At 32.7% G+C, this 72,089-nt stretch overlaps 1 protein-coding gene, 2 non-coding genes and 1 pseudogene across 3 annotated transcripts; all 4 read right to left on the reverse strand.

Annotated features, from left to right (window-relative positions):
• Positions 1 to 19,482: 19,482 nt before the first annotated feature.
• Positions 19,483 to 20,965, reverse strand: LOC130940026 (uncharacterized; annotated as a pseudogene).
• Positions 20,966 to 27,806: 6,841 nt separating this feature from the next.
• Positions 27,807 to 30,285, reverse strand: LOC130941007 (9-cis-epoxycarotenoid dioxygenase NCED1, chloroplastic-like). The gene has a single exon (XM_057869347.1). The coding sequence runs from the start codon at positions 30,089 to 30,091 to the stop codon at positions 28,286 to 28,288; it is 1,806 nt and encodes a 601-aa protein (XP_057725330.1). The 5' UTR covers positions 30,092 to 30,285; the 3' UTR covers positions 27,807 to 28,285.
• Positions 30,286 to 51,983: 21,698 nt separating this feature from the next.
• On the reverse strand, positions 51,984 to 52,087 carry LOC130942398 (small nucleolar RNA R71). The gene has a single exon (XR_009070969.1). It is a non-coding gene; the product is annotated as a small nucleolar RNA R71 (small nucleolar RNA).
• A 15,509-nt stretch (positions 52,088 to 67,596) lies between these two features.
• LOC130942633 (small nucleolar RNA R71) lies at positions 67,597 to 67,704 on the reverse strand. The gene has a single exon (XR_009071198.1). It is a non-coding gene; the product is annotated as a small nucleolar RNA R71 (small nucleolar RNA).
• Between the last annotated feature and the right edge of the window lie 4,385 nt (positions 67,705 to 72,089).

Raw genomic sequence — 72,089 nt, forward strand, 5'->3', positions numbered from 1 at the left:
GTGTTAATGTGGCCCTTAATTTGAACGCAACTTCAATTTTCTTTTATATCATCATCATTTGTGGTTCTACGCTACTACACAACACAAGTTTGCATACGTTAGGGTTCAGTCCGTGTTTCCAGTCATCAAATTTTGCATATTCTTTCAGCCTCTTCTTGAATGTTGACTGGGAACATTGTCTAATTCTTCATGATTTTTAGGGAACTTGTTGGGCCAACAATTTATTGGCTTCTGAATCCATGAGAGGCCGCGCACACAACAAATATAAGGAAATTATCAATTAATATATAGTATATGGTTCTGTTAACTTTATTTAAGATAAATTCACTTATTTATGTGTTGTGTCACAACATTTTTTGTGAATGCGACTAAAGTGAAATATAAACGAGATTACGTTTATTTCACTTTATTTTTTTAAAAGAATTCTCTACAATTAATTAATTTATTTATATGAAAAGGAAAAACAGCTTCTCGATCCTTATTGGGGCTGGCATGTGAACAAAAACGTGACACACATAAACAGTACACATGAAAGAGTAATGTCCTAAACCGCTATAACCCCTATCTTAGCATCCGCCAATGGATTTAAGTGCAGATTCTGAAAGGTTCATGAATTTCTCCAATTCAGAGGAATTGAAGAAGGCATGACGTCACTATTTGCAACAATTCTATGTATAGTGACTTCAACGGTTATTAATTAGGTACTCACTCTTACATAACATGTTTTAATAAGCATATATACAATTGGAAGGTTTTTACATGTACCACGGTATTTTTTTGGTACACTGTTATTCCATTTTTTTTTAACATTAAGATATATAATAAAATAATTAGAAGGATAGGATTGAATAGAAATACATTGAGTGATTTTGTTTTTTTGGAGAACACCAAAAAATAGAGACAAGTTATTTCCTTAGCCCATGGAAAGAATGAAGAAATTACTATCTTGCACTTGTGTTCATGTGTTGTGTTAGTTTTCTTTTAATACACCTTTTACTTTTCTTTTTTTTTTTAACCAATTTTTATTGATCATTTTATCTCTCTATTAATTTTTCTTCCTCTTTTTCGTTTTTCTAAAATAGATGACTTCCTTTGGCACGATATACTTTATTTGTCTATTTATTTTACAAAAATATTATTATTATTATATAAAATAATACTATTTTATAATTTAGTTTTGTTTTTCTTGTACATATATAGTACTTACTTAATTTAATTTTTTTATTATATTAAATACATGTTATTTTACTAAATGCATATTATTTTCTAAAATTTTAAATATTAATTTTTTAAATATTAATCTATTTTTATTAGGTTATTTAAAAAAGAGATAAAATTAAAAAATAATGAAAAAAAGGGTAAAAAGACCATTTTAATATTAGTATAAGTTAAATTTAATTGCTCAAGTAAGTATTACTATAATAATATTAATAAAAATTTGTGCAAGAATAATATTACTTATATTTTAATTTTATCAACTAAACTCATTTAATTTTAAAGTATAAGTATTAAATTTATTGTGCTAAATTTTTTAGGATAATATAGAATTTCACAATAAATTAATTTTATTTGATATTCGTCAATTAAAGAAATAAATTTATTAAAATATTTTTTAATTAATTAATTAATGATAAGTCTTAGGAAAAAAAACTAATCTCATCATTCTTGTTAATTAAATTATGATATAAGATAGTGGTATGGATAGTCTTATAGGTAGGACTTGTCAAGAAATAACTTAAAAATTTACAATAAATAAGTAATAAGAAATTGATAGAAAAAATAAATAATAAATTTTGTGCATCATTAATACTATTGGTGAAAAATATTTATTAAAAAATTAAAATATTAAGTCATAAATGAACATCTTTAGGTGAAAGATATCTATAGTCAAATTAAAAAAAAAGTTAGAATTATAGGCTCGTGAATTTTGTCAAGCTATAATAAATTAATTTTTTTTTGTATATAAGAAACTATTTAATAAAAAAAATTTAAAATTAATATTAAATCTATTTTTATTAAATTATATTAACTAATTGCTTACACTTGTAAGTTAAGGATATCTACTTATAATCAAGTATAACCAAGTTAGTTTAACATAACAAAAATCAGTTATAGCTAATATATTCTAAGTCTTATAATTTAATTTGGTTAGACTTGGTTCAGAAAAAGATTTGAATATGTAGTATTACTCAAAAAAGTATTTATTTGGATTAGATTTTTTTGGGGTGAAAAAACACTTTTTAAAATAATAAAATATATTAAATTTTAAACATATTTAGATGCATTTAAAAGAAAAAAATTCACTAAAAAATTAAATTATTTGATTTTTTAAAATATCAATAATACTTTGATTTTAAAAAAGTAGAAGTAAAATAAGTTTTAATTAATTTTTTTACTAGGCATATCATTGATCATAATTAATAATTACAATTTATACCTTTAAAAATAAAAAATAAATTACTCAAATGGAATAATTTTATTTTAGCAATGAAAAAGTAAATTGTAGCAACATAATATTATTATATTTATAAATATTAAATTTAATAATTTGTCATGTATTATGTACAAGATAAGATTAAAATTTATGATTTTTTTTTCAATTAAAATTAATGTGCCAATTCTATAAATCATAACTTCTTAAATTAAGAAATAATATATAAAATAAATACATAATTATTTAATCAATATAAAATAACATGATATATATAATTTTTGAAATATAAAAAAGTGTTATTTCTTTTAATAAATTAATTATTTTTATAAGTTTACCTCACATTATTGCAAATAATTTTATTTTTAAACATTTTTTAAACAAAATTCTTTTTTTTTATGAGACTTCACAGACAATATAATTTATAATAAATAAAGAAATAAAATTTCTGTACATTGTTTTAGTGTGTAGCAGTGCACCTATATTTTTTCAAGCTAAATGTGTTATCTTTTGTTTTTTTATGATTGAAGGGTTATTTTTGTCTTTTTATAAATAACTACAAGACAAAAAATTAACTTACATCCTAATCATACATGAAACATTAAAGTTCCAATAAAGTAAATAGAACACTTGAAAACTTTCCTATACAATTTCTTATAACAGCGGCTGCAGTTTAAGGTTTTAATGCTATGATGATGTAACATCCTTTATATCACCGCGTATTTATTATTTAATATAATACTATAGGAAGGTTATCAGGTGTACCGGGAATATCGGTATTCTAGTTGTTTTAACCGTCGATCTAAATTATAAAAAATATATATAATATATATTAATTAAAATCAACGGTTAAAACAATTGGAACACCGATGTTCTTAGATACACCTGATAACTTTCCAATACTATATGTTATTGTGTTTTGGATTAATTTTATATATATATATATATATATATATATATATATATATATATATATATTGAATAACCCGGAAAAGGAAAATTGTAAATGTAATGCTAGGTAGATAAAAAAAAACAGCCAGAACTTGTCTTATTTAGCATTCATTAATTGTCGTAATAATTAATAAATGTTAAATAAGGTAAGTTATGACTATTTTTGATTGGTTTTTTTTTATTATCAAATATTTTGGTACTTTTATCAGTGGTGGTGTTTAATAAAAAGGATCATGTGTATACAATTGTATAATAACATCTTTTTGTGCTTATTATTGTAAATTATCTTTGTGGGTTAAATTTAAGGTATGGACTATGGAGGGAACACCAATTGAAGATGTTGAAAGTGGGAAGAAAAAGTATATAAGCTGAAACTTTTAGTACAAGGACGGTTGATGACATTTAAGATAGTAATTTATAAAAAATAATAATAAAAAAATTTGATAACAGGAGAATATAAAAAAAATTATATAATTATTTAATTATTAATTTTTTTTATTGTAAGTATTGAAATAATAAGTGAAAAAATAGTTATATTTACTCATTTAATGTAACAATTTTATAATTAAAATGCAAATTTAATTTTAATGTACTGTTAGTATAAAAATAATTATATATATATTTAATTATATAATTTTTACATTGATTGTGTGAATAATCATAAAAAAAACAAACAGAAATAATTAAATAATTATCTAAAATATTGTATACTATAAATATATCAAAATTAAACTCTTAAAATGAATTTATATCACATATATATTGCCATTAAATCTAAAGCTATTAACACTTGTAACTAATAACGAAATCCTCAAGCTTAGCTTTAGTGGTGCTTTTTGTGACAATCACAAACCTACTAACTGCCAGAAGCCAAGTGTTACGTGATCACATGGAACTTTCTGTGAGTTTATTATAAATCAAATCAAAGTATACGAATAGATATCCCTAGGCTCTAATTTTTTAATATGGCACTTCGAAGTATGGCGAAAAATGGCACAAATTAATTCTATATATTCTTTGAATTCTTCATATACTAAGTAAGGAAAGTGGGGGCTCTATGCTGGTAGGGTCTTAACCCTTAAGGGAACTTCTTCGGTTGGTACTTTTTATACGTTTTTATGCACTTACCTAATTGTACATTATGTAATCTAAAAATACATCATGCCATTCGTCACCCTCCAATCCTCCATTGCTATTTAAAATTAACTCAGTTTTTTTTTTTCAATAAATGGCCAATTCTAAATCTCTTCTTTTGTTCCACCTCCTATCTGTTAATATCCTATGGCCACTCCTTCAGAAGCTGACAATTTTCCCGAACCAATAATAACAATGCTGCCACACACTCATCCATATTTTTGAAGCTAGATTACACAATTTTTTTATAATTTAATTTTGATATATTGATCATGATAATATAAAATATTTTACATAAATATCTAATCAAATAATTTAGGTAATTATTAGATGATTTTGAAAATAAAATGCTTAAAAATTAATTATTTTTATTAATAAAAAATGTTAAAGAACCAGTAAAATTTATTATTTTTAACCCCAGTAATTAATCATCAATATTTAAATGTGTGAACTAAAAATATATTATTAGATTATTAGACTAAAAAAATTAGATTAATGACTAAAAATAATAAATTCTGTTAAAATTTTAATATTTCTCCTCATTAATGTGACATATAATTAATTATCGATATAAAAATTTTTTATATTTTATAGTGTATGAAAATTAATTTTTAGTTAGTAATATTGTCTCATAATTCACAAAATAAAATTTTGGGCAAAAATTTTTAGTTGAAAAATTTAAACAATTTTATATGAACGCGCGTGTGTACGGCCACCATATATTGGATTTGATAAGGTTTGAATGTTATAAAAATGCAAAACAATATATAATATAATATAATTAGTACTTGTTCTTCTTTATTAGCATGTGCTGAAAATTATATTCTACAATCTTTAGAACAAAAATACCAAGAAATACTAACTACCTTTTCGTTAGGGCGTCAAGTCAATTCATTTATTGGCTCGATAAGTTAAATTTATGAGCTGATAAGTCAAGTTTAAATTTAGAATTGAACTCATAAAAATTAAATGAGTTAAGTTTGAGTTTAGATAAACTCAACTCATTAGCTCATGAACTAATTCAATTATATATATATATATATATATATATATATATATATATATATATTAATGATTTTAATTATTTAAAATTAATTCTAATGTAGGATATAAATAAAAATTTATAATTTATTGATAGATAGAGAATATATAAAATTGATCTTTTTAAATATTTTTTTAAAATATATAAATTATTATTTATTAATATAAAATTACAGATTATGTTCTTATTATTTAAGTCATCTCGTGAGTTCGAGCTAGCTCATGAGTTTTTGGTGAGCCGAGGTTAAGCTTAAGAAATAGGCTTAATTGTTAATGAGTTGAGCCGTGAATCAAACTCAATTTTCTTTGAATCGAGGTTGAGTTTAGTCTAATTTAACTCAGCTCAGCTTACTTCCAATGTAATTTTTGTAAAGAACTTTTTCTTCATTTTAAAATTTTCACTAATTTTAGTTTCTCATAAAAAATTAATCAGATAATTACAAATGCTGCAGGAGTCCATCCCATTATTTGAGTGAAGCCTCACAGTTGAATGAAGACCAATTGGTACATGTGGTGCCACTCAGAGCCGTTTTTGTTGTGACAAAGATGTTCTATAACAATTTCGGTTTCTCCTGCTACATTCTTCTTTTAATTTTAATTTTTTCGTTTTATTTAATGAGATTTGCGATAATAAATTTATTTTTTTGTTAAAAAAGGTTTTCTCGTCCAAGCAACAACAAACAAAAATATAAAAATAAGACATTAAAAAATTTTAAGTCGAATATTTTTATTTCTACAAAAAATTATTATATTAAATTTTTTAAATTTTATAAAAATAAGATATAAATTTTTATTTTAATTAAATTTATTATTTCTATTTAGATAAATAAATATTCAAAAATATAATAAAAAAAATTATATATTTTATTTTTATAAAATTTAAAAATTTAAAATAAATATTTTTTAAAAAATAAAAATATCTTATACAAAATTCTTTAAAAACGTATTTGGATATATACTTTCCTAGGAAAGGAAAGAGTGAAATACCAACAGAATATTCTAACAAAAGAGAACCCATTCCTATCGGAGGAGTGCGCTCATATCAATTATTGACCACCAAGGAAGAATTAAGGATAAGTTTGTCCTGCGTTCTCAAATTTTAATTCAAAAAATAATAAATATTTATGCGGAAATAGACGGTTTTGTATTTTCTTAGAGAGCTAAATTTTTATTATTATAGAGTTTAATGTTTAAAATTAGAATCTAGAGTTGCAATTGTTACTGCAACATTAATATATATGATTATGAGAATTAAATCCAACCAACCAATTTAATCGATAATCAACAATTAATTATTAGATCAATTCGATTAAAAAAAAAAGATATTTTTCGTATTCAAGTAATTCAAACATCTAAGTTTATCCAAACAATTTTAGGTCATACATTTTTTTTTCATGCTTCTTCTCTTCTTTTTCTTCTTTTTCTCATGCTTGTTTATGAACGAAGTGTCTTCTTATTCACCTTCTTCTTCGCGTTCCTCTTCCACCTCATTCTCCTCCTTCTTTTTCGCGTTCCTTCTTTTTCACGTGTTTTTTTCTTATCGTCATTCTTTTGTTGTTATTGCTGCTGTATTTTTTTTTCCCTCCTTCTCTCTCTGGTGAAGAAACAGTAAAAAGTAAGGAAGAAGAGTTTTGAATTGTGCAGAACAGAAATGAATTGAACATGTTATTATGATGAAACAATTGTATAGTACTAAATGAATGGAACATTATCCATTATATAAATTCAAATTCGAACAACTTTTTGCATAATGAACCGAACATATACTCATGGTAAAACAATTGTATAGTACTAAAAGAACGAAACATATTCCATTATATAAATTCAAATTCAAATAACTTTCTGCATAATGAACCGAACACGTCATTATGGTGAAATAATTGTATAATACTGAGTAAACGAAACATAATACATTATATAAAATCAAATTCAAACAGCTTTCTACGGAATGAATCGAACACGTACTCATGGTGAAACAATTGTATAGTACTAAATGAACGAAACATAATCCCTTATATAAAATCAAATTCAAACAGCTTTTTGCAGAATGAACCGAACACGTACTCATGGTGAAACAATTGTATAGTATTGAGTGAACGAGAAACATAATCCATTATATAAAATCAAATTCAAACAGCTTTCTGAAGAATGAACTGAACACGTACTCATGGTGAAATAATTGTATAGTACTGAGTGAACGAAACATAATACATTATATATAATCAAATTCAAACAGCTTTCTGCAGAATGAACCGAACACGTATTCTTGGTGAAATAATTGTACAGTACTGAGTGAATGAACATAACACATTATATGAAATTAAATTCGAAACACTTCTGTCTATAATTTACAGATTATCAATTCAATTCAATTCAATTCGGATTCAGAACACCTGCATTCATTTAATTCAATTTAGCAATTGCATTCCATTAAATTTGATTGAAAAGATAATCTATTAGCAAAATATTGATGTTTTTGGTGATGACGATAACGAAAGAAGAGAAGGAGGAGGAGAATGAGGAGAAGCAGAAGAAAAATCTGCGTGCGTGATTGAGGATGGAGGAGGAGGAGGTACACGTGAATTTGAAAGAAGAAGAAGATGAAGTATGCGAATATTTGAAAGAAGAAGCACGGGAGAGGAGAAGAGGATAAAGCGCGTGTAATGACGCTCTTTTAATGAGAGTGGTTTTTGTTGGTGTTGGATCTACTTGAATAAAACTTGGATGAAAAAATACTTAGATGTGTAGCATAGCCAAAAAATCGATTGTCAATGAATCAGTCAAAAATCAGTAAATTGACCAAATTGATTTAGTTTTTTTTTACCGTTAATCAATTTAAAATAATAAAATATCAAAAAATAAAAAATATATATTATTTTATTATATTCGATTTAATTTTAGTTAAATTTTTAAATCTTTTCAACCTTTAATTCTATCAATTCGATGATCAATTCAATTTTCAGAATCTTAAACAATTATTTTAATAAATTTTAATGTGACGATATACATTTTTGTAAAAGTAAAACAAAAGAACTAATAAATTTAATTTATATTGACTATCACTTTTAGGTAGTAATCTAACATTTTTAGCCTAATAAATTAATATTATATTTTAGTCAATACTTTAAATATTATTAGCTAACTGCTAGTTAAAGATAATAAATTTTGATCTTGTAGCATTGCTCATTCTTGTAACTTGATCATGATATAATCGTATCAAAGTTTAATGAAGTATCTCTAGTGACAATAATAAACTCAAATCAAAATTATAAAAACAAATTAAAAAATATTCACAATCCCACACCAATATTGTATTATTATTACCCAATGTCCATCGCAAAAATGATAAAATCAACAATTGTCATAGCCGCAATTGTATCAATTAGAACCGCAATTCAAAATTGTAAATGGCAATTGCGCAACTAGCTAGCAACAAAAATGAAGTATTGCATTGGGTGTGTGGAATAATCCAAAAAGGTCAATTCAAAAATGGGGTTATGTGCATGTGCAAAGAGGTTTGTGTTGTGTGTAGAAAGCTGAATATTGGTCAATTCTGTCAATGCCGTCTTAGGACCCCCCTTTCACTCACTTTGGATCCTTTCTTATTACCCCCAAACCCAGAAAGGTATATTTTGATGCCTTAATACACATTCTTCCAATTCCCCTCAACTTGTGGCCCTAAACACTTTCATACATATATCTTTCACAACAACCACACCATTAATAATATCGCATTTTTTGGCGGCTTCATTTAATTTAGTAGCCCTCACATATATATACCATAATGTAACACTTCAATTTCACAATCTTATATTATTTAATTTACTTATTTAGTGTTTGATAATTAAGCGGTGGTGTAGTGAGTTATTACGTAGAGATTAATTAGGCCCCAGTCAATTGAAATGTATCTTTCAATGCAACGTAACATTTTTCTTTGATTGGGGGTGTGGTGTGAACTTGTCATAATAGACAGCATGATTATGTGAAGATGTGACCTTATTGAGAGAAAGCATACATTAGTATGAAGGTGATTATTTACGTTTATATATATATATATATATATATATATATATATATATATATATATATATATATATATATATAGTTAAAAACGTTTAAATAATTTCATACATTTAATTAAACTATTTAATATATATAATATATATTAATATCTTAATTTTAATCTTTGTATAAAGACATCTTTACATAGACAACTATATATATAATAAGAAATTCAAAAACTAAGAGTAATCTTAATTAATCTTATCTCTATTCTAAGATAGACAAGCATAACAAATAACTCAGAATTTTTTTTCAATAATTTTTTTATTTTCCCTGTAAAAACTTTTTAACAAGCAAAATTAGTTGGAAAAAAAAAGGAGTATAAATAGAACGATATAATATAAAATGTGAAATTCATATTCGAATGTTGAATATCCCTAAATTCATTCATTTGGTATAAGTCCAGCAGAAATATCAGAGGTATTCTTGTAAGTTGTAACTATTAGCTATAAATTAAAAGAGCGATTGATTGATCAATCAATCAATAATTCTTATCTTAATGGTGAAACAGAAAGCTCTATAAATTAAAAGTGATATGAAACATAAGATGCCTGACGGGTGAATCCAGTGACATGTGGCACCTCTCAATATCCTGAATGCTACACCTTTTTATTTGTGCAGTGCTGATTCTTAATTTCATTTTCAATTCTGGGAGTCTTGACCTTGGAGTGCTTGAATGGCCACCAACGTAACCAGTAACTGTAATGTTATAGTATAATTTGCAAAGAGTTAATTCAGTTTTCATAGTTCTAATCGCCTGTAAGAGTGATCTAAATACTTATAAACACTATTAATATCATTCTATTTGATTCACTTGATTTTTGATAATATCGTCAGAGTATTAATTCGAAAGGCAAATATAATTCCTATAAAAAAAAAGTGAGCTCGACCTAAAATTATTTAGTATTTGTATCAAAATGTATATAAAATGTTCAATAATATTATACTGTGATAAATAATATAAAAAATTGTAATAAAAATAAATGAAAGCCTTAAATAACCAGAAAAATAAAATTGAAATAAAAAAAGCAAAATGCTTAAAGAAAGAAAAAAAATTAAGATAAAATAAATTAATAAAAAAATAACAAAGAAAATGACAAAAAAAAAATAAATGAAATAAATTTAAAATGGATTTCAGACACTTACATTGAGAAAGACATTTTTTCAGTTTCAGCAAAGTTTGACGTGACCTAGAAAAGATCAAAATTTACTTTTATCTCAAATTTTTCTACAAATTTCAGTCAATTATCTTTGATTGCCATATGGATTAAGTCCCTAAAACGTACACAATTATTATTATAATGATCAAGAATTTGATGAAATTTATAAAATTTCTTATTTCTGATTTTTGATAACCTCGACAGAGTGTCGAATCAAAGTTGTATTAAGATATCAGTTTAGGAAGTAGATAAGATTTTTTTAAAAAAGAGTGGACTTGACCCGAAAATTATTTTGTATTTGTATCGAAATGTGTATAAAATGCCCAATGATATTAAACTATGACAAATAATGTAAAGAATTGCAGTAAAAATAAATGAAAGCTTTGAATAACCAAGAAAGTAAAATCAAAATCTAAAGAAAGTAAAATGCTTGAAGAAAGAAAAAGAAAAAAATTCAAAGAAAATTAAGATAAAATAAATTAACAAGAAAAGAAAGAACAAAAGAAATAACAGAAAAGAAAACAAATGAAATAAATTTAGAATGGACTCCAAAAAGTTATATGTAGTTGCACTCTATAATTCTTTTTGGTGTTAGTGTGACTTAGATTTTTGTAGAATTTAATGTGATAGTAAAATGTTTAGATTGAAGTCCATTATTCCTTCTAAACTTCTTTTATTTATAGATTATGAGGATAGACTTACAAAATATATTTTTTTTCTCAGGATCTAGCTTCCTTCTTTTTTACAGGCAACGACTTTGTCTGACCATGAAAAATCTTGACATCTAAATTTGTCATTTCACGTCTTCTCCTTTTAACTTGCTCTCTAAAATTCGTGTCCATATTCTCAACTTAGGTTGAGGGTCAAACAAAAGTTTTAATATTCAAGAAAAAATCATAATTATTTTTTGACCTATTTTTTATGTGTTGAAAATATTCAATTTTGACGTTTTTGTACTGTTTGTTATTAGCTTCAACTAATTCTTTTTTTTTCAGATTGATACAATCTGTAGTCAAAACTCATCTTAGTCGTAGAATTTATTTTTGGTCCCAACAAATTCTCGCATTCTATATCATATTGTCAATTTAAAATTGCTCTAGCTTCAACTCCAATTATTCTCGACTCGATTAATAATTGTTGTTCTGTTTCATCGTAGTCGAATTTCACCGCCAATCAAATTTTTTGTATTATTAACACTATTATTATCTACTAATATAATATTTTTAACAATTTTTTATTATTATTTGTTAGAGTCCGACTTCCATATTGGACTTAAAGTTGTAATTAGTGCAAGAGGACTCTCTCTAAGAGTATGCTGCCATAAAGGATATAATTTAGACTATATCTACGTCATATTTTGTATATATTTTGTATGATTTTATTTAAATTCTATTCAGATTTACTTTTTAAACGTAAATAAATAATTTAACACATAATTAAAATATTTTTTATCCCTAATTATTGTATCTCTTATATATTATTATTGACTTGAACTTTAGAATATTTTAAAAGCAGAGACGAATTTAAGAGGGAATAAGTAGTGACCTTTCTCTTCTTAAAATTTTAAAGAAGTATATATATGACATATGTACTTGATAGAATATAAAATATTTAATGACTTTATATGTAATTATTTTTAATAATATTATGGGTTTAAGTTCTAATCATTTTTGTTGCATCACTGTTTAATTGATTTAATATTATACACTCAAGTTTTTATATTTTTTTAAATTAATCTTTATATACTTATCTCTATGAAAATAATAACTTATACATTGATATGTTTTGATAATATATATTGTTTATTTTAGATCTTTTTTTTCTTATAAAAAATATTAATTTTTTTTTTAAATTTTTATTGTTGAAAGGAAAAACTTTTAACTTATTTTTTTATGATAATTTATTTCGATTATCGTTTTATTTTTAGTTGTATCTTGTATTTTATAAATGTATCAGTATCTTTAAAATAATTACTAATTTATTATTTGTTTTGAAATTTTTAAATCTTTTAAAAAAATTATTTTTAACTAAAAAGATATATAACAACTTTTTAATTAAACACACCATAAAAATTCTAATATCTTGTAATTCTATAGAATATTATTGATATTGTTATGTTTTTTTATGTAACTCATGTCAAAAATAAAATTACTGAAAAAAATTTTATGATTTTTTTATATATTAATAAACCTTTTCTAAAAAATAATTCAATATAGTTACATATTATGCATAAAAGTATTTATGGAATGAAAAAAATAACACAAAAAGATAATAAAAAATATAAAATTCGCATGTCAAAATTTTTGGATTTGTACCTGCTTATTAGTATTCTTTTATTCTCGTAGAGACGCCAACTGGAACAAAAAGATCTGCTATAATCAAATAAATATATTATGAGAGACAGATTATCTCACTTCGATAATATTATTGGACATTTGGAACGTAGAATTTGTATAAGAACGATATTATATGATTAGAAAATATTATTATTTTTTGTTAATATTTAGTCAAAATTTATACATATTTATAAAAAAAGTTGTATATAAAAAGTATGTAATTTATATTTATATTTATTAGAATTTACACATATAAATTAATATCATTTATATTCATATTTTTCAAAATTTACATACATAAATTAATAAAATTTATTTGTTAAACATAATTTAGTATTTATAGTAGTGATCAAATAATAATAAAAAAATATTAAAAATTACTGGTAAAATTTAATATTTATGAGTGGCCTAACAACCAAACATAGAATGAGTCATATAACGTTCTACCGCCTTACACCTATCCCTTAACTATGTAACTGGAAATTCAACTCTCATTGATAGAAATAAAACATACTGTATGCATCACTGCGTATTATTTAGCTATGTAAAATTTTTACCGTAAGAGAATTAATTAATACTGTTTATGGTTTTTCAGCTTTTCTTTTTTAAATAATTTTTCAATACCTTAAATAAAGTGTATGACGAAAACTAGAGTGAAGTAAATGAAATAAATCAGTTGTATATATGCGGCGGTATATAACTAATAATAACTAGCCGCAATGAGTTACATACACAACTTGATTGGTAGCATTATTTGAGAATGGCAATTTGAGTTGGTGGAAACTCAGGTGAAGTCGACTTCACGTAAAGTTGATACTTGATAGCCGTTAGATGATTTGACTAATTTGACTAAATTTTCATCTAACGGCTCTCACATATTAACTTCATGTGAAGTCGACTTCATCTGAGTTTTCACCATTTGAGTTGGTGGAAACTCAAGTGAAGTCGACTTCACGTAAAGTTGATACTTGATATTAACACATTTAGTCTTTACTCACGTCTTGCTATTAAATGCATCAACAAGCTAAGCACCCTTCCAGTTGTTTCTAAAGGAATTTCAACAAACAATTTCGTGACTTCAAAATGTTGAGGTAATATAATTTATGTTCATATGCATATGCATATGAACAATAATAATAATAATAATGTTTCATTCCCTATGGTATTCTTTGTTCGGCTAAACTAGTAATAATTAAATGGACCAATGTTGGCCACAAAGGTTGCTTGCAAAATGGTTCATTATAATAGGATGGAAGCTAGCAGCGTATACCTTATCCATAATAGCATACATAAGCCTTGTTAGAATTTTCTGTGGCCGAAATTTTGTAGTCTAATTAAGGTGTCACCAGTAGTTGTCATGTGCAATCACATACATATGACGACACAATAATTATTGTTATTATTATACTATACTAAATAATAATTAAAGTAATATTTTTCTATCTAGCTAACTCTGGCTAAATGGAACTCATGAAGTATGAATAGAAATTGGAAAGCAATTGAAGCGAGTATATAGCCAGAAGTTGTTTAGATGGGGTATATATCAGGAGTGGTGTCTTTTGTGAGTTCTAAAATGCGTTGGAAATTGTGATTGACCTGGAATTAGCAACAAAAATAGGTTCTTTGTATCTCTTTATTTTTAGAAAAGAGCAATTTCCCATATAAATAATGTCTCTGTGCTCACGTATATATATAGAACACAAGTGAAGGAAAAAATATTTTATATGAAAAATGACATGAGCAAATTTGATGGGAATTCAAAATATAAAAGTTGTGGTTTTTTAAATAAATATTTATTGTTTATATTTAATTATACATTTTAGTTTCAGATATATTTACATCTTGTTATCACATACAATTATGTCTTTTTTTATTAATTTAAATTTTTAGAAGAAGTAATATAAGAGTTTATATGATTTAAAGATCTAGAATTTGTTATCATCATCATCAAACCACTTCTTCCAAAAATTTAACCTAATAAAAGAAAGCATATGAATAATATCACACAATACACCTCCTCAAATAAGAACCTCTTTTGAATTTGTTTGAATTTTTTTTTGCGTAAATTTTTTTTTTGACTCATATTATTATTTTAGATAATAACAAAAATCAAATTCTAGACCTTTCAGTCGTAAAAATTCTAATACTATGTTATAAAATTATTATTTTTAAAGTTTAAATTAATAAAAAAATATAAAAATAATTATATCTATAAAATTATATATTTGATGGGGTATAGAACCAAAGGTTGATTTATACTGGCATACATTCTACATAGATGAGGTGACACAAACACAATACAATTTGCACACAGATTTTTTTTTTTTTTTGGTGTGTTGGATATTTCTCATTCACACAGATATAATAAGTGAACATGTGAATAATGATACATTACGAATTCAGTCTTTTCATAACAACAATAACAATAATAATGAGTTCTGAAAATGCTCTTTTGTTATTGTGTGGCTAAATAGTATTCTAATAAGTCATCATCCAAATGAAATATGGTTCTGTCAAATTGAATTGAAGCACAGCCAGAACTTGTTTTTCATGGTCGCCTCTGATGAGTGTCTTTATGGAAACGTTGATAATTGTGTTGCAGTCTTCTAGTAGTATATAGATTACCAACTTTGTTATTTAATTAATAAATATGAAACAATATAATATAGGAGTATAGTTTACTAACTTCGATATATTTAATTCAGATCGACCATTTGTGGCACCGTGTCTAAGAAGGATGCTGCAATAGAAGTAGAAAACTTTCTCTAGTAATGAAAAATTTCAATTTAAGGAACAAAAGACAAGGGAATTGCACATGTTGGTTACTGCCTTACTGGTTAGATGACACTAATATCGTAACGATTTGTTTTCTTGACCGGAATTCGAGAAGTTTTCATACAGTAAAGTTGTTGTCAGTGTGAATGTGAGAACTGATCCCAAATAGAATAATGTTACTTGACTTGTGCAGTATATCCCAATATATATATATATTTCTCTGTGGCAATAATAATTGGATTCTAAAGTTTTTTTATTCATAAATTTTGATACTATTATATCACAAACTATCTTTTTTAAAAGCTTACATATTTAAGAAATAATGAACATGAATGATTTTTATATTTAGTATAAAATATCCTATTAATTTTTTTTTTGAGTTTTTTATTTATAAAATGTCATACTAATAATGTTTGGTAAAATTTTTTAGATATATTTTTAACTTTTTAAAAAGTTATTTAAGAACTTTTGAAGAAGTTAAAAAATTTGACTTTTCTCTTTATTAAAAGTTATTTCATCACTCATATTTATTACAAAACTTTAAAATAAGTACTTCTACGATAACTTTCTAAACACAAAAAAACTTATTATTTATAAGTTGTTTTTAATATAAATTAAATCTTTATATTTTAATTTTTTTAAATTTAATTAAGTTGTTTACCCAAATTGATTCTTAGTCTATAAATGTGTACCTATCTGATTTTGAAACTTCCTAACCATTTGAGTTCAACAAGTGTTATTAGTCGAATTTTTTTTTATAAAATAAATTAAATCAATTTTATTTTCGAAGATGTTTTTTTTTTTTGGAGTTTATTTGAAGTTTGTCCAACCCCTCAGTGAACTTCAACAACTTTTTGACGGTTCGTCCAATCTCCATGAATTTCTGGAAATTATACAAAGTTTGCTTAGGCCTTTAACGAATTTCATTTGAATCACAAGGTTCATCCAAGCATTCGACGAATTTATTCTTCGTAGCGGTAAAAAGTGAAATCTATAAATATCATCGAGAGAAAAGCTTTACTCACTAAAATAAATACTACAAAAAAAATACTGAATATCGTCAAATTTAACATCGTACATTAACGTCTACTAACGGATGTGGCAATAAATTCGTCAGTTCAAATTATTATCGTTAAATTTGCATTTTCGATGGTAAATTTACTAGTAATAATGGGAGAAAAAAGAGAAAAAAATAGGCACAAAATTTAGCGTTAGACCCAATTAATGGAATGTAGCGTTTTGGCGACCCACAATGTGTTATCGTCGGTGATTAATTCGGTAAATTTGTCCTAAATTTAAAATATGCACCTTGCCCCCACATTTTCGAAACAGACACTTTCTCTAACCTCATCCTCCCCCCCCCCCTCCCTCCACCCAAAACCACCTCCACCAGTGTCAGGCACCACCAATATCCTCCAAAGACGGTGTGAATTGGGCTGGAACTTCTTGCATCGCGTGATTCACTGTGTCACTGCCGCTTTAGTAGCTTGAAATTATTTTTTTATTTATAATAAAAAAATCTATTATTAGTCTATTAAGCTGTGTTTGTTTCTGAAAAAAGGATAAAATAAGACACTGAGAATAAGACATAAAGGATAAAAATATCAAATTTAATGTTCTTGTTTTCTGTTTGGTGATAAAGCAGAACAAATTATGAAAATATAATTTATTCTTATTTTTTTATTCAAAAAATTTTGAAAAAAAAAAATAATAACAAGTATAATTATAAAAAATTAACAAGAATAATAAAAAATAAAAAATAAGTTATGTTTTTATTAGTGTCTTTATATTTTTTTGTTATATAAAATATATTAATTTAATATTTTTAGATACTATTTCTATTTATATGTCATTTATCAAACACAATTCTATATTTCTGTATTTTTATTTTAATTTTTCGTAAACATACGCAGCCTAACCTTAGGTATTATGGTTTGTTTAAGCCTCAGTTACGTGAGTATTTAAAGTTTAAATGACATGACGATTTAGTTTGTGTTCAGGTATAATAGTAGCATTAAAACACATATAGGACTTTTTGTGTTTGACTTTACTGCTTCCAGTGGTCAAAGCTTTCACGCACGCACTAAAGAAAAACAATAGCGTGCATTCGTCTTAACCCTTACATTATTTGCTAAAAGATATTATGTTAAAAGTTAGAACTTCAACTGTAAAATGTAAATTATATAGTAATTAAGTTTGGACCGAATCAAAAATATATTTTTGCAGTGTCTCATAGATTCATTTTTGTTAATATTTTGGGTAAAATATTTAAAGCATTTTAGTTCTTATTTAATTTGTCAATTTGAATTTATGTAATTCTGAATTCCCACTAACATCATTTTTACAATTTGTATGTGGTTACTTGCCCAACCGGAAGTTTGAAACTTCCATATACTTGTCAACCTGTTATTGCATTGGACCGAAATAAATAAATAAGCTAAGTAAACATGTAACTCTTCAGTTTAGAATTGTTTTGGTGGGTTTAAAAGCATAAGAAACGCGGTTACTTGTCAATTTGAAATTGTAATTAAATTTTTAATATAAGAGTCACTCATATAAAGACACTTAAAATATTTTTTAAAAAAATATTTTTTAGTAATTAAAATTTAACATATATAATCGATTAAATCGTATTAGTTTTGTGAAAATTAAATTTAAAAAATCGATAAACTAAATTTTGAACTAGTCTAAATTAATATTTTTTTATATATATAAAATGACTACAATATTTCTATAAGCTATTATAAGAAAGGACTAAAATACTTCTATTATATATATATATATATATATATATATATATATATATATATATAATAATTTTGAGAACTCTAAATTTTAATCCTTCTCTTTTCTCTATGTCGTCATATGATTAGGATTTAAGATTTTTAAAATATTATATAATAGGAATATTTTAATCATTTTTATAATAAAAATATTGTAGTAATTTTCTATAAAAAAATATTAATTTAGATCAGTTCAAAATTTAATTCATCAATTTTTTAATTAAATTATTTTTTTCTCGTCTAATTTTAACAAAAATAACACAATTTAATCGATTATATATGTTAAATTTTAATTAATAAAAAATATCTTAAAAAAATATTTTAAACATCTTTATTTAAGTAACTCCTTTCTAATATTTAGTCACTATTTTGATCCATATTATTCATTTTAAGAATTTGTAATAATTTTAGCATGCCCTCATCATCCTATCCATATGAAATCTGTTTATCATTAATTTATACGAATATAATTTTTAAACACACTAACAATATACTAATAATAATTTTTAAGAGAAAAAAAATAAGACTATTATCGGAACATCTCATGCATCTTCATATTCGAGTATCAGAGAATCAAGATTACTCTGTTTGAACTAACATGCATCAACACATATGCTAGTACTAATAATTATACTGTTAATATAAATAGTGGCGGAACTTGACATAAAATTTTGGGGCCAAAATTTAAACATAAAAATTTAATAATAATATTTATATTAAAATAAAATTTATCAATATAATTATTCTTTAAGTTTGTTACTAATAAGATAATAAATAAATAATTCTACAGATAAAAAATATAAAATAGTTTATAATGGTACTCTTCGAGTCTTTAGTGACTTGAAATCTTCAATAATTGAATCAAAACTAAATTTTTCAGCAATTTCTTTCTCAATGTAAATAACCAAACTATCCGCGAGAAAGTCGTCCTCCATCTTGTTTCTTAACCTTGTCTTTATTATTTTTATTGCTGAAATGATCGCTCTGTAGTAGCTGTAGAAATTGGAAGAGTTAATATCAGACGAATCAATCTATCAATCAAATAATACATTTTTGACTTTTTTGTTTCTGCTAAACATCTACACAGTTCATAAATAATTGACAAATTCTTTATTTCTGAATGCTGACGAGCATCAAGAATAAAATGCTAAAGCTGAAAAGGCAAATTAATTTTCTCTTGTTCAGTAAAGTCTTCGAGATTATAGCTGTCAACAAGAGTAGAAATCTTAGTAATATCAAAATTTTTGTAAGCATCCTTAGGCATGAGAGTAGAGCTCAGACTTAGTAGATCCATTGCTTGATCATTAAATCTGCTATTTAACTCTTGTAATTTCTTATCAATTGTGACTAAAAATATCTCCACCCTAAAATAATGCTCAACTGTAATATGATCTTTTTGGTGACACGAGCGTCCTTGCCTTGCAACATAAGAAGCAGTTAAATCAGGAATTAGAATATCATGTTGCTCACATAATGATTTCACATTTTTTAATAATTCCTCCCATCTGTCATCTCTCATGTTTTGGATAAGTGTTTTTGTAGAATGAACTAGTTGCACAGCATTAACTATGTCTTGGGACTGCTTTTGTAAAGCTTGACAAAGAATATCAGTTATGCCCATAATATCTTTTATCAAATGCAAGATCAATACAAACTCAAATGAGGTTAAGGTATTGTAAGCACTATCTGCATCACCACGCTGAGAATAAGTTGATCCATCAACAATAACTTTTTGTAAAACAGTCAACGTTGCACCATACATATTTATCAAACTGCAAACAGAAGAGAAATGAGAACTCCATCGAGTATCACCTGCTCGTCTCAAAGTACCAATTTGATTTGCTTCTTTACCAGTTTCAAGCTCATCAATCTCTAATAAATGGACAATTTCATCTTTCTTGGCAGCATGTAACTCATCATCTTGCTTACTAGAAGAACAAATGATGTTGACGATGAAAGTCAATTTTGAAAAAAAAAACTGATGCACAGGAATAACTTCTCTTGATGCAGCAACTAATGCAAGTTACAATGATGAGCAAAACAGTGGATATAGTAAGCATAAGGGCAATCTTTTAAGAATAATGCTTGTAACCCATTCCATTCCCTTCTCATGTTGCTGGCGCCATCATATCCTTGACCACGAATATTAGAGACATCAAGACCATGTCGAGAAAGAATGTCGCACAATTCTTGTTTCAGAGTTAATGATGTAGTATCTTTGACATGTACAAGATCAAGAAAACACTCATGAATAAAATCATGTATATCAACAAATCTCAAAATAAGTGCCATTTGTTCTCTTTTAGATAACTTTTTATTTGATTTGATTTTATCTTTTAATTTTGATTATGTTTTGAATGTTCACAACTAAAAATTAATGTGTAATAAAAACAAGAGATGAAGATTGAATTTGAGTACTTTAAGTCATAGTAAAGTATTTGAGCCAACTAAACTATTTTCTACTTTATGAAAAAGTACTACTAAATTTTTTTTAAAAAGTTTGGGGGGGGGGCGTCTCAACTAAGCTCCACCCCTGAATATAAAAAAAAAACATAAAGTGATGTTAGGATTTTTAAGTGTCTTAGGACAAATATATATAAACAAGAAATAAAGAGAAGATAAAAAATTGAATATATATTATGTAAAATTAAATATATATTATGTAAAATTAAACAAAAATATTTCACTTATTTTTATATTTTTATTATCAAACAAATTTATATCTCTACATCTTACTCTCTGATAGTAAAACAAGGCCTGAAATAATACAAAAAAGCGCAGAAAATATCGTAGGCCAATTATAAAAGATTCTTTTAAATAAATTTATAAACATTACTTGTTTAATAATAATAATAATAATAATAATAATAATTATAATAATAATAATAATAATAGTTGTACCAGTAGTAGTAGTAATATAGTAGTAATATAGTAATAATAATTATTATTTTAATTATATTCACTAATTAATTCAATAAGTATTAAAACTTATTTTTCTTAAGATTTTGAATTTAATTAATTTTGCTAATAAAAGAATTACACTAAAAAATTATATTATATAGATTAATAATAGAAAATTGTATCAAATTATTTAGGCGTAGCTGCATTTAATAGTAATACTAGAAAAATAAAAATCTAAAATTAATTTATTTTATTAAACATCTTTAATTTTATATATGTAAAATATCTATAATTATATATTCATTACATTTAATATTACTTATTTATTATAACAATAATTAATAAATATAAAATAAAATAAATTTAGACTAACTTTTATTATCTCGTAAACAATTTTTTTTCCATTCTGAAAATGTAGACACGTGGTGTGTGTTGGGGGGGGGGGGGGGGGGATGGTCTAAGTAATTAATGCCATGACATGACCATGATTGAGGATTGAAGAGCTTGCCGCATTTTACATCCATGCACAAGTACTCTAATTGAGAAATATTTATTGAACATAACTCATTTATAACAATAACATTAGTAAATACATCTTACAAGTAGGAGTGGAAATAAGTGAGCTTAGACTAGACTTTGTTCTTAGTAGATTTGGTTTATTATATAGTTAATTGACTTGAATCTGGTATGTAGTCTGTTATAGGCTTTTTATAAAAAATTATGTCTAATTTGTTATTCAATTTGACATAACCTAAAGCCTATTAAAAGGTTTGATAATTTTTATTTTTACAAAAATAAAAATATTATTTAAAAAAATAATTTTTCAATAAAAATATTTATATATAATATATCATATTTAATATTTATAAAAAATTTTAATCTTTTAAAATATTTAAAATATACAAAAATATTTATAATAAAATATAATAAATTTAAAATATTTCATAATTTTGTTAATAATAAAAAAATTATTTATATATTTAATTATGTTTTAACAAGCTAACCAGACTTAACAGGCCAATAAAATTAATTAATAATCTAGAATTTGGTCTATTAATATATTAAGATTTTTAAAAAATTTTAAACTTGTGTCTATTTTATAATAGATCAGGCTAAATCAGACCAAGATCAGACTATAGACTCCTAATATTTCCACCCCTACTTACAACGGATAATGAACAGTTAAAAAGAAATGAAGCAAATAGGCTGGATAATTAAGTGCATCCTATTAGGACTTGGTAAATGCCAATGACATACACATGATATTGAAAAAGGTATAACTTTAGTTTAACGGCAGCTATATACGTCGGTCATATTATGTCATTATATTAACATGGTAATTAATAAGCTAACTATTTTGTGTGGCACAAACATTTACTAACATTTGGTAGTTGAAATGAGAGTTATTACTCTTTCTTCTCATTTTAATTAATAATCTTAGGTCTGAATTCTAGATATGAAATATTCAATACAAAAAGTATACCTCCAACAAATAGTTATCTCAAATAGAAACATACATACATGTGGTTCTAAAAAGCAGAACATCAGAAACTACAATTTTTTGGCAACTAATAACAAAAGCCCTCACATGCAAAGCGGATATTTTTGCAAAATGAATCATGCATATGTGCGAAAAGAAACGCGGAATGGAAACAATTGTGTTGCTCCTTCCTAAAATACACACCGTTTGTGCTTTGATTTTTCTCTCTCCACACTTCGGATATGTTTCAAAACTGATTCTCTTTTAGAGTTGGCTAGGTTGCCTTTATTTAGCATAATTAGTTAGAATGCTATATAAGCATGTTAAGTTTCAGAGGCAATTGAGAATTCATTCTTATCGTTCAGTAATATTAACTACGATCATTTCTTTCAATTCTCTACTTTGCTTCCATATCAAGCTATTGTTTTAGTTCATCCTTACCAAGATTCTTTCACTTTCACTTTCTTAAACAACAAAATTTTAGGTTGATTTCAAGGTTTAACCCTTCCTAATCCAAAAAAAGAAAAATTCATGAGCATGTTTTTAGAACAAAAACTGTTACAAACATGCTAAAAATCAACGATAAAATCATTCATATTGTATTTGTGTATAAATATATGTATTATTAAATTCAATTCTAATGGTATTTTATATTTTAACATATAGTTATAATTATTTAAAAATAGACGTGTCCAAATTTACCAACCAAAATGAGTATGAACAAAAATATAACTTAATTAATAGTGATGCATGAATACAATAATAGCAATGAGGTAAGCTACTCTTGTTTGCATCACTATGAATATAGAAAAAAAATTGTGACAAATATTAATATATAAATTAAATAGAGCAAATTGTTGTGTTGAAGAACCGACATAGATAGAAAACTATACCTTCCACATAAGCAAATTGGTGGTTGCCATGTGCTAATCCAAATATAGAATGGGAGCAACTTTTCAGCACTAAGCAGTGATACTTGGTTCATTTGCCTTCCACGGAGAACAAGTATCCAAACATTTGGACCCAAAAAACAAGAGTTTCGCCAACTTGCAAGAAGTCATATAGACATGAATAATGTTTAGAATTAGAGTTGTCTAATCTATTTGACTAAAAAAAAAATGTCTTTTTTGTAGTAATATTTTTTCGGTACAATTTATTTATTTATTTTGTCTTTCTTAGTTGAATATGAGTTTGCAAAATTTTTTAAAGTGTTTATATTGTTCAAGAATACAAATAATTTGTTTTATGTTTATTGGATAAGAAAAATTATGTGTTTGTATTTTTAACTTTTAAAAGTTAGACGTATTTTTAAAAATATTTAAAAAAAATTTTAAAATTAACTTATACTTATTAAAATTAAAAAATTTAATATCACTTTGTATGTTAATAAATATTTAAATTTACTCTTATATTTATGTTTATTATAATATTTTTAAAATTTTAAAAATTATTTTACCAAATATAATTATTATTACTTAAACTTATTGAAAGTCAATTATTTTAGTTTGATTTATCAAACATAAATATATATTACAATTTTTAAAATTTTATCTTTTGAAAGTTAACTTTAATAATTTACTTTCGAAAAGTAAAAATGTTACTACATCAAGTCTAAGATCTATATAATTTCCCTAGAATTGTTTAAATGAAAAAAATCAATCATCAATGTTTTGTATATAGCAATAATATGTTTTACTGAAAAATTATACTTAATATATAGGTGTTCTAAAAATATTATTATAACCATTCACTTTTTTTAATATAATTTTTAACTGCTATATATTGAAAGTTTAAGGTAGTAGTAATTTTTAAAAGATATATTTAAAATAAATGTTTCATGTATACAAAAATATTTAAGGTGAAGTCCACTTACTAGAGAGTGGAATGATGGTGAAACCATGACTGAGTCTGACTCAAAGTTCAAGTTGGGTTTGACATCACTGCACAAAGCACAATTGCACATTTCTTCTTCTCCAGATAGAAACAAAAAATAATAGAAGACCATGACAGCCTGCACTATACACATCTGAAAGATAGTATTACCAAAGAACATGCCTTACATACCGAATCACATTGCTAACTATCAGAATTGCCCATAATTTTAGTAGTGATCAAAATAATATAATTACAGAAACTTTCATGTTACAACTTGCTTAATGGGGTAATTTTCATTGGTTGGACCTCCAAGCACCTTGGCACTTTGACATTGACACAACCATAGAAGCGTACCTTATTTGTATTCATCTCTTTTTTTTTCTTTTTTCTTTTTTTCCTTTTATCGATCCATCATACATCCATGATCCTTCCAAAATAGAATAGGAATATATATGAGATTTATTTTATCAAAATTTTATATTTTATCTAAATATTGTAAACTTGTGTGTCAAACATCGACTTAATATATAAAATCCGACGCATGTTATGATGATTATCATTGTAGTAGTTATAGTTGCTATGTAATTTTGTTAACACGTAATTCTTTTTTTTTTAAATTAAAAGTCATATTTTTTATTATTAAAAATATTTTTGAATTAAAAATAAAAAATAAAAAAATTTGTCAACTAATTAAAAAATATAATTCTAGTTTTAGTAATATTTTTAAATATTTTCAAAATTACATAATTATCATAATTACTATAATATAGTTATGAGAGACTCCATCATAAAACATAAAAAAAATATGTATACAGGAACAGATATATGGGAGGTGAGTAGAGGCCTTTTCTCTAGCTTTTTTTTTTTAAAATTAATAGTAATAAATTATTAAGTATAATTTAATTTAAAAAAAAATATATTTAGTATTTAATTTAGTATAAACAAAAGTCTAGCCAAAATATTAATAATTTTTAATATTATGAACTTCAATGTCAACAAAATATGTGAATTAGTAGAATAATTTTATTCCGTAGATGACTTTAGTGATCAAGAAAAATTTTACATTAAAATGCAAGCACAACATTATAAATTTGAAGTTTCTAGTCATTTTGAATTAACTAACTTGTGCACAATTTTTGAGTTATGTCAAGGGTTAAAGAATTTTTTAACGTATTTTTTGATTGATTGTTTGATTTGTTTGGTATTAACTATCTTTTTCAATTGCAATAACTGAGAGAATTTTTTCAGTTATGAATATTGTAAAGAATCGACTCAGAAATAAAATGGAAAATGAATTTATTTTTAATTATCTATTGATTTATATTAAAGAAAAAACATTATAAAAAAATTTGACACAAATTCTATTAATTATAAATTTTATTATATGAAAAATTGACGTGTATTATTTCATTAATAAAAAATATATATATTTTTTGTATTTTAAAATATATTATCTATCGATATATTTTTATAATATATTTTATATTATATAATTTGCATATATATATATATAAAATTAATTCTCATCATAATATTTTTAAATTTGTCCTCTGTATGTATATACATTATTTTTCTTCACGTGAGGGGAAATGTTTTTATAATCAAAAATATTATTTATATATTAAAATTAATTACTAAAATTAATTATTATATATTTATATATAAATATATATTATTTTAATTTATTTTTAATATATATTTTATATTAATAATTATTTAATGATTAGTTTTGATATATATCTAATATAATTATTTCATAATTATTGAGTTTAAAGAGCTTTAAGCATTTTGCGCGTAGTTGAGAGCTATGTATAGTATGTGTGTCTAAACTTATCAACTTGTTCGGAATCTGCCAATAGAATCCCCAACCCCAAGATTTTTCCTTGACTTTTTATTTGTAAGCTCTTTTAATCATTTCTCCAATAAATAACCATGCAACAACAACAAATATCAAAGCTTCATTTTCTAGTTAAGAATCTTGTCATGGAACTTCCAATTTGCATCATCACTTGCAAAAGTTGACTTAAATATCAGTTACATGCTGATATTCTCTTGTGTGATTTTGACACTTATTATTATTGCCATGTGTATTTTGCTCACTAAGTTTTCACCTAATTTTAGGGGATGGGGAGGGGGTGGGAGTGGTATTGGTTGCTATTAACCAGGTGCTTGGATGTGATTGGTTTGTTATTATTTTATCGTAAAAAAATCCCTGAAAAACTAAATGGAACGGATGAATAAGACATTGCAAAATTAATTTTCATTTAATTTTTAGTTTAACTGTTTTATACCAATAAATTTAAAGAATTTTAAATTATTATCTAATTAAATGCTTAATTATCATTATTGATTAATAATTAGATAAATTAAAAAAATTTATTGATATAATCCTACATGATTATATATATATAATTTGTTTTTCAATAATGTTAAAGAAACAATAAAAAATAAATCAAAATTTGTCTTATTTAGTATTATTAATTATCGCTAAAATTAATGAATATTAAAAAAAATAAATTTAAATTATTTGAATTAATTTTTTATTGTATTATTGTTTGTTTTCTACACTTTCATAAAAATTAAATTGTTAAAACCTTATACTAAGGCACATTATTGAGTTTGAGTATCTCCACATAATGAATAGATTCACAAAACTATTGTAATTGGAGACTGATTTTTTTAATGTATCCTTTCCTGGAATATAGGCTACATCAACCAAAAAGGCACCTAACTCGTGAACATTGCATTCACTTTTATTTGTTTTTATTTTTTATTTTTTCTTCTTTAATTTTCCTTTTCTGTTCTGGGTTCGGTTTCTCAAAATCCTACAAAAATCAAGATATTATATTCTAGACACTAACAGGTAGCAAACATGGATTTAAAAGAAGAAGTGAAATTACTGTTATTTCTGATATATTTACAACAGAAACCTGTGCTGGACAGAAATTTACACAATATCATATTATCACATAATAATCTATATTGTGATATACACACAACTTGTTGTTTTCCCTCAAGACTTTTTCATGACATCTAAAATTTAAGTGAAAGAATAAGCAGAGACCCAGCTGAGCTTTCATTTTGCTATACTACACCCAAAAGCTACAAGCTATGGTCCCCCAAAACCTCTCACTCAAAACTCCCCAAACTTAAGAATAATTAAAAAAAAGGAAAAAGAATGCAGAGAGAAACATGAGCCTCTACTTCTGCTTGAAAATAACAGAGAGGATGGAGATTCCGGGGACATATCTGCAAACAATCCCACAGGTAAAAATCTCCCCTCGCTCACACGAAAGAAGGATCTAAAAGCAAATAAAAGAAAGAAAGAAAGAAAGGAAGGTCTCAACGGAAAATAATCAAGCCTGCTTCCGGAGATCCTTGGATTGAATGAATGTGCCATGGAAACCATAAGGCACTCTTGAAGGTAACTCAATTATAGCCTCAAGCTCCAGAGTCATTGCATTCACAACCTGAAGCTCAGACCTCCACTCCTTCTCGTCATGAACAAATGCAAGAATGTAACCGTCGTCTTCCCTCTCCGACCACGCCGATCGAGGAAGAAACATCGGCTCACCACCGAATTTCTCACCGCCATACATGTACTTCTTTACTTCGCCGCTGGACAGATCAACCTTGGCGAAACCGGACACCTTAGGCCATGGCTCGGCGAGTGCCAAGTATGCGAACTGTGTCTTCCTTCCAAGCTTGTTCTTGTTCACCATCCCTGCCTCCAAGTTCACCTGTTCTTCTTCACGGATTATAGCCCTTCTTGTTGATTTCCCTGTCTTCAAGTTCAACCTTATCTCCGATAACACACTCTTCAAATTCTCATCGCACTCGTTGAAAATGGAGTCGGCAGGGGTCATGCACGATCCAATCACAACAACCTCATCAGTTTCTTTCTCCTCCCACGCATTCCATAGATGGAAGCAGAAGCACTCTGGCGCTTCAATCCACCGGATACCGTCTGAGTCGGTGGCATTCTTGTCAAGAATCCCAAACCTAGAGACCTTCTCTTTGTCGTAAACAACCGGTGATCCACCCCTCATCATCTCGCCAAGCTTGAAAACCACCTGCTGGTCCGGTACCACCACGAAATTCTCGGTTATCGCGAAATCGTGCATCATCGTTGGGACCTTCAACGGAATATCAACGTCCTTCGACTTCGTTCCGTCTTTATTGAATTTGAAATACTTTAGGTAAGGCTTTGAAACGACGTCGTAGCTTAGAGCAAAGAGTTCGCCTGAGACTGGATCCACTTTAGGATGTGCGATCATCGTGGATTTCAGTTGGCCGTTAAAGTCGTAACGGCCAACGGTTTTTAAATCCCCGTTTGGCGTGACGCGCACGTGGTAAGGCAAATCATCTTCGGACATCGCCAAGAGGCGGTTATTGAAGTAGACCAGACCGGCGTTTGCGACGCCCATTCCGTTTTTTCCGTCTACGAGGCCGAAAAGGCCACGGGCGTAGAACAAGAGGAGGCGAGCGATTCCGGAGTGACCGTGGAGTTCTCCGATGGCTTTCGGGAACACCGGTTTTCCGAGGGATTTCTCTTGGACGAGGCGGTTTGTTTCGGTGAACCGGCAGGAGTAGCTGGCAGAGCCGTTGTGGAATTTCACGGCGTGAACCATGCCGTCGCCGTCGAAGAGATGGTGTCCGGCGAGGGGCTCGTACATCGGATTGGCACCGTTGCGGACATAGACTCCGTCAATGCATTCCGGGAGTTTCCCGGCGATTGGGAGGGAGTGAGTGGAGGGATGCTCCGGTACCGGTGCGAAGTTTCCGGCGATCTGAACGCGGGGATCGGCGGTCTTTGGGAGCGGGTGTTGGCGCTCGTGGGAGGCTAAGGCGGATTCCGCGAAGTCTATTGCCATGGCAGCCGCCTTTTGTATAAGGTTCCAGTCTTTAACCGGAGCTGCGGTTGTGGATGCGGTTTTATTTTCTTTTGTTGGTTTTGGTTTTGTTGTTGTTGTGGTTGGTTGTAACTGTTTTGGGAAGTGGAGTGTTTGGAGTGAGCATTTGATTTTATTGTAATTAGACCTCCTCTTGTTACTCCTGATAGTGAATGAGGATGGTGTTTGAGGTGAACATGATGCACCTTTTAAAGAGGAGCATGATGATGGAAGTTTGGTATTGATCCATGTGTTTGAAGTTGCTGCCATGGTTGCTCTATTTTGAAAGTGTAGTGATGTGAGTGTGAGAGTAAGAAGTAAGTAGCAGGGGGGGTGAATATTGAGTTTTGAATTTGGAATTTGGATTGGTGTGTGTGTGTATTTTTTTTCGTTTAAGAATGTTTTTTGCTTTTCTATGTTTTGTTTGAGAGAGGTGGTTTGTGAGTGAGAAAGTTGAGGGATGAGGGGAGTGAGAGACCGGATATATATAGTGGGGAGAAGGGGTTGGAGGCATGGAGGTTCAACTTAGACATGTAAGAGAAGACCACGTGTAGGATTAAGAAATTGAGGGAAAGAGAGTATTGAGAATGAAAAAAAGAAGAAAAAAGAAAATTAAAAAAGTTGGATTGCCAATAAGTGATCAAGACAAGGTGGGGTTGTATATGGGGCATAGCTGCATGATACACTGCCACGAACACTCTACTTCGCTTTCTCTCTCTACACTACAAAAGAAAAGCTTATTTTATTGTGGAAATAATAAGAGAAAGGAAAGGGGAATAATAAGGATTATAATCTTAATTTTACTAGATAATTAACGGAAATTTAACTAACAACAAATTAATAAGTATTTTTAAATTATATTTTATATTAATTAATTATTATTAATTAGTGATTATTTAAATTTTATTTTTTAAAAATATAGAATTAATAATTATTAATTACAGTTATTTAAAATTAATTAATTAAAAATTATTTATCTATACTTTTCTTTATGATATAGGGAAAATTCCTTAAATTGAGAGCAATCACACATGACAATTGATGAGAATAAAATTAAAACAACGCCAAGAGACCAAGGTAAATTTGGTTTGTTTAACGGACTAATACCTAGGTATTATAATGTGATATGAATTTACTTAATACTTTCATAAAAGAATTTAGTCAAGAATTTTAAATTGAGTTTCTTTTGCTTTATTAGTATATATTTAATAATTCATAGTATTATAAAGGCCATTAATTGGTATAACATGGAAATAGAAGAAAACAATTTAGATTGTGAGAGAGAGAGAGAGAGAGAGAGAGAGAGAGTTGAAACTTGAAAGGGTCTAAAAAAAAAGTAAAAGAAAATGAAAGCGGCGAAAGAAGAGTGGTATGTGTGTGTGTTTAACGATGGTAATCTATTGGCCCATTAGGTTGTAAGATGAACAAATAGGAGGGGTATGAAGAAGATTGGGCTTTTTGATTGAAGAATAGTAATGGGTGGTGGTGCCTATGACTATGAGTATGAGTGGAGAAGGCATTTTGGTTTGTTTGTTGCACACGTCGAACCCCGCGTTGCTGCCTCAATGTGAAGTTGTGAGTGAGAGTTGAGAGTGTCACACGTGGCTAATTCTCTGGGTGTCCCTCATCTTTGCCTTCAAAATCTTAGTCACATCATATTACTACCCCACACGCTTGCAATTCCATTTCCCACTTTTCTTTACCTTCCTTCTCCTTTCCTTTCCTTTCCTTTTGGGTTTACTACATGTTTGGTAGTAGTGTAACAAGACACTAAGCAAGTTTTAAGTTTAGAAAACTTTGTTTCAATCTTAATTGTCTCTAGATTGATATTTTTTAGGGAAAAAGCATTTGTCTTTAAAGGGATAATTACAATTTCTTCAAACTATATTAGTTACATCTTTAACAACAAAGTCAGAATAATGGTCAAAGATAAAAACAAAATGAAGTATAAAAAATAAAAATAAAAATAAAAATATTAAAATAGTAACTATCTACTCTTGTCTTAATCTAATGATAAATATTTTGAACAGAATAAAATCTTATCTTTATCTTGTAAGTTTTAATGCATTTTAAAATTTATAATATAATGTACGTTATGAAATTATTTATCTTAAAAATTTAAATAAATAAAAAATATATAAATAATTATATCAATAGTTCTGAAAATAAAATTGAATTAGTAGTTTGATCTAGTTAATCGAAAATTGATTATCAAACCGATTTTATTTTAGATAAAAGCCATTTGACAGTGAACTTGTTAAAATTTGAAAAGTTCAGTAAAAAATAATTAAATAGTTTAATTTTTGAGTTTTTTAAAGATTAATTAATGGTATAAAATAATAAATAAAAAATATTTTAAAAAAAATATATATTTATATATAATATATTATTTTATTATATTAATTTTAATAATTTTGATTGAATCTTTGAACCTCTAATTTTATTGATTTAATAATTGCATCATTTTTAAAATCTACTCAATCTCTTTTTCTCTTTTTCTGTTTGACTAAGCATGGCATAAAAAGGATTGTTATTAATCATTGAAAGAAATTTTTGAATAATTATCTAAATCAGTCGTAAAAAAAATTAAAAGTAAACATTTTAGTCTTTAAAAAAAATTAATACACAAAAATATTTTCAAAATTTTATTCAGGCAAACAAATCAGTTTTTAATCTATTTTTCGGCAGTGTAATTACCCAAATCAGTACCCAAAAATTTTAAAAATAGACATTTAGTCCTTAAAATAAATTAATACATAGATCAATCCCTAACATTTTTCTTTGTCAGATATAACAATCTCCCGTCTATTTTTCGACGTATCTCACAACAGAGAATGCAAATTTGACACACTTTTTTTTGTTAACATGATTTTTGCACATATTATAAATCAAAGAAAAGTAATATATATGTGCCACATGGATGTGTATGTTAATTTAGTCTAATTATGAAGTAGAAATTCAATTATCTTTTGAGTTAATTGATGATTTGGTAATCAAGTTGAGATTCAAGTGAAAATAAAAGAATAATTTTGATTATATTTAATTCCTACCTATCTGATGACAAGAATTATTGTCGGTCTAGAATTTCTCTTATAGAAATAAAAATTTCGTTGTAAACATAACTCCAAACCAACTAATAATCCTCACATCAAATTTTAATAGATTTGGTTGTCACAAGTACAAATTCTAATGAAAATTAACCGAAGTATTCAAACCTCGGGTCTTCTCATAAGGAATTGCAATGAAGTGATCAATTATTGGCTATGAAGGAACAAGGGGGTTTGATTAAACGACAAGAGAAGTAAAAAAAACAATTAAAGAAAGCAATTAATAAAGAGAGACATTCATGGCAAGGATTGAGAATATAGGCTTTCTATCCTAGTCACTAATCATAACAATAATTAACAAAGGCTTATCTTATTTCGTCATCCCCAACAATGTAAGAAGGTATAATGTTATCTTCACATGAGAGAAACTCAAATAAGACTAGTTAATCTCAATCCAAAAGTCCTAATCAACTTACTAATTGAATTAGCAAGAGATTAGAGTCAATGGAAATAATATTAACTAACAACTCTAGATCACCAATCTAAATTGGGTACTAATGACTCAAGATTACTTAATTTCTCTTTCCAAACCAAGAATGCTCAAAGATCTACTCTAACATCCAACCAAGCATTTTGTTTGCACTTGGAAGGCATAAAAGAAAAGTATAGTAAAAGTGCAAGAAAGATAAATTCTACAACTACCCAATGCAAGAAAAGTAAGATCAACAACTCAATTCAACAATAAAAGAAACATAAAACATCAATTGCATTAAAGAAAACCAAATCCAACAAGAATTCATCAATAAACTAAAAGAGGCATAAAGAGGGGAGTTAACAATGCAAACTAAGAGAATTAAGATGTAGGAACAAGAAATTATAAGGAAAACTAAAGGAAAACAAGAATTATACCCTAGATCTAAGATGAAAAGTACCCAGGGATGGATACATAGGGGGCAAGTGGAGGCCTGGGCCCCCCAGCTTTTTACAAAAAAAAATTAGTAGTAAAGTTTAAGAAGCCCAACCCATAAAATATAATAATTTTTGAAATTTTTTTAAAGCCCTAAAACTAAATTGGCTACACAGAAACACTATTCTTCCTTTATTCCTTTTGACTTTTGACGTTTAGGATTCCTTTTGAAATTGAAGCCATAGCGACGCGCGATGCCCTTTAGTCCTCTACTCCACTGAGTTACTGACCACTATCTCACAACTCACAAGGTACATTTTATTATATATTTTAAATTTAAAATTTGTTATTATATATCTTAAATAGTTACTATGCAGATTTATTGTTCTTGTTGATATATCTCTATGTACTGTACTACAGTGTGACTGTGTATATTATTAATTTGTCTAGTAGTATTTTTATTTTTTATTTTTAGTAAAAGTGATAGTGATTTAGTAAAAAAATATTATTAATTTGTTATTGATGTTTACTTAATAAAAAATATTTAGACTTTATTTATTCATATGAGTATATAATTATTTGAATTTTTTTTCAGGTAAAAAGAAACTAGAACATTTTATGATGAAAAAGCAAAGTAAAATTGATGCAATTTTTAAGAGAAAAGCTGCTGATAATGTTGGAGTTCAAACAAGTCAACCCTCTAATCTTATTTCACAAGAAGTTTAAGTAAGTGAACTCTCTAATCTTACTCAAAATACACATCAACATGAATCCAAAGTTTCAAGATTAGAAAGAGATGTTGATATCTCTTTACTAGAAAGGGATCCAGGAAAGCAACGTCCAATTTGGCAGTATAATATCAATGAACGTGATAAGATTCGTAGAGCATACATAATAGTTGGGCCATACCAACCAACAAATATTAGCTATCCAGCTTTTGGTAATAACAATCACCATCGATATTTTCAATCTTCTTGGTTTAAGAAATTTCTAAGTTGGTTAGAATATTCACCAGAAAAAGATGCTGCTTATTGTTTGCCTTGCTACTTGTTTAGTTTAGTAAACATTATGGTGCTCATAATGATGGAAAACATGCATTTTCAGAGTTAGAATTTAGTAATTGGAAGAAAGTAAACAATGGAGTGAATTGTGCATTTGTATATCACGAGGGTTCTATTCCTAATTCTCCCCATAATTTATCTGTGAAATCTTGTGATGATTTAATGGCTCATTCTAAGCATATAGACAAAGTTCTTGATAGGCATAGTGATGAAACTATTGCAAATAACCGCTTAAGGTTGAAGACATCCATTGATGCTATTCGATGGCTTGCATTTCAAGCATGTGCATTTAGAGGCGACGATGAAAGTCCTGGATCTTTGAATAGGGAAAATTTTATTGAGTTAATTAAGCTTTTAGCTTTATGTAATCAGAATGTTAATAATGTTGTCCTTGAAAATGCTCCTGGAAATGCTCAATATATATCTCCCGGTGTTTAAAAAGATATATTGCATATCTTTGCTAGAAAAGTGCGTGCAACAATTCGAGAAAAAATTGGTGATTCTAAATTTTGTATAATTATTGATGAAGCAAGAGATGAGTCAAAGCGAGAACAAATGTCTGTGGTTTTGAGATTTGTAGACAAGCACGGTTGTGTTCAAGAAAGATTTTTTGACCTTATACATGTTTCTGATACGTGTTCTTTGACATTGAAAACAGAAATTTCATTAGTTCTTTCTCGTCATAATCTTGATGTTCAAAATCTTAAGGGACAAGCGTATGATTGAGCTAGTAATATGCGTGGTGAATGGAATGGATTGCAAGCTCTATTTTTGAAAGATTGCCCTTGTTCATCAATTACAATTAGCACTTGTTTCTGCAGCCAAAGAAGTTTTCTATGTTCATCAATTCTTTTCAAAACTTACACTAATTGTGAATGTTGTGACTGTTTCTCATAAATGTCATGATCTGTTAAGGGTTGCTCAAGCAAATAATGTTGCAAACTTAATTGCCGATGATCAACTTGTGACAGGTAGTGGACTTAGGCTGGGTTTGGTAAAGCTTTTTCAGGAGGTGCTTGTGCTTTTAAAAAGCACAAGCACGTCATTTTGCGTTTGGTAAATTAAAAAGCTCAAGTGCTTGTGCTTGCGGCTTTTAAAAGTTAGAGGTGCTTTTGAAAGCACCTAGGAGGGAGCTTTTCAAAGCTGGCTTATGCTTACCAAATTTTTTTCATTTTCCCGCACATATTTTCCGCTATTATATTGCCATTAAAATCTTCATATATTTCTAACTTCTCTTCCTAACCTTCATAAAATCTAACACAATCTTCATATATTTTTTATTTTTCAACCTAATCTTCACAAATTTCAACACAAATACATCTCTATCACATATTAGGTATGAACTTCTATCTATTTATATTATTTTTTTTGCGTTAATTTTGTATTTTTTCAGTAGATCTATTATCTTTGTTTGTTTTTTTCTGTTCTTTGAAACGGGAAGAGGTTGATGAAAACCAATCATAAAATTTTTTTGCATGAGCATTAGTCCAAATTATAATAACAACATGTATACATATGTAAATATAGATATATAATCATAAGAGTAGTTTATTTGAGATATGTGTCCCATTTTTTATGATCTGTAAAGGTGAGCCAATATACATAGGTGGGTAATGGACGTACCCAGTACTAACATTGGATTACATACAAATTTTATGATACTTATATAAAATTTTAAAGTTAAAAAATAGAAGAATTTATTTATTATATTTATGTTTATTATGAATTTTTTATTTTAACATTATTTTATTTTAAAATATTATATAAAATTTTAAAGAATTTGAAAAAAAAAATTATTTTTTTGTTATAAACATGTTTATTATAATTTTTTCAACTTTTAAAAGCTGTTTTACCAAACACAATTATGGTGCTTGTACTTATTAAAAGCCATTTTTAATTTGATTTTACCAAAGGTAAGTGCTGCAGCTTTTAAAAAGCTGTCTTTTAAAAGACAGCTTTCATGAGCTACTTTTAAAAAGCAAAAGCTTTACCAAACTAAGCCTTAATCAAATTGGTACTTTACAAAGAGCTGGAGATACTAGATGGGGGTCTCATTTGAATTCTGTACGTAGCTTGCTATGCATGTTTGATGCTACTTGTGAAGTTCTTGAAAAAAGCACTGAAGAAGGTAATTTCTCCACTCGTGGCGATGCTAGTGCTGCTTATGATGCTATCACATCCTTTGAATTTGTCTTTGTTTTGCATTTGATGAGAAATATTTTGGAAGTTAGTCATGAACTTTGTCAAGCTTTGTGATGAGCGGATAATTTGTATGCTTTTTGGCATTGTTTTTAGTAGGTTTTTGGTATCTTTTAGTTAGTTTTTAGTATATTTTCATTAGTTTTTAATTAAAATTCACTTTTCTGGACTTTACTATGAGTTTGTGTGTTTTTCTGTGATTTCAGGTATTTTCTGGCTGAAATTGAGGGACCTGAGCAAAAATCTGATTCAGAGACTCAAAAGGACTGCAGATGCTGTTGGATTCTGACCTCCCTGCACTCGAAGTGGATTTTCTGGAGCTACAGAAGCCCAATTGGCGCGCTCTCAACGGCGTTGGAAAGTAGACATCCAGGGCTTTCCAGCAATATATAATAGTCCATACTTTGCCCAAGATTTGATGGCCCAAACCCGCGAAGCAATCCGGCCTCAGGAATTCCAGCGTTAAACGCCGGAACAGGAATAAAAGTTGGAGTTAAACGCCCAAACTGGCATAAAAGCTGGAGTTAAACGCCAGGAAGAGTCTCTACACGAAAATTACTTCATTGCTCAGCCCAAGCACACACCAAGTGGGCCCGGAAGTGGATTTTTATGTCATTTACTCATCTTTGTACACCCTAGGCTACTAGTTTTCTATAAGTAGGACCTTTTACTATTGTATTTTCATCTTGGTATCAATCTTTTGATCATGTTTTGATGATTGAACCCTCTTTTGGGAGGCTGGTCATTCGGCCATGCCTAGACCTTGTTCTTATGTATTTTCAACGGTGGAGTTTCTACACACCATAGATTAAGGTGTGGAGCTCTGCTGTACCTCGAGTATTAATGCAATTACTATTGTTCTTCCATTCAAATTCCACTTGTTCTTTATCCAAGATATCACTTGTTCTTCAACATGATGAAGGTGATGATTGACGCCCATCACCATTCTCACCCATGAACAAGGTGACTGACAACCATTCTTGTTCTACAAGCATCCGAGGCTTAGTGAATATCTCTTGGATTCTTCGGAATCTTCGTGGTATAGGCAGGACCTGATGGCGGCATTCAAGAGAATCCGGAAGGTCTAAACCTTGTCTGTGGTATTCTGAGTAGGATTCAATGATTGAATGACTGTGATGTGCTTCAAACCTGTAACCTACTGGGCGTTAGTGACAGACGCAAAAGAGTGATTCTATTCCGGTAGGGGAGGGAACCAAACCGGTGATTGGCGGCACTGTGACAGAGTGCTTTGCATTAGCTTTCACTGCGCGGATGGGAGGTAGCTGCTGACAACAGTGAGACCCTACACGAGCTTGCCATGGAAAGGAGTAAGAAAGGATTGGATGAAGACTGTAGGAAAGCAGAGAGACGGAAGGGAAGGCATCTTCATACACTTGTCTGAAGCTCATACACCAATGATATACATAAGTATCACTATCTTTATCTTTATGTTATTTTCGCATATCATTATACCCATTTGAGTCTGCCTGACTGAGATTTACAAGATGACCATAGCTTGCTTCATACCACCAATCTCCGTGGGATCGACCCTTACTCGCGTAAGGTATTACTTGGACGACCCAGTGCACTTGCTGGTTAGTTGTGCGAAGTTGTAGTGATCACAATTTCGTGCACCAAGTTTTTGGCGCCGTTGCCGGGGATTGTTCTTGTGTATGGACAACTGACGGTTCATCTTGTTGCTTAGATTAGGTATTTTTCTTCAGAGTTCTTGAGAATGAATTCTAGTGTTTCAAGGTGATGTTCTTATCATCACCAAGGCTGATTGATTCTCATCAATTTAGCTCTTGAATGCAGTGTCCTGCTGAAGCTTAGCCGGCCATGTCTAATTCCTTTAGACTAAAGCTTTAGACTAACATTGCATGATTCCTGGAATTCTCATTAAGAATTTTGATACCTTTATTTTCCTTTTCACTTAATTTTCGAAAAAGCCAAAAAAAATTACAAAACCATAAAAATCCAAAAAAAAAAAAAAAAAAAAATTTTTTCTTGTTTAAGTCTAGTGTCTCATCTTAAGTTTGGTGTCAATTGCATGTTTCCGTTCTTCTTGCATTTTTTCGAATTTATGCATGTGTCTTAATTGATCTTCAAGTTGTTCTTGATGATTTTCTTGTTTTGATCTTTGAATTCTATTGACTTGAGTGTTTTGTTGTTTCTTATATGCATTCTCATTTTGTTAGTGTCAGTAGTGTACAAACTGCTAAGTTTGGTGTCTTGCATGCATTGTTATTTGATTCTTGTTGCATTTTAATTTTTCCCTATTATTAAAAATCCAAAAATATTTTTAATTTGTGTCTTTTCAAGTCAATAATACAGAGAATTGAAGATTCAGAACATACTGCAGAGGAATCACACAGAAAAAGCTGGGCATTCAAAAATGCCCAGTGAAGAAGACAGACTGGCGTTTAAACGCCAGCCAGGGTGCCTGGTTGGGCGTTTAACGCCCAAAAAGGTATAGGTTTGGGCGTTAAACGCCAGAATGTGCACATTCTGGGCGTTTAACGCCAGGATGGCAAAGGGGGAAGATTTTGTTTTCAAAATCAATTTTTTTCAAGTTTTCAAAGTTTTTCAAAAATCAAATCTTTTTCAAATCATATCTTTTCAATCAAATGTTTTCAAAATTAATTTCTTTCCTTTTTCAAAGATACTTACTAACAATTAATGATTTGATTGAACATTTTTTGCCTTTTCTGTTAAGGAAGGTTTTATGTTTGAATCATATCTTTTCTTGTTAGGCAAGTCATTAATTTTTAAAATCATATCTTTTCAAATTGTTTTCAAATCATATCTTTTAAAATTGTTTTCAAATCATATCTTTGAAAATTGTTTTCAAATCATATCTTTTCAATCACATGTTTTTAAAACCAATCATATCTTCTTAACCACATCTTTTTCAAAATAGTTTTCAATCAAATCTTTTTGATTTCTAATTTCAAAATCTTTTTCAAAAATCACTTGATTTCTTTTCCACTTTTATTTTCGAAAATCAATTAGTGTTTTTCAAAAATGTTTTCAAAATCTTTCACTTAATTTTCGAAAATTACTTCCCTTCTTCTCACATCCTTCTATTTCTGGACTAACTCTATTCTTTAATGCAAAATTCGAACTCCATCTTCTTTGATAAGTTCGAATTTTCTACCTCTGTCTTCTACCTTTCTTCTCCTCTGACACCTCAAGGAATCTCTATACTGTGACATAGAGGATTCCATATTTTCTTGTTCTATTCTCTTTCATATGAGCAGGAACAAAGACAAAGGCATTCTTGAAGCTGACCGAATTCTTCACAGAAGAAGAACACATGGCAGCCGAAAACAACAACAATGCCAACAATGCAAGGAAGGTGCTTGGTGACTTTACTGCACCTACTCCTGATTTCTATGGGAGAAGCATCTCAATCCCTGCCATTGGAGCAAACAACTTTGAGCTTAAGCCTCAATTAGTTTCTCTAATGCAACAGAATTGCAAGTTTCATGGACTTCCAATGGAAGATCCTCATCAGTTTTTAGCTGAGTTCTTGCAAATCTGTGACACAGTCAAGACTAATGGGGTTAACCCTGAGGTCTATAGACTGATGCTATTCCCTTTTGCTGTGAGAGACAGAGCTAGAATATGGTTGGACTCTCAACCTAAAGAAAGCCTGGACTCTTGGGAAAAGCTAGTCAATGCCTTCTTGGCAAAGTTCTTTCCTCCACAAAGATGGAGTAAGCTTAGAGTGGAAGTCCAAACCTTCAGACAGAAGGATGGAGAATCCCTCTATGAAGCTTGGGAAAGATACAAACAAATAATCAGAATAAAATATTGACTCAACAAAGTCAATTTGATTTCTCAAAGTCTGTCTGGAATGCAAAATGCACCAAGCAGTACTAAGGAGGCTTCATCTGAGGAAGAAGCTTATGATCCTGAGAACCCTTCCATGGAAGAGGTGAATTACCTAGGAGAACCCTATGGAAACACCTATAATTCTTCATGGAAGAATCAAGAGAAACCTCAACAAGGTTTCAATAACAATAATGGTGGAAGAAACAGGTTTAGCAATGGCAAGCCTTTTCCATCATCTTCTCAGCAACAGACAGAGAGTTCTAAGCAGAGTACTTCTGACTTAGCAACAATGGTCTCTGATCTAATAAAGACCACTCAAAGTTTCATGAATGAAACAAGGTCCTCTATCAGAAATCTGGAAGGACAAGTGGGTCAGCTGAGTAAGAAAGTTACTGAACTCCCTCCTAGTACTCTCCCAAGTAATACAGAAGAAAATCCAAAAGGAGAGTGCAAAGCCATAAACATGGCCGAATATGGAGAGGAAAGAGAGGAGGAGGACGCCACTGAGGAAGACCTCAGTGGGCGTGTACCAATCTCCTCTGAGTTCCTCAAAGAGGAACCATGGGAATCTGAGGCTCAAAATGAGACCATAGAGATTCCATTGGACTTGTAGAGAATGTTTTGGTTAAGATTGAAGACCACTACATCCCTACTGATTTCATAGTCCTAGAGACTGGGAAGTGCATGGATGAATCCATCATCCTTGGCAGACCCTTCCTAGCCACAGCAAAGGCTGTGATTGATGTTGATGGAGGTGAACTAATCATTCAAGTGAATGAAGAATCCTTGGTGTTTAAGGCTCAAGGATATCCCTCTGTCACCATGGAGAGGAAGCTTGAAGAGCTTCTCTCAAATCAGAGACAAACAGAGCCCCCACAGTCAAACTCTAAGTTTGGTGTTGGGAGGCCACAACCAAACTCTAAGTTTGGTGTTGAACCCCCACATTCAAACTCTAAGTTTGGTGTTGGGAGGTTCCAACATTGCTCTGAGTATCTATGAGGCTCCATGAGAGCCATCTGTCAAGCTAATGACATTAAAGAAGCGCTTGTTGGGAGGCAACCCAATGTTATATTTTGACTATTTTCTTTTGTTATTTTATGTTTTTTGTAGGTTGATGATCATAAGAAGTCACAAAATCCATTGAAAAAGCAAAAACAGAATGAAAAACAGGAAGAAAAACAGCACACCCTGGAGGAAGAACCTGCTGGCGTTTAAACGCCAGCCAGGCTAGCAGATGGGCGTTTAACGCCCAGTCTGGTGCCATTCTGGGCGTTTAACGCCAGAAAGGGGCACCAGACTGGCGTTAAACGCCAGTAAAGGGCACCAACCTGGCGTTAAACGCCAGGAATGGGCACCAGCCCGGCGTTTAACGCCAGAAATGGCTCAAAACGTGGATTTTGATGCTATTTGGTGCAGGGATGACTTTTCCTTGACACCTAAGGATCTGTGGACCCCACAGGATCCCCAAACAACCCCACCACTCTCTCTTCTTCTTCACCCATTCATCAATCACCTCAACATCTCTTTCTCTTCACCACTCACATCCATCCTTCATAAACCACCACTTCTCCCCATACATGGCCGAACACAAAGCCATCTCCCTCTCCTCCATTTCTTCTTCTTCTACTCACTTCCCTCTTCTTTTGCTCGAGGACGAGCAAACCTTTTAAGTTTGGTGTGGTAAAAGCATTGCTTTTTGTTTTTCCATAACCATTTATGGCATCCAAAGCCGGTTCAACTGAGAAGGCATGACCTCAAGCCCATCACTAAGAAGAAGATGGAGCAAACAAAGAGACCCTCTCATCAAGAAATCCCTGAGATACCTCAAGGGATGCACTTTCCTCCACAAGACTACTGCGAGCAACTGAACACCTCCCTAGAAGAATTAAGTTCCAACATGGGACAACTAAGGGTGGAGCACCAAGAACATGCCATCCTCCTCCATGAAATTGGAGAAGATCAAAGGATCATGAAAGAGGAGCAACAAAGACAAGGAAGAGACATTGAGGAGCTCAAGCACTCCATAGGATCTTCAAGAAGAAGAAAGAGCCGCCATCACTAAGGTGGACCCGTTCTTTAATCTCCTTGTTCTTTATTCTTCTGTTTTTCGAATTTTAGTGCTTTATGTTTATCCATGTTTATGTCTTATGATCATTAGTGTCTTAGTGTCTATGCCTTAAAGCTATGAATATGAATCCATCACCTTTCTTAAATGAAAACTGTTTTTAATCAAAAGAACAAGAAGTACAGGATTTCAAATTCATCTTTAAAACTAGCTTAATTAGTTTGATGTGGTGGCAACAATTTTGTTTTCTGAATGTATGCTTGAACAGTGCATATGTCTTTTGAATTTGTTGTTCATGAATGTTAAAAATTGTTGGCTCTTGAAAGAATGATGAAAAAGGAGACATGTTACTGAGGATCTGAAAAATCATAAAAATGATTCTTGAAGCAAGAAAAAGCAGTGAATACAAAAAAAAAAAAAAAAAAAGAGAAGCAGAAAAACGAAAAAAAAAAAAGGGAGAAAGAGAAAAAGAAAGAAAAAGAAAGAAATAAAGTTATGATCCAAAGCAATAAGAGTGTGCTTAAGAACCCTGGAAACCTCTAATTGGGGACTTTAGCAAAGCTGAGTCACAATCTGAAAAGGTTCACCCAATTATGTGTCTGTGGCATATATGTATCCGGTGGTAATACTGGAAGACAGAGTGCTTTGGGCCACAGCCAAGACTCAATAAGTAGCTGTGTTCAAGAATCATCATACTTAACTAGGAGAATCAATAACACTATCTGGATTCTAAGTCCTAAAGAAGCCAATCATTCTGAACTTCAGAGGATAAAGTGAGATGCCAAAACTGTTCGGAGGCAAAAAGCTACTAGTCCCGCTCATCTAATTTGGAGCTAAGTTTCATTGATAATTTGGAGTCTATAGTATATTCTCTTCTTTTATCTTATTTGATTTTCAGTTGCTTGAGGACAAGCAACAATTTAAGTTTGGTGTTGTGATGAGCGGATAATTTGTATGCTTTTGGCATTGTTTTTAGTAGGTTTTTGGTATCTTTAGTTAGTTTTAGTATATTTTCATTAGTTTTTAATTAAAATTCACTTTTCTGGACTTTACTATGAGTTTGTGTGTTTTTCTGTGATTTCAGGTATTTTCTGGCTGAAATTGAGGGACCTGAGCAAAAATCTGATTCAGAGACTCAAAAGGACTGCAGATGCTGTTGGATTCTGACCTCCCTGCACTCGAAGTGGATTTTCTGGAGCTACAGAAGCCCAATTGGCGCGCTCTCAACGGCGTTGGAAAGTAGACATCCAGGGCTTTCCAGCAATATATAATAGTCCATACTTTGCCCAAGATTTGATGGCCCAAACCCGCGAAGCAATCCGGCCTCAGGAATTCCAGCGTTAAACGCCGGAACAGGAATAAAAGTTGGAGTTAAACGCCCAAACTGGCATAAAAGCTGGAGTTAAACGCCAGGAAGAGTCTCTACACGAAAATTACTTCATTGCTCAGCCCAAGCACACACCAAGTGGGCCCGGAAGTGGATTTTTATGTCATTTACTCATCTTTGTACACCCTAGGCTACTAGTTTTCTATAAGTAGGACCTTTTACTATTGTATTTTCATCTTGGTATCAATCTTTGATCATGTTTTGATGATTGAACCCTCTTTTGGGAGGCTGGTCATTCGGCCATGCCTAGACCTTGTTCTTATGTATTTTCAACGGTGGAGTTTCTACACACCATAGATTAAGGTGTGGAGCTCTGCTGTACCTCGAGTATTAATGCAATTACTATTGTTCTTCCATTCAAATTCCACTTGTTCTTTATCCAAGATATCACTTGTTCTTCAACATGATGAAGGTGATGATTGACGCCCATCACCATTCTCACCCATGAACAAGGTGACTGACAACCATTCTTGTTCTACAAGCATCCGAGGCTTAGTGAATATCTCTTGGATTCTTCGGAATCTTCGTGGTATAGGCAGGACCTGATGGCGGCATTCAAGAGAATCCGGAAGGTCTAAACCTTGTCTGTGGTATTCTGAGTAGGATTCAATGATTGAATGACTGTGATGTGCTTCAAACCTGTAACCTACTGGGCGTTAGTGACAGACGCAAAAGAGTGATTCTATTCCGGTAGGGGAGGGAACCAAACCGGTGATTGGCGGCACTGTGACAGAGTGCTTTGCATTAGCTTTCACTGCGCGGATGGGAGGTAGCTGCTGACAACAGTGAGACCCTACACGAGCTTGCCATGGAAAGGAGTAAGAAAGGATTGGATGAAGACTGTAGGAAAGCAGAGAGACGGAAGGGAAGGCATCTTCATACACTTGTCTGAAGCTCATACACCAATGATATACATAAGTATCACTATCTTTATCTTTATGTTATTTTCGCATATCATTATACCCATTTGAGTCTGCCTGACTGAGATTTACAAGATGACCATAGCTTGCTTCATACCACCAATCTCCGTGGGATCGACCCTTACTCGCGTAAGGTATTACTTGGACGACCCAGTGCACTTGCTGGTTAGTTGTGCGAAGTTGTAGTGATCACAATTTCGTGCACCACTTTGCAACGAAAAAATCAAGACATATTGAATGCTTTAACTCTGGTTTCTACTACCAAGACTTTAATCCAACGAATGAGAGAATCAAGTTGGGAGGCTTTCATAAAAGAAGTTTTATTGTTTTGTGAGAAATATGAAGTTGAAGTTCCTGATATGAATGCATTGCATATTCCTAGAAGAGGCCGAACTCGCAAAATTGTTGACCAAATTTCAGTGGAGCATCATTACCGTGTTAATTTATTTTTGGCTGTAATTGATACACAGTTGCAAGAGCTTAATGGAAGATTCAATGATAATATGGTGGAATTGATTACTTTAAGTTCAACTTTAGATCCCAGAGATAATTATAAATTCTTCAGTGTCAATAAAGTATGTGAATTATTAGAACGATTTTATCCAGGTGACTTCAGTGACCAAGAGAAATTTCACATTAGAATGCAAGCTCAACATTATGAACTTGATGTTCCTAATTATGTTGAGTTAACTAACTTGTGCACAATTTCGGAGTTATGTCAAGGATTAACGAAGATGGGAAAGTCTTTAACATATCCTTTGATTGATCGTTTGATTCGCTTGGTATTAACTCTCCCTGTTTCAACTGTTACAACTAAGAGATCTTTTTCAGCTATGAATATTGTGAAGAATAGACTCAGAAATAAAATGGAATATGAATTTCTTGCTAATTGTCTTTTGATTTACATTGAGAAGAAGATTGCTGAAAGATTTGACACCGATTCTATTATCGATGAATTTTATGATATGAAGAATCGACGTGTACCACTTCGTTAGTAAAAAGTATGCATATTTTGTTTGTACTTTAAATATATATTCTCTATCGGTATATTTTGGTAATGCATCTTACATTATAATTTATTTGCATATTTCTTTAATATTATATATGTTATTGGCCTCCCCACGATAACATTTCTGGATCCGTCCCTGAAAGTACCCTAAGAACCCTAATTCTAGAGAGAAGATGGAGCTTCTCTCTCTAGAAAACTAACCTACATGATACTATCCTAAAATTAATTGTTCCCCCTTTGCCCAAGCTTGAATTATACATGAAATAGCCTCAGGAATCAGTTGGATTTGGGCCAGGGAAGCTCAGAAATTGCCCCCTAGCTATTTCACTTTAATGAGGTCACGTGCGAGCTGTGACGCGTACACATAGGTCACACGTACGCGTTGCTTGGAATTTTAATTCCCACGCGTACGCGTCATGTCACGCGTATGCATCGCCATGCGACTCTATCTCCACGCGTGCGCGTCTGTCATGCGTGCGTGTCGATGTATGCGCTCCAAATCTTTGTTTTTTCATGAGTTCTTCACTTTGCATGCTTTTTTCTTCACTCCTTTGATCCATTCCTAGCCTTTTCAATTTGAATTCACTAACAAACACATCAAGGCATCTAGTGGAATCAAAGGTGAATTAAAACTAGCAAACTAAATGCCTAAAAATCATATTTTTATAAATGTGAGATAAGTTGATAAAATCCTCCAAATTAAGCACAAGATAAACCACGAAATTGGAGTTTATCAAACCTCCCCAAACTTAAACCAAGCATGTCCTCATGCTAAACTCAAGAAAGAAACAAAGGGTATCAACATTTATTCAATGTAAACTATCTATATTCAATCTACCTTTATGCAATCTATCTAAATGAATGCAATTACTCGGTCAAAATAAATCCATTCCCAAGAGAGCATGTACAAACATGAGGGCTAAAGGTGTCTCAATGAGATCAAATCCATAATTGATTTGAGTTATTGAAATGATTTTACAAACTTGCAAGAAAAGAGATGATCATGGGTGAAAACATGTAATTGAGCAATCGAACCCTCACCAGATGTGTATCTGCTCTAGTCCCTCAAGTGTATAGAGTTGATTCATTCAATTCTCCTCTATTCATACTTTTCAAGATTTATTTTTCATCTAACAATCAACAATTATTTCATGCATGCATACAAATATCATGAGGACTTTCCCATAGGTTGTAATGGGGAAAAAGTCAAAGTAGGATTGTATATGGTTAAGTGGACTAGAAATTTGAATCTTTGATGAGCTTAAACTTCCCACCTAACCTATGACAACCTATACTATTTAAATGCTAACCTAACTACCCATTCTTCACTTTTTGACACACTCATGCATTTCTCTTTTGATCACCATACATATGCATTGATTTTTATTAAACTTTACTTTGAGGCATTTTGTCCCCCTTTTTATTGCTTTTCTTTTTCTCTCTTTTTCTATATATTTTTTTCTTTTCTTTCATTTTTATTTTTATTGTTTTTCTCATTTTTTTTCAAACTAAAATATATACAAGAGCATCAATGCATATAGTTTTACATTTAATGCATGAGTATGCACCCAATTCCCAAAATTTTGACAAAAATATAAAAATACACTTTTATCTCTACCTAATGTTCCCAACTCTCCCACAATTAAATGATAAACACTCTCACTAGCCCAAGTGATGAGCGGATAATTTGTATACTTTTTGGCATTGTTTTTAGTATATTTTTGATATCTTTTAGTTAGATTTTAGTATATTTTTATTAGTTTTTATTTAAAATTCACTTTTCTGGACTTTACTATGAGTTTGTGTGTTTTTCTGTGATTTCAGGTATTTTCTGGCTGAAATTGAGGGACTTGAGCAAAAATCTGATTCAGAGACCAAAAAGGACTGCAGATGCTGTTGGATTCTAACCTCCCTGCACTCGAAGTGGATTTTCTGGAGCTACAGAAGCCCAATTGGCGCGCTCTCAACGGCGTTGGAAAGTAGACATCCAGGGCTTTCCAGCAATATATAATAGTCCATACTTTATCCAAGATTTGATGGCCCAAACCCGCGAAGCAATCCGGCCTCAGAAATTCCAGCGTTAAACGCCGGAACAGGAATAAAAGTTGGAGTTAAACGCCCAAACTGGCATGGGGGCTGGCGTTTAACTCCAGAAAACGTCTCTACACGAATTTCCTTGATTGCTCAGCCCAAGCACACACCAAGTGGGCCCGGAAGTGGATTTTTATGTCATTTACTCATCTATGTAATAGTTTTCTATAAGTAGGACCTTTTACTATTGTATTAGAGAGCATAGATATGGAGAGTCTTTTGATCATGTTTTTATGATTGAACTCACCTTGGGAGGCTGGCCATTCGGCCATGCCTAACCTTTGTTCTTATGTATTTTCAACGGTGGAGTTTCTACACACCATAGATTAAGGGTGTGGAGCTCTGCTGTACCTCGAGTATTAATGCAATTACTATTGTTCTTCCATTCAACTCCGCTTGTTCTTTATCTAAGATATCACTTGTTCTTCAACCTATGAACAAGATGACTGACAACCATTCTTATTCTACAAGCATTCGAGGCTTTAGTGAATATCTCTTGGATTTCTGATTGCATGATGCATGGTTGATCGCCTGACAACCGAGTGCTCGTCTGACAAACGAGCCAGCCATTCCATGAGATCAGAGTCTTCGTGGTATAGGCAAGAACTGATGGCGGCATTCAAGAGAATCCGGAAGGTCTAACCTTGTCTGTGGTGTTCTGAGTAGGATTCAATGACTGAATGACTGTGACGTGCTTCAAACCTGTAACCTACTGGGCGTTAGTGACAGACGCAAAAGAGTGATTCTATTCCGGTAGGGGAGGGAACCAAACCGGTGATTGGCGGCACTGTGACAGAGTGCTCTGCATTAGCTTTCACTGCGCGGATGGGAGGTAGCTGCTGACAACAGTGAGACCCTACACAAGTTTGCCATGGAAAGGAGTAAGAAGGATTGGATGAAGACTGTAGGAAAGCAGAGAGACGGAAGGGAAGGCATCTTCATACACTTGTCTGAAGCTCATACACCAATGATATACATAAGTATCTCTATCTTTACCTTTTCTGTTATTTTCGTTCATCATCATCATATACATTTGAGTCTGCCTGACTAAGATTTACAAGATGACCATAGCTTGCTTCAATACTAACAATCTCCGTGGGATCGACCCTTACTCACGTAAGGTTTTATTACTTGGACGACCCAGTACACTTGCTGGTTAGTTGTGCGAAGTTGTGTAATGCCATGGTATTAGGCGCACCAAGTTCTTGGAGCCATTACCGGGGATTATTTGAGTTGTGAAAAAGTATTGTTCACAATTTCGCCTATCAAGTTTTTGGCGCCGTTGCCGGGGAATTAAATGTCCTAACTACGGTTTCGCAATTGTTCTCTGCAATAATAGTGCCAAGTTTTGATCCGGCAACAACACCAAGTTTTTGGCGCCGTTGCCGGGGATTGTTCATGTTTTGAGCAAGCTTGTGGTAACATCAGATGCCAAGATCCGGCAACAACATCAAGTTCTTGGTGTTATTGCCCGGGATTGTTTAGGCTGGACAACTGACGGTTCATCTTGTTGCTTAGATTAGGTATTTTTTTTTCGAAATTCTTGAAGGTGAATTCTAGAGTTTCATGATGATTTGTTGAAATCTGGCTGGCTGAGAAGCCATGTCTAATCTGATTGGACCGAGGTTTCAACTTATCACCACAAGAGCTTGTTGATTTCGTATCAATCTTGCTCTTGGAGCAGTGATTTGCTAAGATTTGGCTGACCTTTGGTCATGTCTAGTGTTTTGGACCGAAGCTTTCCTTGGAAGCTTGGCTGGCTGTGAAGCCATGTCTAATTCCTGGACCGGAGTCTTAGACTAGCATTGCACTGATTCCTGGAATTCTCATTAAGAATTTTGATGCCTTTTTCCACTTAATTTTCGAAAAACACAAAAAAATTTATAAAACCATAAAAAGACCAAAAAGATTTTATGTTTCTTGTTTGAGTCTAGAGTCTCATCTTAAGTTTAGTGTCAAATGCATGTTTTTGTTATAATTTTCGAATTCATGCATATATTTCTTGTTTTGATCTTTGAATTCTATTGACTTGAAGTATTTTGTGTGTCTCATATGTATTCTCATATTGTTAGTGTCAGTAGTGCACAAACTGCTAAGTTTGGTGTCTTGCATGCATTGTTATTTGATTCTTGTTGCATTTTGATTAATAGAAAAATCCAAAAATATTTTAATTTGAGTCTTTTCAAGTCAATGATACAAGGAATTGAAGATTCAGAACCAACTGCAGAGGAATTATACAGAAAAAGCTGAGCATTCAAAAATGCCCAGTGAAGAAGGCAGACTGGCGTTTAAACGCCAGCCAGGGCACCTGGTTGGGCGTTTAACGCCCAAAAGGGGTGCATTTTGGGCGTTAAACGCCAGAATGTATACCATTCTGGGCGTTTAACGCCAGGATGGTGCCAGGGGGAAGATTTTGTTTTCAAAATCAATTTTTCTTAGTTTTTCAAATCAATCTTTTTCAAATCAAATCTTTTCAATCAAATGTTTTCAAATTCAATTTCTTTCCTTTTAAAAAGATACTTACCAACAATTAATGATTTGATTGAACATCACAAGATTGTTGCCTTTTCTGTTGAGAGAGGTTTAAATGTTTCAATCATATCTTTTCTTGTTAGGCAAGTCATCAATTTTCAAAATCATATCTTTTCAAATTGTTTTCAAATCATATCTTTTAAAAATGTTTTCAAATCATATCTTCTCAATCACATCTTTTTAAACCCATAACTTTTTAATTAAATCTTTTTAACCACATCTTTTTCAAAATAGTTCTCAATCAAATCTTTTAATTTCTAATTTCAAAATCTTTTTCAAAAATCACTTTATCTCTTTCCACTTTGATTTTCGAAAATCAATTAACATTTTTCAAAATGTTTTCAAATTTTTTTTAATTGAATTTTCGAAAATTCTCTTCCCTCCTTCCCACATCCTTCTATTTATGGAGTACTACTCCTTCTAAATGCACAATTCGAATTTTATCTATTAAAATTCGAATTCTCCTTCTCCTTCTTCTTACTATTTTTCTTTTCCTCTGACATTTCAAGGAATCTCTATACTGTGACATAGAGGATTCCACATTCTCTTCTTCTTTTTCTATTTCTTATGAGCAGAAGCAGAGACAAAGGCATTCTTGTTGAAGCTGATCCTGAACCTGAAAGGACCTTGAAGAGAAAGCTAAGAGAAGCCAAAGCACAACTCTCTTTAGAGGGCTTGACCGAATTCTTCAAGGGAGAAGACATGGCAGCCGAAAACAACAACAATGCCAACAATGCAAGGAAGGTGCTTGGTGACTTTACTGCACCTACTCCTGATTTCTATGGGAGAAGCATCTCAATCCCTGCCATTGGAGCAAACAACTTTGAGCTAAAGCCTCAATTAGTTTCTCTAATGCAACAGAATTGCAAGTTTCATGGACTTCCAATGGAAGATCCTCATCAGTTTTTAGCTGAGTTCTTGCAAATCTGTGACACAGTCAAGACTAATGGGGTAGACCCTGAGGTCTATAGACTGATGCTATTCCCTTTTGCTGTAAGAGACAGAGCTAGGACTTGGTTGGACTCACAACCTAAAGAAAGTCTAGACTCATGGGAAAAGCTAGTCAATGCCTTCTTGGCAAAGTTCTTTCCTCCACAAAGATGGAGTAAGCTTAGAGTGGAAGTCCAAACCTTCAGACAGAAGGATGGAGAATCCCTCTATGAAGCTTGGGAAAGATACAAACAATTAATCAGAAGATGTCCATCTGACATGCTTTCTGAATGGAGCATCATAGGTATTTTCTATGATGGTCTCTCTGAACTATCCAAGATGTCTTTGGATAGCTCTGCAGGAGGATCTCTTCATTTGAAGAAGACGCCTGCAGAAGCTCAAGAACTGATTGAAATGGTTGCAAATAACCAATTCATGTACACTTCTGAGAGGAATCCTGTGAACAATGGGACTGGTCAGAAGAAAGGAGTTCTTGAGATTGATGCTCTGAATGCCATATTGGCTCAGAACAAAATATTGACTCAACAAGTCAATTTGATTTCTCAAAGTCTGTCTGGAATGCAAAATGCACCAAACAGTACTAAGGATGCTTCATCTGAGGAAGAAGCCTATGATCCTGAGAACCCTTCCATGGAAGAGGTGAATTACCTAGGAGAACCCTATGGTAATACCTATAATTCTTCATGGAGAAATCACCCAAATCTCTCATGGAAGAATCAAGAGAGACCTCAACAAGGTTTCAATAATAATGGTGGAAGAAACTGGCTTAGCAATAGCAAGCCTTTTCCATCATCTTCTCAGCAACAGACAGAGAGTTCTAAGCAGAATAATTCTGACTTAGCAACCATGGTCTCTGATCTAATAAAGACCACTCAAAGTTTCATGAATGAAGCAAGATCCTCCATTAGAAACTTGGAAGGACAAGTGGGTCAGCTGAGCAAGAAAATTACTGAACTTCCTCCAAGCACTCTCCCAAGTAACACTGAAGAAAATCCAAAAGGAGAGTGCAAAGCCATCAATATGGCCGAATTCTGGGAGGAAGAAGAGGCAGTGAACGCCACTAAGGAAGACCTCAATGGGCGTGCACTGGCCTCCAGTGAGTTCCCCAATGAGGAACCTTGGGAATCTGAGGCTCAAACTGAGACCATAGAGATTCCCTTGGACTTACTACTGCCTTTCATGAGCTCTGATGAGTATTCTTCCTCTGAAGAGGATGAGTATGTCACTGAAGAGCAAGTTGCTAAATACCTTGGAGCAATCATGGAGCTAAATGACAAGTTATTTGGAAATGAGACTTGGGAAGATGAACCTCCCTTGCTCACCAAAGAACTGGATAACTTGTCTAGGCAGAAACTGCCTCAAAAGAGGCAGGATCCTGGGAAGTTTTCTATACCTTGTACCATAGGCACCATGACCTTCAAGAAGGCCTTGTGTGACTTAGGGTCAAGTGTGAACCTCATGCCCCTCTCTGTAATGGAGAAATTAGGGATCTTTGAGGTGCAAGCTGCAAAAATCTCACTAGAGATGGCAGACAACTCAAGAAAACAAGCCTATGGACTTGTAGAGGATGTTCTGGTTAAGGTTGAAGACCATTACATCCCTACTGATTTCATAGTCCTAGAGACTGGGAAGTGCATGGATGAATCCATCATCCTTGGCAGACCATTCCTAGCCACAGCAAAGGCTGTGATTGATGTTGATAGAGGAGAGTTGATCATTCAAGTGAATGAAGAATCCATGGTGTTTAAGGCCCAAGGATATCCCTCTATCATCATGGAGAGGAAGCATGAAGAGCTTCTCTCAAAACAGAGCCAAGCAGAGCCCCCACAGTCAAACTCTAAGTTTGGTGTTGGGAGGCCACAACCAAACTCTAAGTTTGGTGTTGAACCCCCACATTCAAACTCTAAGTTTGGTGTTGGGAAGGTCCAACACGGTTCTGAGCATTTCTGAGGCTCCATGAGAGACCTCTGTCAAGCTAGTGACAGTAAAGAAGCGCTTGTTGGGAGGCAACCCAATGTTTTATAATTAATTATTTTCTTTTGTTATTTTATCTTTTTGTAGGTTGATGATCATAAGAAGTCATAAAAATAATGAAAAAAGCAAAAACAGATTGAAAAACAGGAAGAAAAACAGCACACCCTGGAGGAAGATGCTGCTGGCGTTCAAACGCCAGTCAGCCTAGCAGATGGGCGTTTAACGCCCAGTCTGGCACCTTTCTGGGCGTTTAACGCCAGAAAGGGGCACCAAACTGGCGTTAAACGCCAGTAAAGGTATAAAACCTGGCGTTAAACGCCAGGAATGGGCACCAGCCCGGCGTTTAACGCCAGAATTGGCCCAAAACGTGGATTTTGGTGCCAATTGGTGCAGGGATGCCTTTTCCTTGACACTACAGGATCTGTGGACCCCACAGGACCCTACTACAGGATCTGTGGACCCCACAGGACCCTACCATCACTCTCTCTTCTTCCCCCATTCACCAATCACCTCAACACCTCTTCCCCAAAAACCCCTCACCTATCAAATCCCATCTTTCTCTTCACCACTCACATCCATCCTTCATAAAACCCCACCAACCTCACACTTCAAATTCAAACCACTTTCCCTCCCAAACCCACCCTCAAATGACCGAACTTTCATCCCCCTCTCTCTTATATAAACCCCTCTTTACACCCTTCATTTCCACACAACCTAAACACCACTTTCCCTCCTCTTTGGCCGAATACACCTCCATCTCCCTCTTCCTCATTTCTTCTTCTTCTACTCCTTTCTTTCTTCTTTTGCTCGAGGACGAGCAAACATTTTAAGTTTGGTGTGGTAAAAGCGTTGCTTTTTCGTTTTTCCATAACCATTATGGCACCAAAGGCCGGAGAAACCTCTAAAAAGAGGAAAGGGAAGGCAAAGGCTTCCACCTCCGAGTCATGGGAGATGGATAGATTCCTCTCAAAGGTGCATCAAGACCACTTCTATGAAGTTGTGGCCTTGAAGAAGGTGATCCCCGAAGTCCCTTTTTCACTCAAAAAGGGTGAATATCCGGAGATCCGCCATGAGATCCGAAGAAGAGGTTGGGAAGTACTTACCAACCCCATTCAACAAGTCGGAATCTTGTTGGTTCAAGAGTTCTATGCCAATGCATGGATCACCAAGAACCATGACCAAAGTGTGAACCCGAATCCAAAGAATTATCTTACTATGGTTCGGGGGAAATACTTGGATTTTAGTCCGGAGAGTGTGAGGGTGGCGTTCAACTTGCCCATGATGCAAGGAGATGAGCATCCTTACACTAGAAGGGTCAACTTTGATCAAAGGTTGGACCAAGTCCTCACAACTATATGTGAAGAGGGCGCACAATGGAGGCAAGACTCAAGAGGCAAGCCGGTTCAATTAAGAAGGCATGACCTCAAGCCCGTGGCTAGAGGATGGTTAGAGTTCATACAACGCTCAATCATTCCCACTAGCAACCGGTCCGAAGTGACCATAGACCGGGCCATCATGATCCATAGTATCATGATTAGAGAAGAAATAGAAGTTCATAAGGTTATAGCTCAAGAACTCTATAAAGTGGCGGACAAGACCTCCACTTTGGCAAGATTAGCCTTTCCTCACCTCATTTGTCACCTCTGTTATTCAGTAGGAGTTGACATAGAGGGAGACACCCCCATTGATGAGGACAAGCCCATCACTAAACAAAGGATGGAGTACACAAGAGAGCCTTCTCACCATGAGATCCCTGAGATACCTCAAGGGATGCACTTTCCTCCATACAACTATTGGGAGCAACTAAACACCTCCCTAGGAGAGTTGAGTTCCAACATGGGACAACTAAGGGTGGAGCACCAAGAACACTCCATCATCCTTCATGAGATTAGAGAAGATCAAAGAATCATGAGGGAGGAACAACAAAGACAAGGAAGAGACATTGAGGAGCTCAAGCACTCCATAGGACCTTCAAAAGCAAGGAAGAGCCGCCATCACTAAGGTGGACCCATTCCTTGATTTCCTTGTTCTTTATCTCTCTGTTTTTCGAATTCTATGCTTTATGTTATCCATGTTTGTGTCTTATGATCATTAGTGTCTTAGTGTCTATGCCTTAAAGTTATGAATGTCCTATGAATCCATCACCTTTCTTGAATAAAAATGTGCTTAATTGAAAAGAAAAGAATTGCATGAATTTTGAATTTTATAATAGTTTAATTATTTTGATGTGGTGGCAATGTTTTTGTTCTCTGAATGTATGTGTAAACAGTGCATATGTATCTTGAATTTGTGGTTCATGAATGTTGGCTCTTGAAAGAATGATGAAAAAGGAGACATGTTACTGAGGATCTGAAAAATCAATAAAATGATTCTTGAAGCAAGAAAAAGCTATTCAAAAAAAAAAAAAAAAATTTCGAAAAAAAAAAAAAAAAAAAATTCGAAAGAAAAAGAAAGAATAAAGTTGTGATCCAAGGCAAATAAGAGTGTGCTTAAGAACCCTGGACACCTCTAATTGGGGACTTTAGCAAAGCTTAGTCACAATCTGAAAAGGTTCACCCAATTATGTGTCTGTGGCATGTATGTATCCGGTGGTAATACTGGAAGACAGAGTGCTTTGGGCCACAGCCAAGACTCAATAAATAGCTATGTTCAAGAATCATCATACTTCACTAGGAGAATCATTAACACTATCTGGACTCTGAGTTCCTAAAGAAGCCAACCATTCTGGATTTCAAAGGAGAGATTGAGATGCCAAAACTGTTCAGAAGCAAAAAGTTAAAAGCCCCGCTCATCTAATTAATACTGATCTTCACAGATGTTTTTGGAATTCATTGCATATTCTCTTCTTTTTATCTTATTTGATTTTCAGTTGCTTGAGGACAAGCAACAATTTAAGTTTGGTGTTGTGATGAGCGGATAATTTGTATACTTTTTGGCATTGTTTTTAGTATATTTTTGATATCTTTTAGTTAGATTTTAGTATATTTTTATTAGTTTTTATTTAAAATTCACTTTTCTGGACTTTACTATGAGTTTGTGTGTTTTTCTGTGATTTCAGGTATTTTCTGGCTGAAATTGAGGGACTTGAGCAAAATCTGATTCAGAGACCAAAAAGGACTGCAGATGCTGTTGGATTCTGACCTCCCTGCACTCGAAGTGGATTTTCTGGAGCTACAGAAGCCCAATTGGCGCGCTCTCAACGGCGTTGGAAAGTAGACATCCAGGGCTTTCCAGCAATATATAATAGTCCATACTTTATCCAAGATTTGATGGCCCAAACCCGCGAAGCAATCCGGCCTCAGAAATTCCAGCGTTAAACGCCGGAACAGGAATAAAAGTTGGAGTTAAACGCCCAAACTGGCATGGGGGCTGGCGTTTAACTCCAGAAAACGTCTCTACACGAATTTCCTTGATTGCTCAGCCCAAGCACACACCAAGTGGGCCCGGAAGTGGATTTTTATGTCATTTACTCATCTATGTAATAGTTTTCTATAAGTAGGACCTTTTACTATTGTATTAGAGAGCATAGATATGGAGAGTCTTTTGATCATGTTTTTATGATTGAACTCACCTTGGGAGGCTGGCCATTCGGCCATGCCTAACCTTTGTTCTTATGTATTTTCAACGGTGGAGTTTCTACACACCATAGATTAAGGGTGTGGAGCTCTGCTGTACCTCGAGTATTAATGCAATTACTATTGTTCTTCCATTCAACTCCGCTTGTTCTTTATCTAAGATATCACTTGTTCTTCAACCTATGAACAAGATGACTGACAACCATTCTTGTTCTACAAGCATTCGAGGCTTTAGTGAATATCTCTTGGATTTCTGATTGCATGATGCATGGTTGATCGCCTGACAACCGAGTGCTCGTCTGACAAACGAGCCAGCCATTCCATGAGATCAGAGTCTTCGTGGTATAGGCAAGAACTGATGGCGGCATTCAAGAGAATCCGGAAGGTCTAACCTTGTCTGTGGTGTTCTGAGTAGGATTCAATGACTGAATGACTGTGACGTGCTTCAAACCTGTAACCTACTGGGCGTTAGTGACAGACGCAAAAGAGTGATTCTATTCCGGTAGGGGAGGGAACCAAACTGGTGATTGGCGGCACTGTGACAGAGTGCTCTGCATTAGCTTTCACTGCGCGGATGGGAGGTAGCTGCTGACAACAGTGAGACCCTACACAAGTTTGCCATGGAAAGGAGTAAGAAGGATTGGATGAAGACTGTAGGAAAGCAGAGAGACGGAAGGGAAGGCATCTTCATACACTTGTCTGAAGCTCATACACCAATGATATACATAAGTATCTCTATCTTTACCTTTTCTGTTATTTTCGTTCATCATCATCATATACATTTGAGTCTGCCTGACTAAGATTTACAAGATGACCATAGCTTGCTTCAATACTAACAATCTCCGTGGGATCGACCCTTACTCACGTAAGGTTTTATTACTTGGACGACCCAGTACACTTGCTGGTTAGTTGTGCGAAGTTGTGTAATGCCATGGTATTAGGCGCACCAAGTTCTTGGAGTCATTACCGGGGATTATTTGAGTTGTGAAAAAGTATTGTTCACAATTTCGCCTATCACCAAGCTAATCAAAGATCCAAATAAGGGACATTTATTATTTTTCACTTAAAGCTTGTAATGTGCTAAAAGTAAGAACTAATAGGTTAAGCATAGGCTCAAAATTGGCTAACAATGGAAGATAAAAGGTAAGGCCATTTGGGTAATGAGCTACTTGAAACAACGGCCTCAATCATATAAGTGCATGTATACACAAAATAATGGACATATAGAATCAAACAAATCAAAGATTACAATCATAGAATGAGAATAATGCACACAAGAATGAAAATAAGTGGTTATACGATGTAACCACACAATTACGCTCAAATCTCAAATGCTTGTGTTCTTAGCTTAAAACATGTTCCATAATATATGTAATTCAAGCAAGTTCTAATTTTTTTCAATCAATTGGGGTGCCCTATAGATAAAATTCTTAGAAAATTTTATTATTTTGACTAAGCTTATTATATATATATATGCAAAACAAGAAAATGCAACTAAAAATCCTAAAAGACCTAAAAATAAAATGCAACAGTGTTGGAATTAGAAATTTGTCACCAAAAATCGCCGACTGGCCAGACGACCTTCCAACACTTAAAAGGTCGCACCGTCCTTGGTGCATTCAGAGATGAGCAAGGGGGTACGGCGACTTTCTGGGTTGCTACCTTCAGCTGGTAGGTCAACCGGTTGCTGCGTGTTCTTTCTTTCCGCTTCCATTTTTTTTAGACATGTCGTCCTGAAAATAGAAAACAGGATAATAAGACAAGTAAATACAAAAGCAAGAAAGCATACAATGTTAGAATGAAGTAAATCACTAGAATTGAGTGAGTGAATTAGTGATATTGATAAAAAAATAGCTGTGTGGGTCCTAAATTGCATGCGGTTTAGAATTCACACTCTAGTATTTAGTAGCCATGTCACAATTATACAAAAGAAAGCATACACTTCACTCATTCTAGTGTGTTTGAAATACTTAAAAGAAAACTTGTAGGTTAAGACAGCCAAACAAGCCATGAAGAAGCATAAAAGCATTCAAGCAGTTAATCAAGCAACTCTGAAATGAGTACTGAATGGACATTGACTAATGTGCAAGTAACTTTAATGAACCAAATGAAATATAGAGCTTACATATCAAACAATGACACATATTGAAGTTGTTGCAACACCTAAGTGACATAGAGGTGGAAGACATGGGTGCTATGGAACTTAGGAAAAGGAAGAAGGAAGTGAAAATCAATCACATAGCAAGCATGATCCACAAAGCTTTACAAAGCTCAAAAATATATCACTAGGTAAGCTTACAATCCAATTTCACAATTCCACAATCTCAATGCATGGAATAGTTGATGTAAGTAAGGGTCAACATGCGCAAAAGATTTAAAAACTCGAAGGCAATGTATTATGAACTTGGTATTCACAAATGTCAAACATGAAAACTCAAAACCAAGTGGCGAATTGTAACCTCATCAAATAATCCAACAATGAAAAAAAATTATGCTAAAATAGCATCAAGTTAATAGGTAGCAATAAACAACAAACAAAATTAATAATCTAACACTTATCATGAAAAATTAAACAAAAATCAAACAAACAAACTAACTAAAAGAGATGGTGATAGATGGTTGAAGAAGAGAAAGAAAAGAAGAGAGGAGAGAAGAAGGGAAGGAATGGAAAGAAGAGAAGAAAAGAAGAGTGGTGAAACAGGGCATTCCACGTGTACGCATGTGGTGACGCATAAGTGTGGATAGATGAAATGGGCGCGACGCGTACGCGTGAGTCACGCGTACGCATGATGGGTTATTCAGAGAGGCGACGCGTACGCATGGGGTGACGCATACGCGTGGGTGGATTTTGTGCTAAAGGCACCATTCCAGCCCAAAACTCGCACAATTCTTTGGAATTTGTATGGGAGGTTTAAATTTTGGATCCACGCGTACGCGTGGGCGAGGCGTACGTGTGGAGTGTTGAAAAGCTTGGGGTCATGCGTACGCGTGGATGACGCGTACGCGTGGTATGGTGCTATGTTTTTCAAAATTTTTCAAGTTTTTGCACCAAACCAAGCATTCTAAACCTTTAAACAGCTACTAAAACATCATAAAACCTTATTTAACATACTAGGCTCCCAATTAAACTCAACTAATCAAACAAAACATGAAATTAAACCTATTTTACCAATATTTACAAAAGGAAAAAGGGAAAGATGTTACCATGGTGGGGTGTCTTCCACCTAGCACTTTTGTTTATTGTCCTTAAGTTGGACTTATGGGGAGCTCTTCATCAAGGTGGCTTGTGCTTGAATCCATCCTTGAACATCCACCAATGCTTGGACTTCCAATAAGCTCTATCATTCAAGATTGATATCTCCAAGCTTTGATGGAGTTCTTCACAAACCATGAGCTCCCAAAGTTGATCCTCCTCATGTGATCCGGGAGCCCATACTTTGTTTTCACACCCGTCTTTAAGTTGATCATAGTCATTTCCTCCAGGTGGTAAATAAGCCAAATTCTCACTAAGGCACCAAACCATCCTCCTAGACCCATCCAATTGAGCACTATACCAATCCATGCTCCTAAATTTTGAGCTTTCCACCATAATAAGCCTAGATTTACAATGCCAACCACCAAACATCCTCCTCTTACGCTTAATTCCATAAAGTGCCCTAAGTTGGCCATCCGTTTCAAGGATACCATATTCAAGTGGGATAATAAAGCTAAGAGTTAGAAGTTTTACCCATTCAAATGAAGGGTTAAATGACAATTTAGGTAGAGGGGTTCCCAACGATTTTGATAAAGCATGTTCCACTCCTGTCCATCCTCTTCGAGAGGCTTCCACCACTTGGCAAGGTTTTTCAAGTTCTACCTCTTGCCAAGCTTCCTCAAGTTCACATTCTTCTTCACCAATTTCTTCTAGCTCTTCCCCAACACTCAAATCATATCTTAGAGGTTGAGTGAAATTTACCTCCTCATCAATTCCGAGTCCAATGGGGAAGGATTCCTCAAACTCAAAAGGGTCATATGTTGATGTGGAATCATCATAGATAGGGGAACTTGGCACTTGCCCAACTTCTTCCCAACCTTCTTCTTGGTAGCTTTCTTCCAATTTTATCCCTTCTTCATTACTCACCAAGCGTGTGGAAGGTTGTGCATATTCTTCTATGACCTCAATTTCATGTCCAATAGAATGGGATTCAATTGTACACAAGAATTCATCAATGATGGAATCCATCTCTTGATCAACCTCTTCAAGGTTTTCCACCATGATATGCCTTGAAGGTTGTACGCCCTCCTCAACATCAACATTAAGCATCTTGGAAGAGGGCTCTATAATTTTACCTTCCTATGGACTTTCTATATCTCCTAAATCTTTAACTAGTTCTTCTATTTCAATCATCTTTACCTCCTCCTCTTGTTGCACTCCTTGCTTCAACTCCTCTTCTCCACCTTGAAGCTCCGAATTTACTCTCTCACTATGTTCCTTGATTGCTTCTCTACATTCAACAATGGGAGTGCTTTGATCATATAGGCTTAGGTGGGAGGAGACCATGTTGCTAACGGTTTCTGCTATGGTAGCAATCACATCTTCTAGCTTCTTGAACTCCTTTTGTGTCTTTTCTTGCCTTTGGATGTAAGAGCTAATATCTCTTTGTTGTTCTAGCATAAAGGCATGAGGAGATTCGTCTATTGGAGGCGATGTGAGAAGAGAGGGTTCATTGTTTGGGAGAAAGGGCTCATAATTGGAATGTGGTTTATCTTGGTAAGAGTCTTGAGGTAGTGTATATGGAATTTGTGGTTCATGGGAGTATTGGTGTTGGAATGGTAGTGGCTCTAGGTATGGTTCATACTGTGGTTGGTATGGTGGATATGGGTTAGGATCATATGAAGGTGAATAGTGGTATGAGGCTTGTGAGTATGGTGGAGGGCTATATTGAGGAGGGGGTTCATATGCATATGATGATTATGGTTGACAACCACAATGAGGGTCACCACACACATTAGATTGGTATGCATCTTGGAATGACTCTTGTTCAAAGCACATTTGGGAAGGTTGTTGCCAAGAAGGGTGATCAAATCCTTGAGACTCCTTCCATCTTTGGTTGTTCCTTCCTTGATGCATGTTGTCATTGTAAATACTATCTCCTACAACATAGTTGTAACCACACTCATAGCCAAAGTGGTGAGAATTTATAGTGACAAGAGAAAATAAAAACAAATACTAATAAGAACTAATAAAAACTAACTCCTAAACAAGCAAAAACTGAAAAAGAAGCATATTAACATATATACAATTGCCAATAACATAGCACCATTGTAATTCCCTAGCAACGGCGCCAAAAATTTGATGACAAAAATTATTGTAGGTCTAGAATTTCTCTTATAGAAATAAGAACTTCATTTTAAGCATAGTTCCAAACTAACTAATAATCCTCATATCAAATTTTAATAGATTTGGTTGCCACAAGGACAAACCCCAATGAAAATTAACCGAAGTATTCAAACCTCGGGTCATCTCACAAGAAATTGCAATGCAGTGATCAATTATTGGCTATGAAGGAACAAAGGGGGTTTGATTTGGTAAAAGGGCAAGAAATTAAACGACAAGAGAATTAAAGAAAACAATTAAAGAAAGCAATTAATAAAGAGAGACATTAATGGCAAGGATTGAGAATACAGGCTTTCTATCATAGTCACTAATCATAAGAAGAATTAACAAGGGCTTATTTTATTTCGTCATCCCCAACAATGTAAGAAGGTATAATGTTATCTTTACACGAGAGAAAGTCAAATAAGACTAGTTAATCTCAATCCAAAAGTCCTAATCAACTTACTAATTGAATTAGCAAGAGATTAGAGTCAATGAAAACAATATTAATTAACAACCCTAGATCACTAATCTAAATTGGGTGCTAATGACTCAAGATTACTTAATTTCTCTTTCCAAGCCAAGAATGCTCAAAGATCTACTCTAACATCCAACCAAGCATTTTGTCAAACACTTGGAAGGCATAAAAGGAAAGCATAGTAAAAGTGCAAGAAAGATAAATTCTACAACTACCCAATGCAAGAAAAGTAAGATCAACAACTCAATTCAACAATAAAAAGAATATAAAACATCAATTGCATTAAAGAAAACCAAATCTAACAAGAGTTCATCAATAAACTAAAAGAGGCATAAAAGGGGAATTAACTATGCAAACTAAGAGAATTAAGATGTAGGAACAAGAAATTACAAGGAAAACTAAAGGAAAACAAGAATTAAACCCTAGATCTAAGATGCAAAGTACCCTAAGAACCCTAACTCTAGAGAGAAGAGGGAGCTTTTCTCTCTAGAAAACTAACCTACATGATGCTATCCTAAAACTAATTACTCCCCCTTTGCCCAAGCTTGAATTCTGCATGAAATAGCCTCAGGAATCAGTTGGATTTGGGCCTGGGAAGCTCAGAAATCACCCCCAGTGTTTTCACTTTAATGAGGTCACGTGCGAGCTGTGACGCGTACGCATGGGTCACGCATACGAGTTGATGAGCGGATAATTTATACGCTTTTTGGCATTGTTTTTAGGTAGTTTTTAGTAGGATCTAGCTACTTTTAGGGATATTTTTATTAGTTTTTATGCAAAATTCACATTTTTGGACTTTACTATGAGTTTGTGTGTTTTTCTGTGATTTCAGGTATTTTCTGGCTAAAATTGAGGGACCTGAGCAAAAATCTGATTCAGGCTGAAAAAGGACTACAGATGCTGTTGGATTCTGACCTCCCTGCACTCGAAATGGATTTTCTGGAGCTACAAAACTCCAAATGGCACGTTCTTAACAGCGTTGGAAAGTAGACATCTAGGAATTTTCAGCAATATATAATAGTCCATACTTTATTCGAGTTTAGACGACACAAACTGGCGTTCAACTCCAGTTCCATGCTGCATTCGGGAGTAAAACGCCAGAAACACGTCACAAACCAGAGTTAAACGCCAAAAACACGTTACAACTTAGCGTTTAACTCCAAGAGAAGTCTCTGTACGTGTAAAGCTTAAGCTCAGCCCAAGCACAGACCAAAGTGGGCCCCAGAAGTGGATTTTTGCACTTAGACTTATTTCTGTAAACCCTAGTAACTAGTCTAGTATAAATAGAACTTTTTACTATTATATTTTCATCTTTGGTCTCAGTTTTAATCGATTGTTCATCTTAGGAGACTATTGATCACGTTTTGGAGGCTGGCCTCTCAGCCATGCCTGGAGCACTATCACTTATGTATTTTCAACGGTGGAGTTTCTATACTCCATAGATTAAGGTGTAGAGCTCTGCTGTACCTCGAGTTTTAATGTAAAGTACTACTGTTTTCTATTCAATTCACGCTTATTCTTGTTCTAACATATCACTCGTACTTCAACTTGATGGACGTGATGATCCGTGACACGCATCATCATCCATCCTTATGAACGCGTGCCTGACAACCACTTCCGTTCTACAATCGAGAGCTAGGGTATGTATCTCTTGGATTCCTTAATCAGAATCTTCGTGGTATAAGCTAGAATCCATTGGTGGCCATTCTTGAGAATCCGGAAAGTCTAAACCTTGTCTGTGGTATTCCGAGTAGGATTCAGGGATTGAATGACTGTGACGAGCTTCAAACTCGCGAGTGTTGGGCGTAGTGATAGATGCAAAAGAATCACTGGATTCTATTCCGACATGATCGAGAACCGAAAGATGATTAGCCGTGCTGTGATAGAGCATTTGGACCATTTTCACTGAGAGGATGGGAAGTAGCCATTGACAACGGTGACGCCCTACATACAGCTTGCCATGAAAAGAAGTATGAAGGATTGGATGAAGGCAGTAGGAAAGCAGGGATTCAACAGGAACAAAGCATCTCCATACACTTATCTGAAATTCCCATCAATGATTTACATAAGTATTTCTATCTCTATTTTATGCTTTATTTATCTTTATATTTGAAAACCAATATAACCATTTGAATCCGCCTAACTGAGATTTACAAGATGACCATAGCTTGCTTCATACCAACAATCTCCGTGGGATCGACCCTTACTCATGTAAGCTATTACTTGGACGACCCAGTGCACTTGCTGGTTAGTTGTGCGAAGTTGTGACAAAGTGTGATTCACGTTTGAGAGCTTGGCGCCATTGTTGATGATCACAATTTACGCGCACCAAGTTTATGGCACAGTTGCCAGGAATTGTTCGAGTTTGGACAACTGATGGTTCATCTTGTTGCTCAGATTAGGTAATTTGCTTTTCAAAAAGTTTTCAAAATTTTTTTATTTGTTTTCGTTTTTCAAAAAAATAAATTTCGAAAAAACAAAAAAAAATTAATAAAATCATAAAAACCAAAAATATTTTGTGTTTCTTGTTTGAGTCTTGTGTCAATTTTTAAGTTTGGTGTCAATTGCAAGTTTTAAAAACTTTTGCATTTTTCAAAAATTCATGCATGTGTTCTTCATGATCTTTAAGTTGTTCTTGGTAAGTCTTCTTGTTTGATCTTCATATTTTCTTGTTTTGTGTTTTTTGTTATTTTTCATATGCATTTTTGCATTCATAGTGTCTAAGCACTAAAGATTTCTAAGTTTGGTGTCTTGCATGTTTTTTTTTCTTGAAAATCTTTCAAAAATAAGTCTTAATGTTCATCTTGATCTTCAAAGTGTTCTTGGGATTCATCTTGACATTCATAGTGTTCTTGCATGCATTAGTTGTTTTGATCCAAAATTTTTATGTTTTGGGTCATATTTGTGTTTTTCTCTCTCATCATTAAAAATTCAAAAAAAAAAATAAAAAATATATTTTCCTTGTTTTACTCATAATTTTCGAAATCCTTGGGTTAGCTTAGTCAAAAATTTTTAAAATTAGTTGTTTCTTGTTAGTCAAGTCAAGATTTCATTTTTAAAAATCCTATCTTTTCAAAATCTTTTTCAAAAATCAAATCTTTTTCATTTTTCTTATTATTTTTCGAAATTTTTCTTATTTGATTTTCAAAATCTTTTTCTTATCTTTATTTCAAAAATTTCAAAAACTTTACTAACAATTAATGTGATTGATTCAAAAATTTGAAGTTTGATACTTTCTTGTTAAGAAAGGTTCAATCTTTAAATTCTAGAGTCATATCTTTTAGTTTCTTGTTAGTCAAGTAATCAATTTTAATTTTAAAAATCAAATATTTTTCAAAATATCTTTTTCACATCATATCTTTTTCAAAATCAATTTCAAAAATCTTTTCTAACTTCTTATCTTTTCAAAATTGAATTTCAAATCTTTTTCAACTAACTAATTGACTTTTTGTTGGTTTTACTATTTCTTATCTTTTTCAAAATTACCTAACTACTTTCCTCTCTCTCTAATTTTCGAAACTTACCTCCCTCTTTTTCAAAATTCTTTCTAATCAACTAATTGTTTCAAATTTTAAATTTTAATTGTATTTCTTCTTTCAATTTTCGAAAATTACTAACTATTTTTCAAAAATAATTTTTGAAATTCTCTCTCTCTTATCTTCTTCTATTTATTTATTCATTTACTAACACTTCTCTTCATCTAAAAAAATTCGAACCCTCTCTTCTCCTCTGTGTTCGAATTTTTATCATTCTTCTTCTATTATTTTCTTCTTCTACTCACATAAAGGAATCTCTATATTGTGACATAGAGGATTCTTCTTCTTTTTCTGTTCTCTTCTTTTTCATATGAGCAGGGGCAAGGACAAGAATATTCTTGTTGAAGCAGATCCTGAACCTGAAAGGACTCTGAAGAAGAAACTAAGAGAAGATAAAATACAACAATCCAGAGACAACCTTGCAGAAATTTTCGAAAAAGAAGAGGAGATGGTAGCCGAAAATAATGACAACAATAATAATGCAAGGATGATGCTTGGTGATTATACTACACCTACTTCCAATTTTTATGGAAGAAGCATCTCAATCCCTGCCATTGGAGCAAACAACTTTGAGCTGAAACCTCAACTAGTTGCTTTAATGCAACAGAATTGCAAGTTTTATGGACTTCCATAAGAAGATCTCTATCAGTTTTTAACTGAGTTCTTGCAGATCTGTGAGACTGTTAAGACTAATGGAGTAGATCCTGAAGTCTACAGGCTCATGCTTTTCCCTTTTGCTGTAAGAGACAGAGCTAGAACATGGTTGGAATCACAACTTAAAGATAGCCTGGACTCGGATAAGCTGGTCACGACCTTCTTGGCTAAGTTCTTTCCTCCTCAAAAGCTGAGCAAGCTTAGAGTGGATGTTCAGACCTTCAAGCAAAAAGATGGTGAATCCCTCTATGAAGCTTGGGAAAGATACAAACAGTTGACCAAAAAGTGTCCTGCTGACATGCTTTCAGAGTGGACCATTTTGGATATATTCTATTATGGTCTATTCGAGTTCTCTAAGATGTAATTGGACCATTCTGCAGGTGGATCCATTCACCTAAAAAAAACTCCTATAGAAGCTCAAGGACTCATTGACATGGTTGCAAATAACCAATTCATGTACACCTCTGAGAGGAATCCTGTGAGTAATGGGACGCCTCAGAAGAGGGGAGTTCTTGAAATTGATGCTCTGAATGCCATATTGGCTCAGAACAAAATGTTGACTCAGCAAGTCAACATGATTTCTCAGAGTCTGAATGGATTACAAAATGCATCCAACAGTACTAAAGAGGCATCTTCTGAAGAAGAAGCTTATGATCTTGAGAACCCTGCAATGGCAGAGGTGAATTACATGGGTGAACCCTATGGGAACACCTATAATTTCTCATGGAGAAATCATCCAAATTTCTCATGGAAGGATCAACAAAAGCCTCAACAAGGCTTTAATAATGGTGGAAGAAACAGGCTTAGCAATAGCAAGCCTTTTCTATCATCTTCTTTGCAACAGACAGAGAATTCTGAGCAGAGCTCCTCTAGCTTAGCAAATATAGTCTCTGATCTATCTAAGGCTACTGTAAGTTTCATGAGTGAAACAAGGTCTTCCATTAGAGATTTGGAGGCATAAGTGGGCCAGCTGAGTAAGAAAATCACTGAAACCCCTCCTAGTACTCTCCCAAGCAATACAGAAGAGAATCCAAAAAGAGAGTGCAAGGCTATTGATATAATCAATATGGCCGAATGCACAAAGGAGGAGAAGGACGTGAATCCCAGTGAGAAAGACCTCCTGGGATGTCCTCTGAACAAAAAGGAGTTCCAAACTGAGGAACCTAAGGAATCTGAGGCTCACCTAGAGACCATAGAGATTCCATTGAACCTCCTTTTACCATTCATGAGCTCTGAGAATTATTCTTCCTCTGAAGAGGATGAAGATGTAACTGAAGAGCAGGTTGCTCAATATCTAGGAGTCATCATGAAGCTGAATGCCAAGTTGTTTGGTAATAAGACTTGGGAAGGTGAACCTCCCTTGCTCATTAGTGAACTAGATACATGGGTTCAGCAAACTCTACCTCAAAAGAAACAAGATCCTGGTAAATTCTTAATACCATGTACCATAGGCACCATGACCTTTGAGAAGGCTCTATGTGACCTGGGGTCAGGTATAAATCTTATGCCACTCTCTGTAATGGAGAAACTGGGGATCTTTGAGGTACAGGCTGCCACTTTTTCATTAGAGATGGCAGACAAGTTAATAAAACAAGCTTATGGATTAGTAGAGGATGCGTTAGTGAAGGTTAAAGGCCTTTACATCCCTGCTGATTTCATAATCTTAGACATTGGGAAGGATGAGAATGAATCCATTATTCTTGGAAGACCCTTCCTAGCCACAGCAAGAGCTGTGATTGATGTTGACAGAGGAGAATTAGTCCTTCAATTGAATAGAGACTACCTTGTGTTTAATGGTCAAGGATCTTTCTCTGCAACCATGGAGAGGAAGCATGAAAAGCTTATCTCAATACAGTGTCAAACAAAGCCCCCACAATCAAACTCTAAGTTTGGTATTGGGAGGCCACAACCAAACACTAAGTTTGCTGTTGAACACCCACATTCAAACTCTAAGTTTGGTGTTAGAAAGTCCCAACAATGCTCTGATGATCTGTGAGCTCCCTAAGAGCTCACTGTCAAGCTATTGACATTAAAGAAGCGCTTATTGGGAGGCAACCCAATTTTTATTTATCTATATTTCTATTGTTCTTTTATGTTTTATTAGGTTTATGATCATGTGGAGTCACAAAACAGTTGCAAAAATTAAAAACAAAATCAAAAATAGCATAAGAAACAGCACACCCTGGAGGAAGAGCTTACTGGCGTTTAAACGCCAGTAAGGAGCATCTGGCTGGCGTTTAACGCCAGAACAGAGCAAGAAGTTGGCGTTAAATGCCAGAAATAAGCAGCAGTCTGGCGTTTAAATCCCAGGATTACACCCTAAGGAGAGCTGGTGTTAAACGCCAGAAACAAGCATGGAAGTGGCGTTCAACGCCAGAAACATGCTGCAGATTAGCGTTGAACGCCTAAAATAAGCATGGAGGTGGTGTTTAACGCCAGAAACATGCTGCTGTCTGGCGTTAAACGCTAAGATTGCATACAAATGGCATTTTACACGCCTAAAGGGTGCAGGGATGAGAAATCCTTGACACCTCAGGATCTGTGGACCCCACAGGATCACCTCAGGATCTGTGGACCTCACAGGATCTCCACCTACCTTCTCTCTCTCTCTCTCTCACACCTTTTCATAACACCCTTTGACATGCGAAATTGTGAACTATACTTTTTCACAACTCTCATAATCCCTGGTAATGGCTCCAAAAACTTGGTGCGCCTAATACCATGGCATTACACAACTTCGCACGACTAACCAGCAAGTGCACTGGGTCGTCCAAGTAATAAACCTTACGTGAGTAAGGGTCGATCCCACGGAGATTGTTAGTATTGAAGCAAGCTATGGTCATCTTGTAAATCTTAGTCAGGTAAACTCAGATATATATGATGATGAACGAAAATAACATAAAAGATAAGGATAGTGATACTTATGTATATCATTGGTGTATGAGCTTCAGACAAGTGTATGAAGATGCCTTCCCTTCCGTCTCTCTGCTTTCCTACAGTCTTCATCCAATCCTTTCTTACTCCTTTCCATGGCAAGCTCGTATAGGGTCTCACTGTTGTCAGCAGCTACCTCCCATCCGCGCAGTGAAAGCTAATGCACACACTCTGTCACAGTGCTGCCAATCACCGGTTTGGTTCCCTCCCCTACCGGAATAGAATAACTCTTTTGCGTCTGTCACTAACGCCCAGTAGGTTACAGGTTTGAAGCACGTCACAGTCATTCAGTCATTGAATCCTACTCAGAATACCACAGACAAGGTTAGACCTTCCGGATTCTCTTGAATGCTGCCATCAGTTCTTGCCTATACCACGAAGACTCTGATCTCACGGAATGGCTGGCTCGTTTGTCAGGCGAGCACTCGGTTGTCAGGCGATCAACCATGCATCGTGCAATCAGAAATCCAAGAGATATTCACTAAGCCTCGGATGCGTGTAGAACAAGAATGGTTTTCAGTCACCTTGTTCATGAGTGAGAATGGTGATGGGCGTCAATCATCACCTTCATCATGTTGAAGAACAAGTGATATCTTGGATAAAGAACAAGTGGAATTTGAATGGAAGAACAATAGTAATTGCATTAATACTCGAGGTACAGCAGAGCTCCACACCCTTAATCTATGGTGTGTAGAAACTCCACCGTTGAAAATACATAAGAACAAGGTCTAGGCATGGCCGAATGGCCAGCCTCCCAAAGGTCTAAGATAGCATAAAACAAAGATTGCTACCCAAGAGTCTGCTAAAAGCTCTTTAATACAATAGTAAAAGGTCCTACTTATAGAAAACTAGTACATAAGTGAGTAAATGACATAAAAATCCACTTCCGGGCCCACTTGGTGTGTGCTTGGGCTGAGCAATGAAGAAATTTCGTGTAGAGACTCTCCTTGGAGTTAAACGCCAGCTTTAGTGCCAGTTTGGGCGTTTAACTCCCAATTAGGTGCCAGTTCCGGCGTTTAACGCTGGAATTTCTTGAGGTGACTTTGAACGCCGGTTTGGGCCATCAAATCTTGGGCAAAGTATGGACTATTATATATTGCTGGAAAGCCCAGGATGTCTACTTTCCAACGCCGTTGAGAGCGCGCCAATTGGGCTTCTGTAGCTCCAGAAAATCCACTTCGAGTGCAGGGAGGTCAGAATCCAACAGCATCTGCAGTCCTTTTGAGTCTCAGAATCGGATTTTTGCTCAGGTCCCTCAATTTCAGCCAGAAAATACCTGAAATCACAGAAAAACACACAAACTCATAGTAAAGTCCAGAAAAGTGAATTTTAATTAAAAACTAATAAAAATATACTAAAAACTAACTATATCATATCAAAAACATACTAAAAACAATGCCAAAAAGTATACAAATTATCCGCTCATCACAACACCAAACTTAAATTGTTACTTGTCCTCAAGCAACTGAAAATCAAATAAGATAAAAAGAAGAGAATATGCAATGAATTCCAAAAAACATCTGTGAAGATCAGTATTAATCAGATGAGCGGGACTTTTAACTTTTTGCCTCTGAACAGTTTTGGCATCTCACTCTATCCCTTGTAATTCAGAATGATTGGCTTCTTTAGGAACTCAGAATCCAGATAGTGTTATTGATTCTCCTAGTTAAGTATGATGATTCTTGAACACAGCTACTTATTGAGTCTTGGCTGTGGCCCAAAGCACTTTGTCTTCCAGTATTACCACCGGATACA

The sequence above is a fragment of the Arachis stenosperma genome, chromosome 7 (assembly GCF_014773155.1).
Source record: "Arachis stenosperma cultivar V10309 chromosome 7, arast.V10309.gnm1.PFL2, whole genome shotgun sequence".
In the NCBI taxonomy this organism is placed as follows: domain Eukaryota; kingdom Viridiplantae; phylum Streptophyta; class Magnoliopsida; order Fabales; family Fabaceae; genus Arachis; species Arachis stenosperma.

Bases quoted from the DNA above. Each gene is read 5' to 3' on its own strand.
- LOC130941007 (XM_057869347.1), bottom strand. From the start codon at position 30,091: ATGGCAGCAACTTCAAACACATGGATCAATACCAAACTTCCATCATCA.